Genomic DNA, 72,089 nt, shown 5'->3' on the forward strand with positions numbered 1-72,089 from the left:
CTCATACTAAATTCATTTCTGTATAGGAACTGTTTTACATTTCAGTAGACTTCTCCTTTGTTTTAATCAATTACATGTTTGAAATTAAAGAACTTAGAAAGCTTATTCTTTGGAGTTATCAGATATAGCTATTATACTTTTAAATCCCTGAGATCAAGGACCAAAGCCTAAATTTTGGAAAAATTACAGATATTAATACAAAGTCATCTATCTGTTTATATTATTTTATCTTAGACTGTGTTAAGGTGAATCTTATTCTCAATATTCAAAGAATTGTATAGGATAAAAATTGGATCAAGAAATGGATTGGGCCTGACCAGGTGATGGCACAGTGGATAGAGCATCGGACTGGGATGTGGAGGACCCAGGTTCGAGACTCTGAGGTCCTCGGCTTGAGTGCGGGCTCATCTGGTTTGAGCAAAAGCTCACCAGCTTGGACTGAAGGGGTCCAAGCTCGAGCAAGGGGTCACTCAGTCTGCAGAAGGTTCGCAGGCAAGGCAGATATGAGAAAGCAATCAATGAAAAACTAGGGTGTCACAAGAAAAACTGATGATTGATGTTTCTTATCTCTCTCCATTCCTGTCTGTCTTTCCCTATCTAAACCTCTCTCTGACTCTCTCTCTGTCTGGGTAAAAAAAAAAAAAAAAAAATTGGATCTGATTTTTCCCTTTTACATTGGTGAAGATTTTCAGATACAATCATGTGATTTATCTCTGTAATTTTTCACATATTGTGCGTGCCATTTTTGTTATGTTGTCTTTCTTGTTAATATTTGTATTAGAAGCTAACTTTTTGTGAGCCTACATATTTTCTCCCCGATGGGGTAATAAGATTCTTGGTAAAAAGGGATGTGCCTTCCGCCGTTTCTCCTGAGGTTCGTAGCACATATGATTTATGCACAGCAGGAGCCCAGTGGATCATATAGTTAGTGTTTGGCTGATTATTTCACTCATCTCCATCTCTTTATGCTGATTTATTTCTGCTCTGTTAACCCTTGTTCTCCAGTTTGACCTCTTCATCACAGTCTCTGTTTTATCAAATTCTCTCTTCACTCTAAATCAAATCAAGTCCTTCTGTTTACTCTCCCCTTACATTACTGCCTGCAAATGTCTATCAGGTGTACTTATTCCTAGATTATTTATGCTGAGGCTGTAATGCATTTCACAATACCATAAGCATCAAAAATGCTTCCCAGAGCAAAACTCATCCCCATTCTATTACATCTACTCAATTCTGCCAGCCCAGCCCATTACTCCTCCCAGTTGTCATTTCCACAGTAATACCAGGAAGAATACTGAGTGTACAAAAACTTTACAGGATTCCTTTCTGTCTAGTCCATCAGCTTCCTTTTTTTTTCTTCTGTTAATCCTTTGTAATCATCACTTACTCTTGACTCTTTTGTAATTGAGAATTTCTGGAGGCTCCTCCTCTTTTCATTTGAATTCTATTCACTTCAGACATAAGCTTCTCCTCATGGACATTCTATTCACCTGCTCCATGTGCCAAGAAAATATTTTGCAACAAAAGCAGGCGACATAGCTGACATTAATGCAATGTAGGATGTGTCACCGATTTAGCTGTACTAAGTAAAGGGTAAAGATTACAGAGGTAGATTATAACTAACCTGTTACATTATATTACCTGTTAGGGTACACTAACCTGTCATAGTGACAACTAGCTACAGTGTAACTTTCAGCAAATCACTGGTCTTCAGTGGTCCTGTTTCCTTTCATGCACATAAGGGCATGGGGGAGGGGCTGGAGGATCTCTGGCATCCTTATTTGTGGGCACTACCCAAAGAGGGTCCACCTTGTCTGTTGCACAGTGTAGGAAATCTATAGTTTCCTGTACTGAAAATCAGCTTAGTTCAAAGTTATTTAACAGTGAGAGAAAGGGCTATAAGATTCTAGCTGGAAGAACGAGAACACAGAACGAGGGGACTATTTTTGGTGGATGCCCTTTCTCATTTCTGAAAGTTGAATCTCAAAGGGAGCATTTCCATACAAGGGCTAGGGTCCGTCTCCTTCTGGAGACAGCTACAGAAAAGGCAGTGAAATCTCTCTCTCTTTTTTTTTTTTTTTTTTTTTTTAAGATTTTATTTATTCATTATAGAGAGGGTAGAGAGAAAGAGGGAAGGGGGGAGGAGCAGGAAGCATCAACTCCCATATGTGCCTTGACCAGGCAAGCCCAGGATTTTGAACTGGCAACCTCAGTGTTTCCAGGTTGACGCTTTATCCACTGCGCCACCACAGGTCAGGCTAGGCAGTGAAATCTCATAGGGAAGGTTTGTTCTTAAGATCCACATCTTCATATCATATTGTAAGTGATAAAGAGAATATCTCCCAGGGTATATACTGAACTTAAAAAAAAAAAAAGATCACATGAGATTTACCTTTTTAGATGTAAGAAACAATTTGGATACATGAAGAACCAAAAAGAGAGATTTTAAAATTCTGTACATGGAGTATCTGAAGCTTGTATTGTGTAGTAGAAACAATTTATAATTGTTCCAAAATATGGAGACAAAGGCACCAAATAATCATCTTGGGCTTGTTTGGCGTTTATCAGGACACCTGGAACTTCTGAGAGTTTCTTGCTTAAACTTGGTTGTGAATTTTTTAGAAGTTCCTATGTAGGGTAGGCTGAAATATTTTAGAACATGTAATTTATTTTCAATTTTTTTCTAATTTTCCACTGATTTGAGAAAGAAAGGAAGGGAAACAGAGAGAGAGTCAGAGAGAGAGAGAGAAACATCAACTCGCCATTCCACCCAGGTGTGCAATCATTGACCGCCCCCCCCACACACACACCCTGACCGGGGACGAAACCTGTGAACTTGGTGTGTTAGGATGAATACCCATCCATTGAACCGCCCTGCCAGGAACAGAACATGCATTTTATTAAAAATGACATATGTGCATAGATAGAGCATAGCTGTTTTATTATATATCTGAACATGTTTCCTACGCAATCTATTTGATATGAAGTCAGCCTATTTAGTTTGAGAACTTAGGGGGCATTGGCCTATCTCAAAGTCTTTTGTATGTGTAAGAAAAAATTTCTTAAAATTCAAATCTTTGGAAAGTTAACAAATAAAACTAACCAAAAGAGTAATACTTAGGCTCTGGCCAGCTATATCAGGGGTAGAGCATTGGACCGGTGTATGGAAGTCCCGGGTTCAATTCCTGGCCAGGGCACACAGAGCACCCATCTGCTTATCCACTCTTCCCCCTCTACTTTCTCTCTTATCTCCCTCTTCCCTTCCCGCAGCCAAGGATCCATTGGAGCAGAGTTGGCCCGGGCATGGAGGATGGCTCCATGGCCTCCGCCTCAGGTGCTAGAGTGGCTCTGGTTACATCGGAGCAACGCCCCAGATGGGAGAGCATCATCCCCTGGTGGGCTTGCCCAGTGGATCCCCATCAGGCACATGCGGGAATCTGTCTCTCTGCATCCCCACTTCTCACTTCAGAAAAATACAAAAAAAAAAAAAAAGATACTAGCCCGGGACAGTTCTACCTGCCATGACCCACTGTTAGTTAGAAAGTTTTCATTCTAGATCACCCTCTGTGGTTATTTTAAAGGAGAGAAAAAAAATACTTAAAACTTTTTGTTAGCCTGGGAAAAACAAATGTATTTCATGGTAATTACTCTGAAAGACGTCTCAATTTTTAATATAAACATTTTGTCCATACCATAGGATTATTTTTAATTTATATAAGTATTTATTCTCTTCAGGCTAATAAAATACCACACCCTAGTTATTCTTTCTGGGGGCAGAGAACACACCACCTATAATCAACAGAGAACCACAGCATGGATACAAACCATACACACAAACAGCATACACTTACTGCGAGATAATGATTCTTCTGCAGTAGGCACAAGACTGTTTTTCACTTCCGGCAATTTTTGAGAAGGGGGTTGGATATCAAGCAGGGGTTGTTTCCATCCTGGAAGAATTTAGCTATGACCTTTTGGAGGTACCCTTAGCCATAGTTACATACATGGTTCCACAGCAGGAGGCCTGGTAGTGCCCCCAGGGAAAGCATCAAAGGCTATACAGGCTGTGGTAGCAAAGAAAGTGAGGGCTCCAGTCACAGGAACCAAGCAACAGGGGAAAGGCTCTGCAGGGCGGCTTTGGCTAATGGGAAAAGAGAAAAAAATCCCAGGTGGTATAAGATATGACACAGCAACAGTGAGGTTGTCAAAATTGGTGTAATAAATGGCCTAGATCGAGACTGGTAGTTACAGTACGAGTCACAATATTAGCTGGTCTTAGGGGACCCGGTTAAAGTGCCTGTACCAGGTCAAAGTACTTGGGTTTGTAATAGGAAAGGAGCCTACGGGCTTGTTCACTCAGACAGGAGAGTCAACTCCACGACTGTCAGGCAAGTAAGTGGGAAGGATGGGGTCCCCTCAGATGTTGGGTTGATTTGGGTCATAAGCCACTAGATTCTGTTGCTCAAGTGTCATCTGAAGAGAGTCTTGTGGGTGGGCGGCTCCTGGTCAAGGGGGCAGATTTTCCTTCCATGTCCTCGTTAATGTGGAGCATCTAGTCAACCTGGCCTCTACCACCCACTAGTGGGCGTTCCAGCTTTCATGGTGGGCGGTAGCAGAGCAACCAAAGTATAAATAAAAAGATAGATTTAACTATAGTAAGTTGTTTTATAAAGATTTATTCTGCCAAACGTAGTGAAAATCGGACATAAAGTACTTGGTAAGTAATTATTATTTATATACTTTAACTTGCTATAACTCTGCTTTATAAATTTTATAAAGTAAAGTTACTTCCCTACTTGATAAATCACCATTACTGTGGAACCGGTGGGCAGTTAGAAAATTTTACTAACAGAGATACAGAAGTGGACGGTAGGTATAAAAAGATTGACTATTTCTGCTCTAGATAATTGGTTCACTCTGTAATTGACAGGCATACTTCTTCCACACGTACTGGAAGAGACAGAAGATGTGGTGAAGACAAGTCTAGGTCCTGACCTCATCAAAGAATGTGTCCCCGAGGAATCTGGAGGAGGGGATAGGGACTGGAGAGAGACTGGAGGTTATCTCTTTACAAACTTTCCGAAAATTTTTAAGCTTTTTATTTTTTTTTATTTTTTGTATTTTTCTGAAGCTGGAAATGGGGAGAGATCGTCAGACAGACTCCTGCATGCGCCCGACCAGGATCCACCTGGCGCGCCCACCAGGGGGCGACACTTTGCCCACCAGGGGGCAATGCTCTGCCCCTCCGGGGCCTCACTCTGTTGCGACCAGAGCCACTCTAGCGCCTGGGGCAGAGGCCAAGGAGCCATCCCCAGTGCGCGGGCCATCTTTGCTCCAATGGAGCCTCGGCTCTGGGAGGGGAAGAGAGAGACAGAGAGGAAGGAGAGGGGGAGGGGTGGAGAAGCAGATGGGCACTTCTCCTGTGTGCCCTGGCCGGGAATCGAACCCGGGTCCTCTGCACGCTAGGCCGACGCTCTACCGCTGAGCCAACCGGCCAGGGCTGAACAGTTTTGAAGGCCTAGCTAGCTTACCTGAATTTAGATTTCTAGGAATTCATAAAGATGTTTCATAGTTAACAAGATATCATTCCACTCTTGCCATTTAAACTACCTGGCAAGTCTTTCCCCAGCTTAAATCATACTGACTGTATTTTCTACCCAGTCTTAGTTCACATTTCACCTATTTCTTAATGATTTCCTTAATGACAGTGATTGCAAACTGAATTTCTTACCTCTTATCCAATTCTGACTAATATATTTGAAAATGGTGTGCTTGTTTTAGTATCCTTAATGTGTTAGAAACTTTCAGTGGCAATTCACAAAGATTCATACAGATTAGCTACCCAATATATTTTTAATGGAGTTTTGAGAGAAAGAGAAAGAGGGAGAGAGAAACAGACACAGAGAGATTTCAATCTGTTTCTGTATGTACCCAGACCTGGAATCGAACAGGCAACCTCTGCATAATGGGATGATATTCTAACCAACCGTGCTATCTGGCCAGGATCCCAATATAATTTTTAATAAGAAAAATGTTGGATATGAAAAGACTTGTTCTCATGTCTACACCACATTTAGACAATTGCTTAAAATATTTCAATCTAAATGTTTGTGGAAATTGCAGATACTGTGCAAGTTTCGTAACAGTAACGAGTTACTATGAGTCAGAAAGTTAGAGAAGAGAAGATAGTCTGTGGATTCTATGCCTATTTTATAATACTTTGGAGAACAGAGAATGTTGCCATCAGAGATTTATAAGACGTTAGCCCTGTGGCTTTCCTGTGATTGGTTTTCCAGATGGTACATTGCATACTGTGGGTATTCATACAACACAAAGATTAATCAAACCAGCAAAACATCTAAATGTCTTTTTTTTAAGATTTATTTTTAGATTTTATTTATTCATTTTTTCAGAGAGAGAGAGAGAGAGAGGAGAGAGAGAGAGAGAGAGGTGAAGGAGCAGGAAGCATTAACTCCCATCTGTGCCTTGACCAGGCAAGCCCAGGGTTTCAAACCGGCAACCTCAGTGTTCCAGGCTGACGCCCTATCCACTGTGCCACCACAGGTCAAGCTAAATGCCTTTTCTTAATAATAATTTTAATTCTCTGCTTTCTTCACCTCCAAAGATTTGAATAAAATATTTTGCACAATGGCAGTGTTTTTCTTGGGAATGTAAATTCCTAGTGTGGACCAAGCACATATTATCAGGTCTACCGGAAGGTTCTGTTCATTTCTATCACAACAAGTTTCGACACATAAGCACATGTTTATTTGGCGCATGTGTGCCTCTCTATTTTTATCACTTAATGTATACATACTGACGTAGCAAATTAACTAAAACAAAGTTGATTCACATTAGTCTTATGTGTGAAGTGATAGTGTACCCATGGCTACTGATAAAGTTTATTTACACCACTGTAATTTTTACGAATTTCAACAAGGAAGAAATGCTACAGAAGCATGTAGAAATTTATTGAAAGTGTTTGGTGAAGGTACAGTTTCTGATAGGACATGCAGAAGATGGTTCGAAAAATTCGAAACAGGTGATTTCGACCTTTCTGGTAAGCCATATTCTGGGCAACCATCTTTGATCGATGATGATGTTGTTAAGACCATGTTGGAGCAAGATCCTTTTCTGACAACATCAGAGATCACAGAAAGGCTTAATTCAGCTCAGCAAACTATTTCGGACCATATTCGGAAGATAGAATTGGTGTGGAAATATTCAAGATGGGTGCCACATGAATTAAGTCAGAAGAATTTGGATGATCGAGTCGTCATATGCACATCTCTGCTTGCTCGGAACAAAATCGAGCCCTTCTTGAACCGGGTGATAACTGAGGATGAAAAGTGGATTTCCTACGAAAACATCGTAAGGAAAAGGGCATACTGTGAACCCAGAAAACCTAGCCCTTCCACCTCTAAACCAAATTTGACTCTGAATAAGAGAATGTTGTATATATGGTGCGACATTCGAGGACCAATACATTATGAGCTTTTAAAACCGAATGAAAAGCTCAATTCGGAGAAGTATTATCAGCAACTGGATAATTTAAAGACAGCAGTCCAAGAAAAGAGGCCGGCGATGTTCAATAGGAAGAACATCATACCGCATCATGATAATGCCAGGCCATATGCTGCTTTGGGGACTCATCAAAAAATTGCAGAACTAGACTGGGAAATTCTGTTGCATCCATCATATTCCCTGGACTTAGCACCCTCTGACTATCACTTGTTTTTGTACTTACAAAATTTTTTGAAGGGCAAACAATTCAAAAATGAAGAAAATCTCAAACAAGCACTGGTTCAATTTTTCACATCAAAAGATAAAACATTTTTCAAAAATGGGATATACAAATTGCCTTCACACTGGCAAGAAATCATTAATAATAATGGCAATTATATTATTTAATAAAGTTTATTGACGGTAAGAAAAATTTGTATTTTGTTTTATTCCAAAAATGGACAGAACTTTCCGGTAGACTGTATATTTCAGCCTAGACATCTCCAAAATGGTCAACATATGCTAAAGGTTCACCTGTGAATTTGTGGTATGTATTCAGAACCCCTAATAATTTTAGGCAAACACAGGTGGAGATTCCAAATGGGAGCATTTACTTACTTAGGAAAAGAAAATTTGAAAGACTCACACAACTTATGGTCTCCAAACTTTTTACACAGGGGGCCAGTTCACTGTCCCTCAGACCATTGGAGGACTGCCAAATATAGTGTTCCTCTCACTGACCACCAATGAAAGAGGTGCCCCTTCCAGAAGTGCAGTGGGGGCTGGATAAATGGCCTCAGGGGGCTGCATTGCGGCCCGCGGGCCGTAGTTTGGGGACACCTGATTGCTCACCTTGCCTCTGACCATGGCCACCTCCCATCTCTCCTGTTCATTGCATTGTACTGAGTGGTTACTTTACGTTCTAGCTCAAAACTAGTCTACTCCAATTTACCTTCCAAGAATTTTCTACTCACTCTGATATTTATATTATTCAGATTTCCATTTAGTACATATTTAATAATCATGATATATTTATTCTATTATATATGTTTTAACTTGTCAGTTAATTCATTTGCCATAATTCTTAGATGGGAATGCATCTTTCTTGGTCTATAAGCTTCTAAATATAGGAACTTTATTCTTTCAGGGTTCTATTCACTTAGTGCTGAAGGAATGTGGCAGAAAAGATGCAATTAATGTGTGACAAAGTTTGGGTAAAAAATTAATGCTCCAGTAACAGATCTTATCTGATGAGGTGAAATTGAATTGTGGTCATTGTAATGTACTGTTATTTAGTCTACAGACAGTACACAACAGTGAGTATTAGGTTATGCTGTAGAATAGAAAATACATGTGGAGGGCCTGGCCAGTTGGCTCAGCGGTAGAGCGTCGGCCTGGCGTGCAGGGGACCCGGGTTCGATTCCCGGCCAGGGCACATAGGAGAAGCACCCATTTGCTTCTCCACCCCCCCCTTCCTCTCTGTCTCTCTCTTCCCCTCCCGCAGCGAGGCTCCATTGGAGCAAAGATGGCCCAGGCACTGGGGATGGCTCCTTGGCCTCTGCCCCAGGCGCTACAGTGGCTCTGGTCGCTGCAGAGCGACGCCCCAGAGGGGCAGAGCATTGCCCCCTGGTGGGCAGAGCGTTGCCCCTGGTGGGCGTGCCGGGTGGATCCCGGTCGGGCGCATGCGGGAGTCTGTCTGACTATCTCTCCCGGTTTCCAGCTTCAGAAAAATACAAAAAAAAAAAAAATACAAAAAAAAAAAAAAAAGAAAATACATGTGGAAAAGATGAGAATTATAGTTGAGTGTACACTGAGGCATTAACAGAAAAATATGTGTATTATGAAAATCATTGAGAATGGTTTGAATTCAGGAGACAAGAGCTAAAATCAGCTCCTGAGAGCCTTACATAGCATTTGTTTTAAAGCCAAAGCTTACTGAACAGTGAATATATGCCAGGCATTGAAACTAATCAGTTTACAAAGAATATGTGTCATTTAATCTTTGCACTATCCTGAGATAAGAGGATTGCTAGCCATATGCTATAAATGCACAAACTAAGCCTTAGGAAAGTAGAATAACTAAGAATAAGGAGAGAAGGGAAGTTGGAATTAACATGCAAAGAAGTTGCAAATAACCAGAAATGGAGTGACTTTGCAAAGTCATTGAATCAGAAGGATGATATGATAGTATCGGGTCTAGGTTATAAGACAGATAAACCCTTCTCTGGTTTTCAAGAAATAGTAATCGTAGTAAGGGGGGTTGTATAAAATATACTGGAGACAATATTTACCAGGGGATTTTAGTGACCTCTCTCCTGCCCAACTGAAGAGCTCTGTCTCAGAAATATGGGTTGTCAGCCACTTGAAGTATAGAATCCTATTACACAAAGTTCAGTCCACTATTTGGTGAGTTCTCTGCATGGCTTAGATCATACTGGCAATAGAGCATCCATTTGCAAGGTAACTTGCATGTCTTCTCTTTGGTCCTTGGTGTATACTTAAAATACAAACTGAAGTCATTCTCTTTCTACAACTTTATTCTACAACTTTTACCTATTTCTATTCTACAACTTTACCTTGTTATCCACTGTGCTTATTTTTGTGAACTAAATGGTAGTACTTCACAATGATCAAAATTCAATAAATTGATAGTAATAGTCAATTAGGATAGTAAGGGCACTCTACATCATTTTATGATAGAAAATAAATTTGGGTGTTTATTTAGAGAAGAGAAAACTTGTGAGGAGCATCAGATATACTTTGAATGCCTAAGGATGGTTACATGGTAGAGGAAATCAGGTGTTTGGGATTAATGTAAAATATAATTTTTGAAGAGTTCAGCTCAATGTAAGAAGGGCATTTCTAATAATGATCTTCTCAGTTGGAATGGATTGCCATTCCAGTTCGGTGAATTTCTGATCACTAGAGGTATGAACATCTAGCTTGCAAAACCTCACATCAGTGGTCTATTGTCCTCTTTGTATTTTTCCATTGGATGTGTGTATAATATGCCTTCACAGCAGAATTTTCTTTTTCACAGAAGTAAGCCAACTCATACCAGCTTAACTTATAAGGGACCTCATTAACTTATATATATCTCAGTCAGAAAATGGGACATGCTTCAGGAATGGTTAAGACCCAAAAATTCACCCAACCCTGGGACGAGGGACTGTTTCTTTTTTCTATCTGTTGTCCCTCATGTTGGCAGCAGGTTGGCATGGGACTTTGAGTAATAGGCATCTTGGGTTTTATTTGGGCAAGGAAAAGTTTAGTTTTAATTAAGAGCATCTATTTGCTTCCAAATAGGTCTTTGATTGTTCTAATAGGGTAGGCCTGGGTTATAAATCCATGTGTGACCCCTTATCTGTGGAAAATAGAATATGAGTAAATGGATAAATTTGGCATAGCCCATCACCAAGAGTTTTCCATCTTTAGCATGCACTAAAATCACTGTATTACTTGTTAAAATACAGAATAGGGACCTCATTTTCAAGTATCTAATTCAGTTAGGTCTGGGGCCCAATAATTTGTAACTGTAACACCTTCGCAGGTGATGATCATTGTGTGTCCAGCACCATGGACCACAGCTTGAGAAGCTTTGCTGAATCCATAACCAAACACAATTAAATAAGAATCTCTGATGACAGGGATACTAGAATCTGTATTTTTTATGTGCGGACAAACCATCGGGAATCTTGTTAGTTAAAATGCAGACTATGATTTGATAGGTCTGGGGTAGGGACAGAGAGATTCTGTTTCTCATCAACTCTAAGGGGACGCTGATGCTCGTGATGCACGGACCTCACAAACTACGGAACTAGATCCTAATGGAATTAATCTGGGGAAAGTCACGTGTTTCTCATGTGCATTTACTTGTTAATCATTGTCTGAGCAAGACCAGGGAATTAAAAGCCAATCCAGGAGCAACAGGAGTTTCTTCTGCAGTTAAAATCTTTGCCGAAAGGTAGGTGATTGAAATAGGTTAATCTTCTACGAGGTTTCTTAAAACTTCAGGTTTAGAAATTATCCTGAGCTTCTTTGTGTTCACGCCCACTGCAGAGAACTCAGCTTCGGAGATCCTTTATAGCTGAGAAATCAACTCAAGTAGAAATATTTGGCTTATTTGGTCAATTCTGAAAAGAAATCTGAAATAACAAAAATCTTCTATTCCTAGGCTCCAAGCGAGCCGAGGTGTGCCTCTACCGGGAGTCGTCTGCATTGATCCGCCTTTACAACCACAGACTCCTACACAGATGAGCTTAAGGAGAAAAGGTAAGAAACGCTCTTTATTTTTCTAATGAAAGGGCAGATTTGGATTAGCACATTCGTTACCTTTTTTTTTTTTTTCTAATCTTCCTTAGTATCTAACATTGCTGAAGTGTTTTGCTTGCTAATAACTGCCAATGTGTCCTGAATGAATATGTTGTTAGATTACAGGGAAGATGATCACGCCAGGGAATCAAGAGGGCAAGTCAACCCTCAGGTGATATGGAGAGAGGAAATAGGACAGACTACTCTGGGGATTGCTGACAGAGGCAGAGCAGACCAGACAAGAAAGCTGCTTTGGGGAGGAGGAGGCTCTGTGGTGTGAAGGGCGACAATTCCAGGGAAGTTCAGGTCAGGGCTGAGTGTCTCAGGCCTCTGCCATAGCCCACACTCATCAGAACCGGTTTGAGCTGCTGACGGAATCTGTTATAATTAACAGGAGAAAAGGACCTCAAGAGTTAACCGTTTAGATATGCATCAGTTTTTCCAATAGAGAGTTATATACCTCAATGGTATTTGTCTTATACTGCTTTGGGAAAGCCTCAAACCATAAACGAGGAATAGCAGAGGGCAAGAGAGAAGGTGAAATTCTTCTGTGGATGTGTGTGTTGAACATACCCATTCATTCTTACCTGAGCACGGGTGGTGGGATGGAGCTAGGTTTGTGAGGGTCATATTTTAAATTTCAGGTAGCACTTCCCCTGGCTCTCCGCTCTCTTTCCACGGCATATTTTAGGTTAGGATCTGCAGGATAAGCCTCATAAAATTCACGGATTTATCACCTCACATTAAAGTGACCGGTATGATGATCTGGATGACTTGAGAGCGTGGCTAATTGTCCCTCTCTCATCATTTGCAAGGTCAGTGTCTCTGCTGCTGAGAGGACAGTGCTGGATGAGGGTTAACAGGATTTGGAGAAGTTTTGTATAAAGATCAATGACCATTTGTCATAGGGAGCGAACCAGGCTCGAACTTCAGTAGAGGGCAGATGCAGCCATGTGTGTCCTTGTATGGGGCCAGCAGCCGGTGAGAATAAGGAAAGTAGTAACAATAACGACAATTACTGAGGCACTTAGGCATTTTATACATATTCTTTAATTTTCCAAACAAGCCCATAAAATTTTTATTATTCTCATTTTATTTTAACAAAGAAACAGGCTTTGAGAATTTAAGCAATATACCACAATGAGTTGACTAAGCTTTGTGCATAACAGAAATAAGACTTTTGAATCCAGGACTAGTGGGCAGGTCTGTACCCTGGAACCAGTCAGAACTACAACCACCATCCCATAGTAATCTGGTGATGTTCTAATGTGACTTTCTCCAATTGTATTTTTATAACACTAATATTTCTCCAAGATGTTACCAGGTGTTCTTGAGTTGAGGATCAATTCTGGATTTTAAGCTAGTTTACCTCTTGTAATATTTCTCCAAGAGGTAGATATAACATAAAATATAATTAGTATAATACATAATATTGTTGCTAGTGAAACATAGCTTGGGAAGAGCTGAATTAGGGAAAGGAAACACACCAAGGGTTTTAATCCTAGCCTCTAGTCCAGGGGTCCCCAAACTTTTTACACAGGGGGCCAGTTCACTGTCCCTCAGACCGTTGGAGGGCCGCCACATACAGTGCTCCTCTCACTGACCACCAATGAAAGAGGTGCCCCTTCCAGAATTGCGGCTGGGGCCGGATAAATGGCCTCAGGGGGCCACATGCGGCCTACGGGCCATAGTTTGGGGACATCTGCTCTATTCCTATCAGATGACTAACCAAAGCCACATTGGACAGATTATTATCCTTCTTCAATGTTATCATGAATAATATGACAATTGTGATGTTTTCTTAGGTCACAAGTGGATGAAAATGTCTGTAATATTTTAAATATAACATCTATAAAAGGAGCATTTAAACTCTTGGTATTTTATACAGAGATTTGGTACATATCTTCACTGTCTCTGAGACCTTCCCTAGTTGACTTTTCTGAACTACATTACTTGCAGTTACAGCTTAGCTATGGAAGCGACTCAGCACAGTTTTAATTTCTCACCACAAAGGATTGGTATCTTATAGCAAGATAGATATCTGCATCCAATTAAGAAGGCCAAAAAAGCCTGACCAGGAGGTCGCGCAGTGGATAGAGCATCGGACTGGGATGCTGAGGACCCAGGTTAGAGATCTTGAGGTCACCAGCTTGAGCGTGGGCTCATCTGGTTTGAGCAAAGGGCTCACCATCTTGGACCCAAGGTCTCGGGTTCAAGCAAGGGCTTACTCGGTCTGCTGAAGGCCCACAGTCAAGGCACATATGAGAAAGCAATCAATGAACAACTAAAGGTGTAGCAATTCACAACAAAAAGCTGATGATTGATGCTTCTCATCTCTCTGTTCCTGTCTGTCTGTCCCTGTCTATCTGTCCCTCTCTCTGACTCTCCCTCTGTCTCTTTAAAAAAAAAAGGCCAAAAAAATCAGACGCATTGGTGAATTTTATGAATCAAAACAAAATAGAAAGTAATAAGTTAGATAGATTGTCAATCTGTGAGAGTAGTTCATTATCAGAGTTGATCCTCAACTTGGTTCTAAGTTCCTGGTGGCTAGAGAAACCCAAGTTTAAATGGCCCAGCCCAGCAACCTCGCTTTATCACTTGGGATTGAAGTTTATTGTCAGAGCAGGAGAAGGGAAGAAAAGATTGGGAGCAAATAATATTAGGGGAGGGAGAAACAAAACTGCAGAAATTTAGAGAAGGTTGGGGACAGAACTTAAGGATCCTATGTGCTTGGTCTAAAATACTATTCGAGCCCTGGCTGGTTGGCTTAGTGGTAGAGCCCCGGGTTCGATTCCCAGCCAGGGCACACAGGAGAAACGCCCATCTGCTTCTCTACCCCTCCCCCTCTCCTTCCTCTCTGTCTCTCTCTTCCCCTCCCACAGCCAGGGCTCCATTGGAGCAAAGTTGGCCCGGGCGCTGGGGATGGCTCCTTGGCCTCTGCCTCAGGCGCTAGAATGGCTCTGGTTGCAGCAGAGCGATGCCCCAGATGGGCAGAGCATCGCCCCCTGGTGGGCATGCCGGGTGGATCCCAGTCGGGTGCATGCGGGAGTCTGTCTGTCTGACTGCCTCCCCGTTTCCAACTTCAGAAAAATACAAAAAATAAAAAATAAAAATAAAAAAATAAATAAAATACTATTCGAATTCATGTTTCTGAAGATCTCAATTGAAATTGATACCGCCTCTCCCCTCCAAGTCTGTATCTATATTCTGACACACTTGGAGAGGGATTGTAAACATTGAAGGTTATATGATGATTTGTGCTCTTATCCTATGACTACAAGATGAGTCAGCCAGCTAATACATGTACAATATAAAAAGAAAACGTGAACATGGGTTTGAAATGTGTGTATTATGTCATCAGAACACACCAAGCCCATAGCTTAGATGGGAGTTTCTCCACCTTGGAGGCAGACCAAACACAACATTATAGAAAGGCAGAGATTTTAGGAACAGAAGGACCCCACATCTGGCATAAGAAATCTGAAATGAGAAATTAGTGTTGTTGTTGATGAAGGTGCTGCCTCTATTATTTTTTATGCACTATACAGAATTTATTTGAACCATAAGTGCATGAACTCAGAAATTTGTTCTCAGAGTGGATGACAAAGCCAGGGCTTGAGGTCCTCACTTTCCCTACACGCAACCCTCTGAGAGCCTGCCCTCACTTCATTTTAGATCTACATCCTCAAAGCTATACTGTATTTTGCAACCCAAAGAGCTGCAGCAATCATTAGAACTCCAAACAAGAAAGCATCAATGGATATATACAAAAGAAAACAGATGTCAAGTGGGCACGAAAAGAAAAGAATGACTTGTGTCCGTGCTTTAGAAAGTGTTTAGGAAATAACACTCGGCACTTAGTGAGTAAATATTTACCATAGTAGAGCCTGACCTGTGGTGGCACAGTGAATAAAGCGTTGACCTGGAAATGCTGAGGTCACCAGTTCAAAACCCTGGGCTTGCCTGGTCAAGGCACATATGGGAGTTGATGCTTCCAGCTCTTCCCCCCTTCTCTCTCCCTGTATCTCTCTCCTCTCTAAAAATGGATATATATATATATATATGAAACAGATATATATATATATATATATATATATATATATATATATATATATATATATATATATAACTCTGTTTGGCCTGACCTGTGATGGTGCAGTGGATAAAGCATCACTGGTTCAAAACCAGGCACTTCTCTGGTCAAGGCACATATGAGAGTTGATGCTTCCTGCTCCTCCCCCCCCTTCTCTCTCTCTCTCTCACTCTCTCTCTCCTCTCTGAAATAAATAAATAAATAAATAAAATATAATATTTACCATTGTGTGTAATTACAGGAATTGAGCTGATGCTCTTAGGTAAAAATGGCGCCCATCTTTTCCGAAAGCTGTTTCTGCTCACCCACAAGGAGGGAACAAACAAGACCACTGAGAAATGTGACTGAATTATTAATAGCCTAATTTGCTCATAAGGATGAATTGTAAGTTCTGAATCATTTTAGCTAGAGAACAATGTATAAAAACATCCCGCATGTTGTAAGTAACCCAGTACGATTAAAAAAGATTTAACTTCCAATTGGCATTTCCTTCTGCTTATACCTATATATGTTGACTAATTAGCTAGGTTCTAATAGAGCTAGGAGCAGTCTCTTAGACACTCTGTGCCCTGCATCATTGCACCCCTTGTATATACAACTGCTTAATTTATTAATTTGCTCACTCACTAAGAAAACATGGATTGGGTACTTAAATGCAGACCACTGGAATATGTGTGGTGAGTTATATATATTAATGTGAGATGCATAGTCCTGGCCCACCAACCAAATACAGATGCTCATCGACTTATGGCATTAAATCTGGATGAACCCATCCTACATAGAAAATATTGTAAGTTAAATATTCATTTACTACACTGACCAGGTGGTGGCGCAGTGGATAGAGCATCGAACTGGGATGCAGAGGACCCAGGTTCGAGACCCCGAGGTCGCCAACTTGAGCACGGGCTCATCATCTGGTTTGAGCAAAAGCCCACCAACTTGAACCAAGGTCACTGGCTCGAGCAAGGGGTTACTTGGTCTGCTGAAGGCCCACAGTCAAGGTACATATGAGAAAGCAATCAATGAACAACTAAGGTGTTGGAACACGCAATGAAAAACTAATGATTGATGCTTCTCATCTCTCTCTGTTCCTGTCTGTCTGTCCCTGTCTATTCCTTTCTCTGACTCACTCTCTGTCTCTGTAAAAAATAAATAAATAAATAAAATTAAAAATATATATATATTTATTTACTATACCTGACCTAGTAAACACTACAGCTTATACTAGCCTACCTTAAACATTCTTGGAACACTTACATTAGCTTAAAGTTGGGCAAAATCAACTAACAAGAAGCCTATTTAATAATAACGTGTTGAATATTTCTTATTTGTTGTGGGTATTGCTTGCATGTTATAGAAAAATAGAAAAATTGTAAGTCAGACCACTGTAAGTCAGGGATTGTCTAAACAGACATCATCATGATTAAACAGGTATATGTAATCCAACTTTACTTCAACCACATCATTGTGTGTATCTGTGTGAGGAGTGTGAGGTGTGTGTGCGTGTGTGGGCACATTCATGCTGGCTGTCACGATTGATTCACAGTAACAAAACAAAAAGACTAAATGACTAAGTAGCTCTGTCCTCTTCATGTTCCCCTATTTAAAGTCTTCCCCAGCCCCCACAGTGTTTGGAAGCTCTGAATAAGTGTCACACGTGGAAGAAGTGTAAACAAAGGGAGGTGAGCATGAGTTTGGAGATTGGATCCAGTCCATTACTTATTTCTGCAAATTTGGCAGTTTCTTAACCCTGTTTTCGTCATCTATAAAATGGAAATCAACAAAGCACCTGCCCTCTCCTCCTACATTTGTTATCAGGATTAATTATTGGAAAAGCACTTGCAGTAGTGCCTGATATAAAGTAAATTTTAGTAGGTAGTTCTTATATGTGTAATTATATATACTGTTAAGTATCAATGTCTGATAGATGCATTTGTTTTCTATGTTGGCATCTCTAAAGTTGGAATGTGAATGCTAATCTATAGTAATTTAAATACAATGAAAGAGAATTACATAAAATGTACATTTATATAATACACAGATGCCCAGGTAGCATATTTATAATAATATGTATTATCATAGACTCCTGAGTAGTCTTTGCAGCTGCATTAATAACTCCACCCTTTTCTTCCTTCTGGATCCAGTTCAGTGTGGCGATCTGACACTCAGGTGAATGGAGACATGTGGGTGTTACAGCCGCACTAATTACATTGCTTGTGCTACTGTTGGTGCTGATACCTGCACTGGGGTGTCTGGCAGTCAAGGTCTGGGGCATGAATGTGTCCAGGAAGAAGGGTAGTTTCTATTGCTACAGGAGTGATTAGTACTGATGCCAAAAATCACTTTAATTTCTGCTAACACGAGAACAATTTCTTGGACATATCTTTGCATCTCATACCCTGTCGCTTATAATTTATGGCTGTGCTGCTTGGGATTCCTTATGCTTTCCGGATCTCAGTTCATCAGCTTTCTCATGTTGGGATTGCGGAATACCATTTCCAAAGCTCAGGCTCACCAACTAGGGCTAACTCAGCTTAGAAGGAGAAGCTGAAGAACTAACAAAGTACAGTCCTCAAAACTGTCCCTTTCCCCAGGCAGGTAGGGACATTGGGCCCTTGTCTGAGGATGAGTTATGTCTTAGGTATCTGCTGAAGTCCCAGGATGCCTCTGTGGGCTGCAGAAATGTCCCAGCAGAACACTCAGGTTGTGGTGTGCAGTGTGCGGTGTGGCAGCCCTGGCATGTTTTTACATTGTTCATATGGTTTGTGTGCAGGTGTATTCTTGCCCATTGCCCACTCCACTCCATGTCACAGGGCATTCACCTCTACAAACTGCATCACAGACACTCCCTTTCCATCTGGCCTCCAGCTAGGTTTGACCAAAGGCGATCTGTATCAAGAGTTTGTTAGGAGAGACAAAGATGGAGATCTTGAATTACTTTTCATGCTATGAAATTTCTGCACTGATTCTGGAGAATCTGCATTCTGTTCTGGCTTGATATCGCCTCTCTTCTTGCCCATCTCCCGCTATTTATGCTTCATCCAGGTGGCCAATCCCCTGGACTCTAGAAACTCCAGTTCTCTCATTTGATCCCCACAACCAATTTGTAATTTTGAGTTGCCTATTGATTGGTATTTCATCTCCTCCCATATCTTTGTAACTAGTTTCTATATTAAAATTGTACATTTTACCTGGAATGGGAGTTACTTTCCTTGCCAAAAATCCCTAAAACCTTAGAGTCATCGAACCTATAAAATTTTGAGATCTACCCTGATGTGTCTAACACTGGGGAAAAAATATAAGCTGAGGTTGACAGGGTCAAATGTGAGTCATTCAGAAGATATCAAGAATGATCAAACCTCAGAGCAGGCTGATAGAGAGGGAGGGCAGGGTGGTTGGGAGAGTGTTTTATGTATGGCATTCAGGATGAGAGGTAGCATTTCAGAAAAATAACACATTTAGAGACTAATGGTTTTTGGTGTGTAGGATATTGTAGAAGGCAAGGGAAGATATTACAGAGTAATAATAATGTCAGATAATTAATATCACTTATTTTGATCTTTATCTTTGTTAGTTATAAATGGGTCAATATATATTCTGCAAATTAACTTTAAAAAACATACTAAGGGGAGCAATATTAATCACATGCCATCATGTAGAAACTGATGGAAAGAAGTATAAAGTGATTCTTCTGCATTCACATGGTTAGGAAGCGGCAGAGTTCACTCACGAATGTGGTATTAGTGCCATCTGCTCAGCTCACCTGATTCACCATCCTTGAACAACATGCTGGCCGGTTCCTGCTTTCCAACATCTTTTACATTCCCTTTTATCTCCTGGCATGATCTGTTCTCACATCCTGAGTTTTTCATTTCTCAACATTTAGAAAGAATGTGCCCATGGATTCATTATTGTTATTATTATTATTACTTTTCCTTGTTCCTCCTAACCCATTCAGATCATCAGCATCCTGACTGTCCTTCATCTGTTACATTCTGATGCCTAGAATGGTGCTTGACACCTAGTAGGTACACACTAACTCTTCAGTGAGTGAAATAATGGCACGTAGGAGGTCTAATACACACTCATTTCCGTTTCCTTTCCCACTCCTCTGAGTGTCTGAAGACCAGCCCCTCTGTCACTTTCAAGGACATCTACCACATATACATAAAACTCAATGGATCTATTCCACGGAAATAATACTTTTAGGGCAATTAAGTAGCAGGATGTGGAACCATCTCATCCGGCCACTGCTGCCGCGTAGGCTGAGGAATGAGGTCCCTACCCTGCCAAACTATTTATATTTTCCTGGGTAATTAAAGTAATGAAGTTGTCTGGGGCACAACAACGCATGCTATGCCATCCCCTCGGGTCCATTCATCTGCTTTAGTTTCCGGTTTCAGTCAGCAGGTTTATGGAACAAGTCTCATAGAATAGTGGGAACTCATGCAGAGCCTCGTGGAGAACAAGCTCCGTGCTATTTCCAAGGGGAAATGAGGAGGAAAAGCTGGACAGCGTGAGCCAGCTTCTGTGTTTCAGGCGAGTCCTGTGTAGCATTGTAAACACGCATCCTAATGAGGCCGGGAGCTCCTGCCAGTGCCAGGCCCTCTGTGTGGACATAGGAAGCTCCTTGTTTTATCAGAGATGTTTGTACCCAAAGGACAAACGCGGGGAGACATAGTCTATTTCAGCAGGGATCAGTGCAGCACCAGAGGGTACCTGTCTCCCTATTCAGGTCAAATTCAGACAGGAAGCCAAGTGTTGTTTCTTCTCAAGACAACGCCCTGGGGACCTGGCTCTGGGAGGGAGAGCCTGGGCTTCTGCCCCCCTGTGACAGCCTCTGCCTTACTGCCAGGTCAGCCCCAGAGGGAGGAGTCTCAGGGCGGCTCTGGTCCTTCCTGCCTGGCTCCCCAGCCCACACAGCTTTTTTTTTTTTTTTTTTTTTTTGCATTTTTCTGTAGCTGGAAACGGGGAGAGACAATCAAACAGACTCCCGCTTGCGCCCAACTGGGATCCACCCGGCACGCCCCCAGGGGCGATACTCTGCCCACCAGGGAGGGATGCTCTGCCCCTCCGGGGTGTTGCTCTGCCTGGACCAGAGCCACTCTAGCGCCTGGGGCAGAGGCCAAGGGGCCATCCCCAGCGCCCGGGCCATCTTTGCTCCAATGGAGCCTTGGCTGCGGGAGGGGAAGAGAGAGACAGAGAGGAAGGGGGGGGGGTGGAGAAGCAAATGGGCGCTTCTCCTATGTGCCCTGGCCGGGAATCGAACCCAGGTCCCCCGCATGCCAGGCTGACGCTCTACCGCTGAGCCAACCAACCAGGGCCCCACACAGCTTTGATTGCAGAGACCTTGGCCACAGGCAAGGAGCGGCTCAGACCTGCCAGCCAGCAGAACAGCTAGCTGTGCTGCTCACTCGCCATCGCCAGGTCCAGGACTTTTTCTTTCCGTTGTCAGATTTTTTTTTCCTTTGGTTTCAGTCCAGAAAGGGGTGGCCTTCCACTGTGAATTATTTCACACTATTCCAACCTAGATGCAGGGAGGAGAATCACAATGTTCAGCGTGCAGGGCAGACCTGACTGGTTGCCACCCCTCTGGTACCTGCTGGCATGGAAACATGGGAGGGAAATCTTCCCTCTGCCTGTGGGCACGAGTAGCCACCCTGGAAGCAGATTTCCCTCCTGGCTTGTTTTCACTAGGATTCCCTTTGCTAGTGTGGGCAGGTGGCTAGATGTTGATGGGGAAGGAGAGCAGAGAACTATATTTATTAGGACTATATTTATTAGAAAGCGTGCTTCAGTAAGAAACTGCAACATCCCATAATAGCTTAACTTGCTAGAAGGACGAAGCATTCATAGGCTCAATTGCACATCTCTGGAATCCATTATGGGGGCGGGAGGTTGGCTTTGGGGGTCTTAAATTAATCCTAGGCACTGACCATGTGATGCTGAGCTAGGGAAGTTGGGGGATGCCCGTCTCTACCCTTAGCTACCAACTTCCTCAGGAAAGGAAGTGTCTCTTGTCTGAAGACAAGCAATGAAACCTCCGCATGCAGAGTCAGAATGGGAAACCCCAATACCTCCTTCTCATCCACCTCTACCTCCTCTAGGATTTAACAAGTGTCTGATACTGGACCTGCTCTGCCCCCTGCAGGAGTAAGCAAGAGGGCCTGTGGGAATAACTCATGTGTCCTTTACAAAGTTGGACGTAGGGAAAGGCTCCTCGTTTGGGAACTGTCCAGAAACATGTAGCTTATCAAAAGAAAAACCGCACCGTCTCATTTCACCTAATCAAATAATTTAACCAATTTTAACTAAGCTTTGCGAGTTTTGCTTTATAACAAATGTCTCATGAAAGTATGCCTCTTAAAAGTGTGGGTTTGCCTGTCTAAGGAATACTAATTCCTTATATTTTAGCTGTCTAACACAGAATTGAAGTTGGTTCTTTTTACTGTTAAAGGACCTCAATTTTCCTTTTACTTTGTATTTTCCCCCTTACCTGCTACTTCCAAAATCTGGTACTTCTTAATGAGTATGTCATGGCAATACATTTATTTGCATAAATTTATTAAGAATCTGTTCTCTTTGAATAGAGAGCATAAGGCCAATTTCCAATTTTGGTTTGATCAACCAAGACCTTCACTGGAATGTCATGTCTGAAAGAGACATGCTTAAACTCTGAGTATGACCAGAAATCTTTAAAAAATTGAGACTGGCGCCCTGGCCAGTTGGCTCAGTGGTAGAGCGTCGGCCTGGTGTGCGGAAGTCCCGGGTTCGATTCCCGGCCGGGGCACACAGGAGAGGCTCCCATCTGCTTCTCCACCCCTCCCCCTCTCCTTCCTCTCTGTCTCTCTCTTCCCCTCCAGCAGCCAAGGCTCCATTGGAGCAAAGATGGCCCGGGCGCTGGGGATGGCTCCTTGGCCTCTGCCCCAGGCGCTGGAGTGGCTCTGGTTGCAACAGTGCATCGCCCCCTGGTGGGCAGAGCGTCGCCCCCTGGTGGGCGTGCCAGGTGGATCCCGGTCGGGCGCATGTGGGAGTCTGTCTGACTGTCTCTCCCTGTTTCCAGCTTCAGAGAAATACAAAAAAAAAAAAAAAAGACTGGCTTTCAAAGCTGGTGAGCCCACTAAGTGGCCTAATACCTTGCTCACCCCTGTGGTTTGTGGCAGTCTTTCTAGGCAAGGAACAAAGGTTGCTGTTTTGAAAGATGGCAAAGAGGGAACCTTGGGACCTTTTGGGGGACCTTAGGAACTTGAGAAATCTACCCAGCCTTATAGGTATTCAGGTAAAGTGGAATGGCGACTTGGGACTTGACTTCTTCACCCAGAGGGGTAAATTAAAGCTCAGTTTAAAAATTACTTACAAGATTCCAGCAAAACAAATTTAAAAGCCTATATAATCAGTTGCTATTCTTTTTATGTTAATGCAAATAACCAGGTCTAATCAAAACTGAACTTAATACAGTCATTGTAATAAAAATGAGAATGATTTTAGGTAGAAAAATTGTCCTCAGTGGAAGCCACAATGCCCACTGGGCAGCTGAAGCTTTTTTATAAAGCTGTGTCTGTACATGCCATACCTTTGACTTTTGAACGTTGACTTTTTACCCTGTAATTTGACCATTGGTTTCTGGCACTTGACCCTTTACCTCTGACCCCTGCCCTTTGGTCATTGATCCTAGGTCTTTGATCCTTGACCTCAGAATGCTAAGTTTTGATCTTTGACCCCTAACCTCAGACCAGATCTTACAACTTGACCCTGTATGCTGACCCAAAAACTCACCCTGACCTCGACCCTAAATCTCAACGATAAACCCTGACCCTAACCCCAGTCTACAGGCTCTTTTGTATTTCTCTATTACATACCTACTTAACTATCCTGAGTACAAAGCACCTTAGCTAGATTCCAGGAAAAGGCTGGCATGATGATTCACACTATATTTCTGGTGCCTGTTTCTACAATACTCATCACACTGACTTAGACACGTCAGTCTTGCCATGTCACATCTTCTCCTCTTCTCCCATGACTCTGAACCTTTTCCCCTGCTGACGATTGATGCTTGACCTTGGACCTCTGTCTTTTCACCCTTGACATTCAACCTGTGCTTCTAACCCTAGGCCTTTGATTTCTGGCCCTTGACACTTCATCTTTTGACCTTTGACTTCTGTCCCATTCTAGACTTCCAAGAATGTGTAGGTGTTAGAATCCATGGGATTTTGAAAAGACCAGAGTAACAGGCTTTATTGAAAGGAAGAAAGGAATCCTGCTGGGCTGACTCACAAGGATGAGTCATGCACCATGGCAGGGTTAAAGAAATGAAACCTAAGATTCCTGACTATTTGATATATACTGATATATGTGTGTGTGTGTGTGTGTGTGTGTGTGTGTGTGTGTGTGTGTGTAAAGAAAGAGAGTGGTTCCTAGAGAGGCCTCAAGGGAAAAGGGATGGAGATCATTATCTTCTGTAACTTCTTCCTGCTGAGTAGGGGTGGTGAGGGGTTATGGCCTCTCTAAGGCTTACTCTCAGTGAGGGGTAGAGAGATGCAGTGATGGCTTCTTGTCAGATAGGGGTGTATTTATAGGGTTCCAGATTTTTCTGTTCATGAGGGCAGGTTTCAGGGTTGATGTGTAGGGTTAGGTAGATTTTTTCCAATTTACTGATTGGTGAAGGTCTGCATGTGATTCTGTAAGAAACTAGTGAACAAACGTAAGAGGCAGGGTCCAAAAGTTAGAAAAATAAATAGGAGAGTGAGCGGACTAATGAAATGCAATACTCAAGACACCCAGTTTGTGCAAAACCACTGATTCCATGACTTGGTTTGTTTTTTACGAATTCATTGGGCTTCAGAGAGAGGGGGGGGGGAATAAGACAGGGCAGTGGCCAGTCCCCCTGCCCCTAGACCTATTTTTATAGAAATTTTTAAAGCAACAAAAAGAGGAATTACGTGTATAGCTTGTTTAGTCCTTAGATTGACGGGTAGTGTACTAGGAACTCAAAGAGGCTCATGGGGTGGGATTAGGTTGATATTTGGGGTAAGATAGATTAGGGTACAGGTTTCTGTCCAATTAGTAGGGAGACACATATAGGTGTTGATCCCACACAAGTAGAAAGCCTCTGATTGGGGGATATAAGATGAGAGGTGGATAGAGAATTGATGGATAAGGGGTTGGTTTCGTTCTTTGTTTCTGAGCTCCAGATGGTCAGCATGGAGGAAGGAGCTGCCCAAATAAGTGGGGAGAGTAGAGGATTGTTAGCTAGGGTGACCAATCAAACATTCTTTGAAAACCAGTTTTCTGACTGTTCAAATTCTTTTTTCTCTATACAAACCTCCTACAACCTGCACAAACCTTCTACAACTTACATAAACCTTTAGCTTTCATGCACTTTCTTATCCAGAAATAATTGGCGTTCATAACATCTTGATTTTTCCTTTTTCTTTCAAAAGTATTTCCATACCTTATACCTTCTATAATCAAAACTATACAATTCCTTTCTAGTCAGAACTCTTGATTTAAAAATCTTTAACCCTTAGTGACATTTAAGCTGACTTTTTCTTACTCTAGTTTCCCTTTTCCCAAAGTCTGATTAAAAGAGTCCTTAGTTTCTTCATATATTCGCCATATGTAGACCAACCAGGTTCCGGTTTGTGGTTGGAGTAAAGCATGCCATTTTTCTACTTGAGCAGCAGTGGGAGTTGTCAGGATCATGGTGTGTGGACCTGCCCACGTGAAATTAAGTCCTTGGGTGATGTAGTGCTCGAAGCACCTCTTGGACAGTCTTTGAACAGTTTGTTGAGTAACCTGTAAATTCTGAATGGTAAAGAAGGCATTCTTGAGGTCTAGGATGGTGAAGTGAGTGGTGTTTGAGGGAATGTGTGACAGTAATTTGTAGAGATTAGGGACTACTGGATGGAGGGGAACTACTGCCTCATTGATTAGATGTAGTCTTGTACGAGGTGATAACCCCCTGAAGGTTTTTGAACAGAAAGGATGGGGGTATTATAGGGAGAGTCTGTGGGGATGAGTAAGCCTTGATTTAAGAGGGGGGTTAATTATTGGTTTAAGGCCTTAGAACAAAGATACAAAACAGATTACTTACACAGCTTAATAGACAACTCTGCATTTTTAAGTTTTTTGAGATGGTAGGGCGTTGTCAGCATAGAGGGGAGGAAGAGAAAAAGCAGAAGGTAGTCAGCGTGAACAGCTGGATGGAAAGAAGGAGGGTCAGAATCTGCAGGAGGAGGAGGAAGTAAAGTGCTGGTGGTGGCACCACATGGTCAGAGGAATTAAAAAGATTTAGAGCTCTGAGGAGAGGGGAGAGGACGAGAGGACGAGGGGGAGGAAGGTATCGTTGCCTGTGGGGAGGGGGGTTGGGGTGAAGGAGAGACGGGCACTGCTGCTGGAGCCGGTGGGGAGGGGGAAATTGGTAAGATACAGCTGAAGCCAGTGTGGAGGGGTCAAAGAAGAGAGACAGGCACCGCAACTGGAGCCGCAGCTTCTAAGGAGGGGAGAGGGGACGAAGGAGAGACAGGTAGAGCGGCAGCCTATGAGGGGGGAGGAGGGGTTTAAGAACACAGTGGAAAAGGGAGGGGCCCCTGGCCAGCAGGGGAGGAGAAAGAGAGACTGGTATTTTCAAGTGAATGAGAAACAGGATTCGCGAAGGGAGGGGGCTTTCTGGAGGGAAGAGTCTCCAGCGAAAGAGATTTGTAGAGGGACCAGAGAGGGTTCCTGAAAGAGGGGTGCTCCCCGGGGGTCAGGCAGGAGGGGGAGAGAGTTGGGAATCCACAGAGAAGGAAAGATTAAGAGTAGAGGTTTAGGTTTTGGCCAAAAATTGGCCTGCGTGTAGAACAGGCGGCACAGAGATTAAGGACAGGAGCAAAGGTAGAAGAAAGGAATATCTGAGACTTTCCCAGTCTGGTGGCAGAAATTATTGAGTTTTTTTTTTTTTTAAGATGCCTCCCGAAGGAGTAGTCCCGAAGGAGTAGAGGAGTAGTCTCTGAGGCCTGAGGTTGGGAGGAGCCCATGTTATGCTGGGAATAAAGAACGAGAAGAGCGTCCTCAAACTCTTTCAATTATTCTGAGTAGAGTAGAGGGTGCGGGACGTGAAGAAACCAATCATCATCGGAGACCTCAGTTCCAGAGTAGTAGTAGAAAGCAACCTGGCTAGGCGCCTAGACTTTCGAAGAAGTCCGTAGAAGCAGGCTGCTCAGAGTAGAAACCTCCCAAACTGTGAACCTCAGAGAGTAGAGTGAGGGTGAGGGAAGGAGAGGAGCCTACCGGAGAATGGGAAAGAGCAGAAATTCCTTACCTTCTGGTCCAGCAGGGGTTTGAGACAGGGTCAGATCACCGGCCAATCAACCTACATTCACACAGCCAAACAGAATCAGGGAGTTAGCCCGGGACGAGCTGCCGCTGCCCACTGCTTCCCTGGTAGTAAGTTTGGCTGGTGAAGGGGATCGTCCAGGCATCCGGTATCCTGTCCCGGGTTTCAGCACCAAATGTTAGAATCCATAGGAGTCTGAAACGACCAGAGTAATAGGCTTTATTGAAAGGAAGAAAGGAACCCTGCCAGGCTGACTCGCAAGGGAGAGTCATGTGCCATGGCAGGATTAAAGAAATGAAACCTAAAAATAGGTCCCATGATACTCCTTACACAGGCTAGATTAAAGGGCAAGGGAACATTCTTTAGAAACAGAGCAGCAGTTGATTATGTTTATGTTTATAAAGAGTACATTCTTTTTGTAGAAAATTTGGAAAATAAAGAACCAAATTAATATAGAATTAAAAAATATTTATGATTATATGGAGAGTATATGCCTAAATTGTTTGTGTCCAGCCTTTTTGCCCCTAACAATATGTTGAAAAAATTTCTACATACAATAGTCTTTAAATAATGGCTGCTTATATCACTATAACTTATTTAACCAATTAAATCAGACCACTTTTAAATACTTCTGTATTTGCAATGAGGGGTAAACAATTAGCTGTATTTTCAAATCTAGATTAAATGGAAAGTAGATGTTAGGAAAAAACTATCCTGATCCTGAGACATACTTAGTTTCATCCCAAGTTTACTTCAATATGATTTAATGTTAATGGAGGATATTTCTGTGTAATTTTTCTCCTCTTGTATTCTGGGAACATCAACAAAGAAAACATATCATAAGAACCTGAGTCGAGGGGGTGGTGCTCTTCTGTTGTGAAATACATCTGGTACTTTAATTACTTTCAAAGGCAAATAGCTCAGAGCAGAGTGAGGATCTTACTTCTGTATTAAGTACCAAGTGCCTTTCCAAGATAGGCCATAGTTAGGAAGACAAAGGAGTAATTGCCAAAAAAGACAATGGAGATGTAAAAAAAAAAAAAAAAAAAGATTGTTCTTATTCACATCAGTAAGAGCTTTCATTCCCAGAAAGCAGCACAACAAAGAGGTGCAAGTCACCCATCCCTGAGGTCTATTTCATGAGTTGGTTCTTTATTTTCATCTAGACATCATCTGTAAAGTGTAGCTGGAAATATCCACTTTGAATAATCAGTGAGTGGTTTTCCATTAATAATATTAATGATGATACCCTTAAATACTGATGAGGGAGTCATAATAATATACTTGCCCAAAGACTGCCGGCCAAGTTTTTTGTTTGTATGTGTGGAATGAATGTCAGTTCTATGTGCTTGTCGATGTTAAAGTATATTTTTAAATGGAAGGGGGCAGAAAGAAAGGCTAAAGATAAACACAACCTTAAACTTATGGATAGTATGATTTTTTTTAAAAAAGATTTTATTTCTTGATTTTAGAGAGAGGATAGAGCAAGAGAGAAAGGCGGGTGGGGAGCAGGAAACATCAACTCATAGTAGTAGTTGCTTCTCATATGTGCCTTGATTAAGCAAGCCCACGATTTCGAACCAGCGAGTTCAGCAGTCAAGGTCAGTAATTTATTTACTGCATCACCACAGGTCAGACAAATATTATGATTTTTTAAAGTCCTAAAATGTAATCCTCCATGGGTTAGATAAAGATATATAAATACATATGTAGCTGTATAGATACAGCCATATGCATAAACAAAATAAAGTACTTGATGTATGTTGTGTCATTGAATTAACAACCCAAGGAAACTATCCTATCCCTCATGCTTCAGTGAAGAGAAGGAATCCCGGATTAGCCACAGACTGGATTACACCCAGCCTGTCTAAAGTTAATAGTACCGATGGCATATTTACCTATTTATGGGATTTTCATTTATTTCCTACTTTGCATCTCTCTATTGAGTGTTTGCATTATGCATTAAGTTAAGCAATTGATCTATATCTTTTACATACTCTGGTGCCCCTAAGATTGAAGTCTAGAGGACACCTCCTGTTTGTTATTGTTCATTTTTTCTTTTCTTTGAGAAAATTTCCCTTCCCTTTTCCATGAGGTTCTTGTGGAGCTGCTCATTAAAAGTGACTAGCTGCCTTTGAGACAGAGACAGGCGTGAGACTTAGACTAGCACAGCCAGATTCTCTGTCCCAGAAATCTGAATAACATGTGCAGGGGAAGGGAATATAATTGGAGCCCAGATATCTGGTCGGAAATACCCAGCTCTGCTCTGGTTTTGCTCTTCCCAATAGGGCTCAGTTGCTCTTTCTTCCTTTGATTCTGAGTAAACACTTGTATTACATCCTTTCAAATAATTATTTTTCATACATACATCGGTCACTTTGACCACCGTTCCTTGTATTTAAATTACTACTCTCTAACACACAAATGAGATCACTGAGGTTCAGAAATAAAACCATGGTAGCAAAATGTGAAAAGGACGACCCCAGCTCAGCTACCTAATTAAAGTAGCATGTAGATGCAGCTCGAGTTGACCCCTAAGCTCGGAATCTGCTGTGGACCTTTGTCCCCTATCGGTGTCTCTAGTCCTGAACCAGAGGACTATTAAGGAATTGAATGCATTCTAGAAGTTAGGGAAGACTGGGGGACACTAAAGGATGCACCTCCCTTTCATAATCTATAAACATTTTGTTTTTTATTTTAGCAGGGACACTGAGCAGTTGTAACTATCATCACGCATGCGCTGGAACAGAGCTCTGCCGATCACCTGCAAGGCCAGATGCCAGCTTGGTGCGTGGGAAGGCTGTGGGTTCCAGGAAGGGGCCAAAGTGGTCAGGGATGCTGAGGAAATTAGGAGGCTCAAGACCTGGCTGTTTACCAAACGGTATGAAAATATTTCTGTTTTTTAAAAAATATCACCAATGTGACCATTCCAGTACAAAAGGACTGAGAGTCATGCCTGGATTGAAAGTGATCTTTGAAGTAACAGTAATGAAGGTGATATCAGTTCTGGTGCCAGTTCTCATGGGTCTGTCTATAGTGTTGTATAAAAAGCATTTTAGTGGACCTGCATTTGGAGAAGCTTAGGCTTTGGCTGGAAGATTTATTCAGAGTTAAAACAGAAGGTTGATCACAGGTATGTGATGCCTCATCTCCCTCTGTCTCACCAAGAAAGACAGTCTAGTCTTAATTAAGCCCAATATGAAAACCGAAGTCCAGATTTTCTGTGCCAAGGTTCACCCTTTATCAAAGCTCAGTCCAGTCCCGGCCCTGCTCAAAGCCTGTACTTGGGAGACCTTCTAACTGCCTGTCCACACAGCAGGGCTGCTGCTTGGAGTTGTCACTTATGAATGAGCAGGGCGAGCTCATTTCCAAGCAGGAAGAGAGAAAGAGCTTTTCTAAGCCTGTGTTTAAATTGTAGGGCTGGGAAGGCCTACCTTTCCTTAAGCTAACCAATCAGTTTCTTTAAAATTTCACAGTCTCCTGTTAGTTCCTCTCACCAACCAATCAGGTCCTTCTTCTAGGCTAGATCAATAAGCCTGTAGCATCCCTATTCTGACTTCTATTGTGCATGTCTTAAAGTGGAAGTATTACTGGTGAAACGGTGAAACCTCAATTCTTGTCTTGAGAGAAAGAATTCAAGCAACGGACAAAGTATAGCAAGCCAAGCAAGGGTTTATTGATGGTGCAGGAATACCTTCAGAAAGGCCTGAGTGGGCAGCTTAATCTCGAGAATGAGTGCGATTAGTTACAGAATTTAGGTATTTATGAACCTTACTTCCTAGACCAGGGGTCGGGAAACTTTTTGGCCGAGAGAACCATGAACGCCACATATTTTAAAATGTAATTCCATGACAGCCATACAACGACCCGTGTACATTATGCATTATCCAATAAAAATTTGGTGTTGTCCCGGAGGACAGCTGTGATTGGCTCTAGCCACCCGCAACCATGAATATGAGTGATAAGAAATGGATTGTAATACATGAGAATGTTATATATATATATATTTTTTTTTTTTTTTAATTTTTCTGAAGCTGGAAATGGGAGAGACAGTCAGACAGACTCCCGCATGCGCCCGACCGGGATCCACCCGGCACGCCCACCAGGGGCAACGCTCTGCCCACCAGGGGGCGATGCTCTGCCCCTCCGGGGCGTCACTCTGCCGTGACCAGAGCCACTCTAGCGCCTGGGGCAGAGGCCAAGGAGCCATCCCCAGCGCCCGGGCCATCTTTGCTCCAATGGAGCCTTGGCTGCGGGAGGGGAAGAGAGAGACAGAGAGGAAGGAGGGGTGGGGGTGGAGAAGCAAATGGGCGCTTCTCCTGTGTGCCCTGGCCGGGAATCGAACCCAGGCCCCCCGCACGCCAGGCCGACACTCTACCGCTGAGCCAACCGGCCAGGGCGAGTTCCAAATAGTGTTTTTAATGCCCTGATAGCTGTAGGTCTGTAACTAATTAGCAAGTTTCATAATTTTCTTGGTGCTTTCTTCCATTTGACCTGTGGTATTTATATAAAAGCAGCAAGAGGTATTTGCTGTAGCACAAGCTCCACCCTGTGATGCCAGTAGGCAGTCTAGCGCTATATGGTTATCTAACGTCATTTTGGCAAGTGAGATTACAGACTCCGAAGCAGTTGGAAATCCCTTCCTGTTCATGTGCAGTGACAGTTGTGGCATTATAAGTGATTTCACTTGCGAGTCCTATAAGACTGTCGATTAAGACACAACACCGGCAACTGCAAGGCCAACAGCATGTTGTTGTTTTTTCCTGTGTGTTGGATTAAAAATTTAAATATTCTTTGCTGAGGGAGTAACATATTCTACTGCCCAGGACCCTGAGGTCTTGGCAAGGTTAAGACATTGAAAGCAATACCCCCTTGTGGGATATTGACTAGGAACATGAATCCCCGTGGTAAGCATAAATATCCAGTTTGATTTTGAATTAATGTGGGATGAAGACTAGAGTCATTTAGCTACTCTCATAACTTAGATAAGGCATGGAGGTTACAGTTAGGAAAGTTACTGCTCAGGATGATACTTTTGTTCAGAGACAGGATTATCTGGTTCCGTTTATTTCTCACTAGGTTTTGTGCAGTGTCATTGCACATTATTGATGACACTGTTAAGCGGTTTTATGGTGCAATTGCTGGCATTTTGTCCAGCATTAACTTTTTTTTCGTTACAAGTTCCTTGGAATAATGATGTTCCATTTTTGAAGTAGCAGGTGTCATTTTGTTGTGGGTTATATGTATATTTATAATAGTATGTTTTCCACCGAATCGGACTCTGATGAATCTCTTCACAATCAAAAGCTCTATAGGGGGAAATGTTAGCATATAAATTAGTGTAAAAGATGGTGGCCATGGATTCAAAGCACCAGTGCTGAGCGGTGTTAATTGGAACTGCAGAAACTTGAACTGCTGCATTAGAGGCAGACAGATAAGCCTAACAGGGGTGATTTAGAAGAGTATCGGCAGAATCAGTGGGTTGGCCTCATATTGTATCTTGCGCTCCTGGAGTGGGTTGTTGGTGGCATATTCAACAATTAGATTTAGACACCTGTGATATGTATCCCTTGGATTGTTAGGAAGAGAGAGTTATTTTGCCAGGTTATAGCGAGAGATGGATAGTAGTAAGCAATAACTATTGTAGTAAAAACATATAGTACATGTTGACTCACCCACTTTTTAAACCCATTGGGGACAAAAATATTCTTTTCCTGGAAACTTGGAGTCTTTGCAAAACAGTATAAATGATTATAAAAAAAAAAACGAACAGAAAATTATTACAATGAACCCTATCCACCACATTACTTATCTTATGCCAGGGATTTGTTTTCCTTTTTCTTTTTTTTTTTTTTTTTTTTCTTTTTTGTATTTCTCTGAAGCTGGAAACGGGGAGAGACAGTCAGACTCCTGCATACGCCCGACCGGGATCCACCCAGCACGCCCACCAGGGGGCGATGCTCTGCCACGACCAGAGCCACTCTAGCACCTGGGGCAGAGACCAAGGAGCCATCCCCAGCGCCCGGGCCATCTTTGCTCCAATGGAGCCTTGGCTGCGGGAGGGGAAGAGAGAGACAGAGAGGAAGGAGGGGGTGGGGGTGGAGAAGCAAATGGGCGCTTCTCCTATGTGCCCTGGCCGGGAATTGAACCCGGGTCCCCCGCACGCCAGGCCGACGCTCTACCACTGAGCCAACAGGCCAGGGCCTGTTTTCCTTTTTCTTAAAAAGAACTTTAAAGTTCTCCAAGGGTTCACTGATCCATTCAATTTTTCCCTCGCTTTCCTTCTCTTTGGGCTCAGTGTGATGGTAGGGCTTTACTCTAGAATGGTGTATCCAGCTGGCAATTCCAGGGACTCTGATTGCTGTTGGAAAGCAGGACAGGGTCCAGTCCCTCCCACAAGGGTGTGAGTTGAGAACTGGAGGATGCATCCCTCCAGGTTTCAGTGGGACTCAGGATCATATAAAGCAGTATCAGCAGTCGTGAGGTGTACTGATGACCATAAGCTCATAAGGCTTATTGAAACTTGGCTAGTGATATAAAATAACAAGAGGCTCTAGCTGTTTCCTCATCAAATCGGAGTAAAGAAACGGTCTTCCATATACAGTGAGTCCGTAAAGTCATGGTGCACTTTTGACTTGTCACAGGAAAGCAATAAAAGACGATAGAAATGTGAAATCTGCACCAAATAAAAGGAAAACTCTCCCAGTTTCATACCTATTCAGTGCAGTTCGATGTGGGCTCACGCACAGATTTTTTAGGGCTCCTTAGGTAGCTATCCCGTATAGCCTCTACAGACTCGTCACTGACTGATGGCCTACCAGAATGGGGTTTCTCCACCAAACTGCCGGTTTCCTTCAACTGCTTATCCCACCGAGTAATGTTATTCCTATGTGGTGGCACTTCATTATAAACGCGCCGATAGTCACATTGCACTTTGATCATGGATTCGAATTTAGCGAGCCGCAGAACACACTGAACTTTCCTCTGTACCAGGGGTCCCCAAACTACGGCCTGCGGGCCGCATGCGGCCCCCTGAAGCCATTTATCTGGCCCCAGCCACACTTCCGGAAGGGGCACCTCTTTCATTGGTGGTCAGTGAGAGGAGCATAGTTCCCATTGAAATACTGGTCAGCTTGTTGATTTAAATTTACTTGTTCTTTATTTTAAATGTTGTATTTGTTCCCATTTTGTTTTTTTACTTTAAAATAAGATATGTGCAGTGTGCATAGGGATTTGTTCATAGTTTTTTTATAGTCCGGCCCTCCAACGGTCTGAGGGACAGTGAACTGGCCCCCTGTGTAAAAAGTTTGGGGACTCCTGCTCTGTACCGTCCACATCTTGACTGGCATGGCTGTGGGCTGCTCTGCTGTATACATGGTGTTACATCATCATCTGCGCATGCGCACATGCTGCCACATCATCCTACAAAACTGGGAGGGTTTTCCTTTTATTTGGTGCAGATTTCACATTTCTATCATCTTTTGTTGCTTTCCTGAGATCGGCCAAAAGTGCACCATGACTTTATGGACACACTGTAGAGCAGTGGTAGTCAACCTGGTCCCTACCGCCCACTAGTGGGAGTTCCAGCTTTCATGGTGGGCAGTAGTTAAGCAACCAAAGTATAAATAAAAAAATAGATTTAACTATAGTAAGTTGTTTTATAAAGATTTATTCTGCCAAACTTAGCGAAAATCCAACATAAAGTACTTGGTAAGTAATTATTATATACTTTAACTTGCTATAATTGTGCTTTATAAATTTAATAAAGTAAAGTTACTTCCCTACTTTATAAATCACCATTACTGTGGAACCAGTGGGCGATCAGAAAATGTTACTACTAACAGAGATACAAAAATGGGCGATAGGTATAAAAAGGTTGACTACCCATGATAGGAGCTTGATCGCAGTTGAGTGGTTGGGCTGGCCCGAGTCCTTAGAAGATTGACATGGAGAACCTGCAACCAATTTTTTTGGGTTTCTTGGCAGGATTTGTTAATGTTTGTCTTAATTAATCTGATTAGCCCTTTCTACTTGTCCTGAGATCTGAGGACACTCAGTCTTCAGGCTGAGTGTAAATGCCAGTGGACCCCAAGAGCTTTACAGACTCCCTGGGTAAACTGAGATGTCAAGGAAGGCCCATTGCCACTTTGTAGTGACTGTGGAATCCAAATCAAGTAACAATCTCTTTTAGGAAAAACCTGGCTGTCTTCTGAGCCCTTTCGTTTCTGGTTGGATAGGCTTCTATCCAGCCAGTAAAAGTTATCAATAAAGACAAGTAGATATTTGTGACCTTGACATGAGGACATTTGAGTAAAGTCAACTTGCCAATCTTCTCCGAGTTGCTCTTATTAAAGGAGAAGGCCTTGGTCCCTGGGGGTTAGTTTTAGCACACAGGGCACAATTTTGACAAACCTGCCAGATGGTTTTTGTTACAACCTACCCACTAAAGAAGCGTTGACAGATTTTTTCTAATTTGTTCCTTCCAAAATGGCACGAGTCACGTGGCCCTTTAATAACCTTCTATTGTAGGGCCTGTGGAAAGCTCGTGAGATCTTCCTGCTGGGTCCAGCCCTCAGTATTTTTTATCTATCCATGTTGTTCAATCCAGTTCATCTCCTCCTGGGTATACGGAGGAGTTAGGGTCTTCTCTGGGCCTGTTGGAATTAAAGACCCTAAAAGGGAATCTTGAGCAGAAGCTGCTCTTTTAGCAGAGATATCAGCAAACTTCTTTCCCTGTGTTATTTCATCTGCTCTTTTTTGATGCCCCTTGCAGTGTTTAACTGCTCTTTCCTTGGGTAAGCTTATGGCTTAGAGCAGCGGTTCTCAACCTGTGGGTCGCGACCCAGCAGGGGTCGAACGACCAAAACACAGGGGTCGCCCCCCCTGCCGGGGTCGCGACCCACAGGTTGAGAACCGCTGGCTCAGAGTCATTTGAGGATCTGAGGCCCATGTTTGATAGGAGTATCTCTGGCTGTGAGACATGCCCTTTCTTTTCAGATTAGCATCACGAGCATGAAGTACTAGAAATGCATATTTAGAATCAGTGTAAATATCAATTCTTTTCCCTTCCCGTAGTCAAGGGCCCTTGTTAAGGCTTTTAGTTCAGCTATCTGGGCAGCAGTCCCAGGAAGCAAGACTCAGGCCTCAGCAACCTGTGGAAATATGACAGTTGCATACCCAGCATAGCGGATCCCATCTCTGACAAGGCTACTCCCATCTGTGAACCAACCCTCATCCACATTGTCTAGTGGCCGGTCCTTCACATCTCTCCTGCTAGCACAGGTTTGATCAGTGGTCTCACTGTTGCAGGGGTTCCGTGTCCCCTGGAAGGGGCATGAAGGCAGCTGGTTTTAGAGTGGAGCCGTGCTCTATACTAACCTGGGGGTTTTCTGACATTAACGCTTGGTACTTTGGTATTCTGCTGTCAGTAAGCCAGTGGGCCCGTTATGCTCTAGGAGGGAGTTTATTTGGTGGGAAGTTTTTCAAGGATGATTTCTTGTCCCAGAGTGATCTTGGATGCCTCCTCAGCCAGCAGGGCTGCTGCTGCTGCCACTACGCTGAGGCAGTGGGGCCATCCCTGGGCTCCTGGGTCTAGGTTTTTTTTTGTTTTTTGTTTTTTTAATTTATTTATTAAATTTAATGCAGTGACATTGATAAATCAGGGTACATATGTTGAGAGAAAACATCTCTAGATTATTTTGACATTTGATTGTGCTGTATACCTCTCCCCCAAAGTTAAATTGTCTTCTGTCACCTTCTATCTGGTTTTCTTTGTGCCCCTCCCCTCCCCCAACCCCTCTCTCCTTCTTCACCCCATCCCCCCTCCCCCCACCCCCCACCCCTGTTGCCATCACATTCTTGTTCATGTCTCTGAGTCTCATTTTTATGTCCCTTCTATGTATGGATTCATATAGTTCTTAGTTTTTTTCTGATCTACTTATTTCACTCCATATAATGTTATCAAGGTCCATCCATGTTATTGTAAATGATCCGATGTCATCATTTCTTATGGCGCTTATCAACAAAACAACACAGAATAAGTGCTGGAGAGGATGTGGAGAAAAGGGAACCCTACTGGGTCTAGGTTTTTAGAGAAGTATCCAATAGGTTGTTGGGTGGGCCCTAGAGTTTGAGTGAAAACCCCGAAGGCTACCCCTTGTTTTTCAGTTACAGTCAGAAAGGTTTCTCTGGGTTTGGCAACCCAAGAGCAGGTGCCTCCATTAGGGCTGTCTCTAGTTGGATAAATGCTTGTTATTGTTCCCTGTCCCAAAGCAGAGGGTTCTGTTCAGGCTCAGATTTTAGAGCCTTGTGTAAAGGTTTTGCTATTTCTCCATATCTAGGATCCACAGTCTATCCCATTAGTTTGAGGAAGGCTTGGAACTGCTTCTGGGTAGTGGGAACCAGGATATGGTATATTACCTGCACTCTTTCTGGAGATAACCTTCATTCTCTGGGGATGAGAACAAGTCTCAAATAATTTACTCACTGCTGGTAATATTTGTGTGTTCTCTCTAGTTACCCGGTATCCCTCCTCAGCAAGAAAATTTAGTCTTTTTAATATGCTGGAGGCCTCCCTCTTTGATGGGGAAGCAGATAAGAAAATCATTGATATATTGAATGACCTGGCTTCCCCCCCTCAAGAGATAGGTCCTTTAGGCCCTTTGCCAAGGTCTTCCCAAACAGGTAGGGACTCTCCCAATGAAGTCCAGGTAAATTGTTCATCTGTGGATTCCAAAGCAAATAAAACTTGGCAAGATGGATCTAATGGAATGCAAAAGAAGGCATCCTTAAGGTCCAAGATGGAAAACCATTGTGTAGGATAGATCCCAGGGTATGGAGGCACCTGTTCTGCCTCTGGGAATTTGGGATAAATAGAGCTTCCTTTTTTATTCTCTTTTCCCACAGCCTCTGGCTCCACCAGGGGCTCCATCTTCTTTGGGGTCTGTTGTTCCTGTGGTGGTCAGCTGATTACAACTAGAAGAGCCAGATCTAGTTTGCAGGTCTTACGAAGATCTGGGTTGTCTCTTAAAGCCATGAAGGCTTGGACATATGGGACTTTAGTCTATTTGACCTGATGGTGGCAAAAAAAAAGATCTAACTGGAGAATGGTACTATAATTCAAGCTATCAATTTCTGGCCAAATCTCCTCATCCCCTAACCTATTATGGCCAAGCATTGTTGCAAGAGAATATTAGTTTTTTTTTCTTTAATGTTTGGGGATGAAATGTTGACTAGTTCTTGAGGATAAGACTCACTCCTAAGGGTGAGTCCTATGAAATGAAATGGAGGATTGGTTTCCCATCTGGAAGAGAATAGAGGAGACTATGGAAAAAAACAGGCATCCCCAACTTTCCCAGCCTATAGGGGGGCCCAAAGAGAGCATCCTCTGCTTTGTTCCCAGGTTCCTGGACTTAGCTAGCCTTACCATGCAACCCACACCTGGTCCTGTCCCATTAGAGACTATCTGGCATCTCTAAACTCACCAGCAGGACCTCCTTCCTCTTTGACCCCTTGTCTTGAGCAGCTGAGCTCACCAGTGCATACCTCATCTTTTCCATTCTCATTCCCCAAGATGCACTCAGCACAGCAGGGATGAGGACTTTACTTCTAGTTGTTGCATTAATTTTGGGAATTTTCAGACAAAGTAGCAGACCCAGTAGATATGATTACCAGTGCACAGAAATATTTGTCACCCCCCCCTTCTCCTCTGAGCCTCTCTAATGTCTCATTCCCTTGATTCCTTGGGCCTCATTCAGAAGAAATGGGAGGCCCATTGTGGTCAACAAACAGTGGCATTGGTGGAGCTGGGGCTCGGTTTCATGGTTTGTGAACCATTAACCCTTTGAGTAGTATGCACATTCATGTACGTCCTCATGCCTCCTGAGCAGAGTACGATCGTACAAAAATTTTTATTTTAAAAACGTGTAAGGCAACATTAAAAAAAAGGCAAATGTATGTTCTTCTTGTTTCTATAAATTGGTTATCAAACAAACATGATTTTAAGTTAATAAAACTGTAACTGGAACTAATTTTGTTTTTTTGAAAAAAATAAACTCCCAGGAGTCAGAGAGCATGAAAAAAAAAACTCCCTACTCAAAGGGTTAAATGCATGATCTCCTAGCACAGCAGGCCAGGGAAGTTGTTATCAGTACCTGTTAATGGAGTTGAGCCAGTGTTCCTTTTTCCAGTGGAATAAGGGCAGGCATACCTGGGATGGTGCCACTCGGTGGAGGAACAAATACAGCAAAATTCACAGGGACAGGACAGAACATGACATCAAACATTGAAAAAGTGTTGTGGCATGCTGAACTCAAGCAAGTCTGGAGTTGGCGGTGAGTCTCGGTTGTATCTCTGAGGTCATTTTCTGTCACTTTATTTCCTAGGAGGGGAAATGCCTCAAGAGTGTGCCTTGGCCCTGGCCGGTTGGCTCAGCGGTGGAGCATCGGCCTGGCGTGCGGGGGACCCCGGTTTGATTCCCGGCCAGGGCACATAGGAGAAGCGCCCATTTGCTTCTCCGCCCCTCCCCCTCCTTCCTCTCTGTCTCTCTCTTCCCCTCCCGCAGCCGAGGCTCCATTGGAGCAAGGATGGCCTGGGCACTGGGGATGGCTCCTTGGCCTCTGCCCCAGGTGCTAGAGTGGCTCTGGTCGCAACAGAGCGACCCCCTGGAGGGGCAGAGCATTGCCCCCTGGTGGGCAGAGCGTCGCCCCTGGTGGGCATGCCGGGTGGATCCCGGTCGGACGCATGCGGGAGTCTGTCTGACTGTCTCCCCATTTCCAGCTTCAGAAAAATACAAAAAAAAAAAAAAAGAGTTTGCCTTGATTGGTTAGACAGTGTGCCTTGTTGCATGGACATTTTCCTGTGGCTGGCCGGGCACCTAGAGCATCCTTCCCCAGCCCATGACCAGCTTATTCTGTCATGGGATCCTTTAGTGGCAGGAACCATAACGGCTCTTAAGTGCTCGACCCATGCCCTCAGGGGTGCGGCAATCTGTAGAGGAAGAAAACCCCGTGGCCAGAGGAGAAGGAGAGAAAGCATGATTAGTCAAGCCCTTCAAGCCAAGGTGGCGAGGACAACTTATCTGAGCAGAAAGGAGGAGAACTGAGTCTGGGTGTCAAAAAGATGTTACTGGTGAAACAATGAAACCTTGATTCTTGTCTTGCTTGAGAGAAAGAATTCAAGTAAGAGACAAAGTATAGCAAATAAAGCAAGGGTTTATTGACTGTACACTCGGAAAAGCCTGAGTGGGCAACTCATGAGAATGAGTGCCTGGATAAGTTACGGAATTTAGGTATTTATGGACTTGACTTCCTGCACTTTCCCATTCCTTTTTTTTTTTTTTCCTTTCTTCCTTTCCAGCTTCTTCTTCTAGTTTATCTGTCATCATTGCATTGCTATGTGGCTATTACAGTGTGTCCGTAAAGTCATGGTGCACTTTTGACCGGTCACAGGAAAGCAACAAAAGACGATAGAAATGTGAAATCTGCACCAAATAAAAGGAAAACCCTCCCAGTTTCTGTAGGATGATGTGGCAGCATGTGCACATGCACAGATGATGATGTAACATCGTGTATACAGCGGAGCAGCCCACGGCCATGCCAGTTGAGATGTGGATGGTACAGAGGAAAGTTCAGTGTGTTCTGTGGCTCGCTAAATTCAAATCCATGACCAAAGTGCAACGTGAATATCGGCGCATTTATAACGAAGCGCCACCACATAGGAATAACATTACTCGGTGGGATAAGCAGTTGAAGGAAACCGGCAGTTTGGTGGAGAAACTCTGTTCTGGTAGGCCATCAGTCAGTGACGAGTCTGTAGAGGCTATACAGAATAGCTACTTAGGAGCCCTAAAAAATCTGTGCATGAGCCCATATCGAACTGCACTGAATAGGTATGAAACTGGGAGAGTTTTCCTTTTATTTGATGCAGATCTCACATTTCTATTCTCTTTTGTTGCTTTCCTGTGACTGGTCAAAAGTGCACCATGACTTTACGGACACACTGTATATCGGGGAACTGGAGATCACCAGGCTGGGTGTAGTGAGGTCTTTTCTAAAAGACTTGCCTAGGTCCTGCAGACCTGGAAAGCATGGGGCAGTTCATCCCTCCGCCTCCTCTGCCTGTCCCAGCTCAGGTCTAACTAGCTACCTAACCTGACAGAGGCACTGAAGCACTTCCCCAGCCCCAGATCCGCAGTGACTGAGCAGATTCCTGCTAACCTTGGGTTTTGAGAGCTGAGGCGCAGGGGATTCTGAGGGCACAATGGATACTGGAAATGTACAACTGAATCTAGAAATGCTTTACTAGAAAAGCAAATTAAGCTAAACGGGATGTTGCAGCTTTGTACCGAAGCAGGTTTTCTAAGTTGTAAGAAATATAATGTCCAACTCACTTTGCTCTTTTCCCCCAGCAATATCTAACTACCTGCCTACATTAACTTTAAAAAAAAAAAAACACCCTGGGTCTTTTTTAATCTTATAAAGGTAAATGGATGGAGGTCCCATCTTTTGTAACTTCTTGCTGTCAAGCAGTATATTTTTGCATATCCCAGGCCTAGAGACTTTTCCTATGTGTTAAAGAAGGAAGGGAACAAAAAGGAAAGAAACATCACGTGAGGGAGAGGGATTTTGCAAAGTCTGGGTCAGTCTGGTGCTGTCCTTGGGAGGTGGTATACAGAATATCAAGTGGTTAGTGATCCTGGACGAGCTGGAATTCTTGTCATAGTCTGGAGGTGACAAATTTGACAGGGTTAAAAGATATGGTCCAGAGCCCTGGCCGGTTGGCTCAGCGGTAGAGCGTCGGCCTAGCGTGCGGAGGACCCGGGTTCGATTCCCGGCCAGGGCACACAGGAGAAGCGCCCATTTGCTTCTCCACCCCTCCGCCGCGCTTTCCTCTCTGTCTCTCTCTTCCCCTCCCGCAGCCAAGGCTCCATTGGAGCAAAGATGGCCCGGGCGCTGGGGATGGCTCTGTGGCCTCTGCCCCAGGCGCTAGAGTGGCTCTGGTCGCAACATGGCGACGCCCAGGATGGGCAGGGCATCGCCCCTGGTGGGCGTGCCGGGTGGATCCCGGTTGGGCGCATGCGGGAGTCTGTCTGACTGTCTCTCCCTGTTTCCAGCTTCAGAAAAATGAAAAAAAAAAAAAAAAAAAAAAAGATATGGTCCAGAAATTAAGAAAACCTATAATAATGAAATATTTAGTGAGAGGTAAAAACCAGGCGAGAGAGGGTGAGATGATAGGCAGTGTCCCAGATTAGGTTGGAGGATTGGCTCTCCTGGACGGAGGTGTGCCACATTGTTAGGCTAAGGGGAACAGTGTAAGATTATCCCCTGAAGCAGGCCTTTTCTGTCTGACCTACTTGGGCAGAGAAGGGAAAGCAGTCTCAAATGAAGCTGATAGACCACTTTATACTTTATCCACTCAACCAATTAGTCCTGACAAAAGTCAACCCAGCCAAAGCACCAGGTGTCATTCTAGGAGATGGCAATGCAGATGGGCTTTTCACGTGAGGTCTGTTAGGTTCAGGTGGAAGGATGCTATTCAAAATCTCAATTAGCTGGGAGAAACTAAGCTATTTGGGCTCCAGGGAAGCTCCCATAGCTCTCTCCTCAATCACTTACCTAAACACACAGTTGCTTAGTAATCATCCGCCATAGCATAAAAGCTGTAAAAATGGGAGGGGTAACGCCATGACCTGAAAATAAAGGGAAAAGCAAGAGTATATAACAGTTTTAAAATCCAAGCAGCTCAGTAGACCATCCCCTCCCTTCTTTTATGCCTTCTTGGAAGGCTGCTAAGGTCAAATGAGGAGTCTTGCTTTCTCTGTAACTATTAATATTGTGTATATATATATATCTATATATATCTATATCTATATCTATATATATCTATATATTAAAACATAAAACTATTCCAAATTTTTTTTGAATCAAGAGGTCTAGAAAAACATTTGGTACTACTCCTGGTTTAAATTGAATTAATGTCTTTTAAAGTTCTTAACAGAAAATAGATATTTGTCTTGCCTGGGTTTGCAAAAGGTCCTGATTATTCTTATAATCTTTTAAACATATCAATGTGTGTGCCAATAAAACAATAACAAAAATACCTGTTTCTAAAGGTCATGAAATATATTCATAAAGGTATCAGTCTAAAATTGATGATTACTGACATTTAGTTGTCACTGAAAATTAAGGTTTCTGGAAATTGAGAATTCTAATTGAAAAGAAATTGTATAGTTTTCGTAATAAAAAGTATAAGGTACGAGAATTTTTTTTTTTTAAAAAGAAGAAATTAAGTTGTTCTGAAAGTTGGTTATTTCTGAATGGATAAAAAAGTTCAAGTTACAGGTTTGTGCAGAGGGAAGAAACAAAAAGTGAAGGAACTGAAAAGGTGAACGTAATAATATAGAAAAAAAAAAGAAACATTAAAACCCAGGCCTCTGACCTCTGGTGGCGCAGTGGATAAAGCGTCGACCTGGAAATGCTAAGGTCACTGGTTCAAAACCCTGGGCTTGCCTGGTCAAGGCACACTCTCTATCTCTCTCTCCTTGCTCTCTCTGTCTCTCTCTCTCCTCTCTAAAAAAAAAACAAAACAAAACAAAAAAAAATCCCAGGCCTTACAGATGTTTGCTAAGGTGGTTTCCCTGGCTGTAAAACCACAAAAAGGCCCCACAAAAACCCCAGCAGGGCTATCCCAGCCCTCCCCCCAGGGGCCTGCTTTATGTGCAGACAGGAACCTCTCTGGAGCTGCTCCTGTCCCAATCCCAGGCCACCAGCCAAACCCTGCCCTCCCTTGGGTCTGCAGGCCACTGGAAGTCAGACTGCCCATGAGCTCCCAAGAGGCAGGGGCTGGCCCTTCCCAGGGGCCGCTGCTCCCCAGCACTGGCCTGGACACAGAAGCACTTATTGGTGTCCTGGGGGAGGAAGACTGAAGGAGCCCGGCCTCGCCACACGCCTCCACATCCACCAGCCGAATAGCAGAGAACTTGGAAACTCTACAGGTCGCTGATAAGGCCATTTCTTTCCTGTTAAATATTGGGACCACTAATTTGTCACTCTCCAAATTTTGGGGGCCACTGTCTTCTTACTTTATCTCGATTACTGGGGGACGTAGTGTTTCCTCCAACCCACTGATCACCCACTCCTTTCTCATTATTTCCAGCTGTCCAACCCCCATCCTAGGATGAGATATTTTATCCAAATTTAGAGCCTCCCTTACACTAACACCTCAACTCTTCAATTCAGATCCCTCTCTCCTCCTCCTCACTATCCCTGAACCTAAAGAGATCCACTGCTTTCTTCCCAGGTTAATCCACTAGTTTGGGACACATCTACCCCTCAGGAGCCAATCACCATACCCCAACACAAATTCAATTAAAAGACGCTATTTCATATCCCTGTCAGTCACAATACCCCCTTTCCAAGGGCTCACAGCCCATCATCACTCACCTTCTCTCCCAACACCTCTGACAGCCTACCAATTCACCATACAACACTCCCATTTTATCAGTGTTGTAGTAATATAAGGTTAGAGTAATTAAATATATAGAAATATAAAAATATGGAATATATATAAAAGTAATTATAAGGATATTAAAAATAATTATTAAAATTAAATAAAGTTATGCCATTTGGATAGGAATTAATAGAGTGGCTTAGTGCCATAACTCTGTAATGTGATAAACAGACTCTGACTTACAAGCAGAGCCCAGTTAGTATGTGTGTGTGAAGTTATACATAGATAAGAAGTAGTTTGGTGTTATTTATATTAACTTTGTAAATTAATAAAAATAAGAACATCTTAAAAAGTGGTTTAATGTAAACATTTCAGTAGATTGACATATAGGGGATTCCCTGCGAGGAACTCCCAAAAAGGTGGTTTGAGGTGATAATCCTGTAGATTGACACCTGTTAAAAGGTGTTGGCCAGAAAGGGTACTAAAGCTGAGGAGCCCCCTGCTGTAGTAGTCACTCAGACTCCAATATTGATGTGGACTGTCTCCACACCGCTCTGAGCTCTGACCAAAGCCAGCCAAGAGGAGCACGCTGATGGGGCCCCCTTAAGCTGTATCCAGGCACGCCAAAAGGATTTGTGAGTAATAAATTGCCTGTGTGATTATTGCAACTAATTTGTGTGTCAGTTGTGTCTTTCCTCTGGTGGCATTTAACAGTAGCATCCTCATAGCCGCCTCAAGAGTAGTCTCGAAGAGGCTGCCAGCCCTGCTGATAAGCAGAAGTGTCCCACTGCACGAGGAAGTCGAGTCAGGGACACCTGATCGACGTAGAGCTTGGGCTCTACTGGGACAACCAGTCAAAAAACCAGGTGGCTTCTGTCACCTAGTTTAGAACCTAAGGATTATTAATCAGGCTGTTCTCCCCATTCATCCAGTTGTTGCCAATCCTTATACTTTCTTATCCCTCATTCCCCCTAATACCTCCCACTTCATAGTCCTTGACCTAAAGGATGCTTTCTTCACCATTCTGCTACACCCACCAGACCCTCAAAACCCGTTTGCTCTTACCTGCAGTGGTCCTGTCTCATGACAGTCTCATCTCACCAACTGACTTGGACAGTCTTCCCTCAGGGCTTCCAGGACAGTCTCCACTTCTTTGGCCAAGCCCCGGCCTCTAACCTACTTTTTTTTTTGTATTTTTCTGAAGTTGGAAACGGGGAGACAGTCAGACAGACTCCTGCATGTGCCCGACCGGGATCCACCGGGCATGCCCACCAGGGGGCTATGCTCCACCCACCTGGGGCACTGCTCTGGCTCTGTTGCAACCAGAGCCATTCTAGTGCCTGAGGTAGAGGCCACAGAGCCATCCTCAGCCCCCGGGACAACCTTGCTCCAATGGAGCCTTGGCTGCAGGAGGGGAAGAGAGAGACAGAGAGGAAGGGGAGGGGTGGAGAAGCAGATGGGTGCCTCTCCTGTGTGCCCCGGCTGGGAATCGAACCCGGGACTCCTGCACTCAGCATTCTTCCCTGCAGCCCTTCTTATCAATTATCACAACAATATACCATCACCCTTCTCAACTTCCTAGCAAAAAAAGTTTACAGAGTTCCCCCTAAAAAGGCCCAAATTTCAACTCCCCATGTCAGTTACTTAGGACTCACTATCACTCCTCAACACTAAGCCATAATGACTGACGAAAACAAACTCATTTCCTCCTGGTCCACACCAACCTCAAAGCAAGAACTTCTATCTTTCCTGAAACTTGCAGGTTACTTTCAATCTGGATTCCCAACTTGGGACTCCTAGCATAGCCCCTTTATCAGGTGACTGAGGGCCCCTTATCAGAGCCCCCTAGATCCCACCTTAAACATCTCTCCATCCTTTAAGAACTCCAACATGCCGTTGTCTCAGCTCCCACCTTTACACTCCCCAATCTCATCAAGCCCTTCAAACTTGATACTGATGAAAAGGAGGGAATAGCTGCAGGCTCTTAGGACAAGATCTAGGGCCAGAGATGAATCATAGCCAGTTTGAGACTACTGTTAAGAAATGGCCAACCTAAGTGCTCTAGCAGCAGCTGCTCACCTCACACAAGACAGCAAAAGACTCACCTTTGGACAACCAACGTTTTCCTCTCACAATCTTTCTGCTATACAATCTCACAAAGCTACCCAAACTCTCCCTCCTGAATTTAAGACTTTCATATTGCCTTTATAGCCTCTCCACATATCACCTTGGCCAAATGCACAAAACTCCTGCCACTCTCCTGCCTCTGCCTGACCAAAACACCACCCATTCATGTCTGGACATTCTCTTTTTTTTTTTTTTTTTTTTTTTTTTTTTTAGAGACAGAGAGAGGGTCAGAGAGAGGGATAGACAGGAACAAAGAGATGAGAAGCATCAATCATTAGTTTTTGAGCATTGCGACACCTTAGTTGTTCATTGATTGCTTTCTCATATGTGCCTTGACCATGGGCCTTCAGCAGACCGAGTAACCCCTTGCTCAAGCCAGCGACCTTGGGTCCAAACTGGTGAGCTTTTTCTCAATACAGATAAGCCTGCACTCAAGCTGGCGACCTCGGGGTCTCGAACCTGGATCTTCCACCTCCCAGTCCAACGCTCTATCCACTGCGCCACCGCCTGGTCAAGCTGGACATTCTTGATTTCAGAGCGCCTCTCCCCCCCCTCCACATCACAGACCAAGCCCTGTTTACTATGGACCGCACTTAGTTAATGGATGGAAGCTCCTACACACACCAAGGAGAATGGGTAGCTGGCTATGCCATAGTCTCCCTCCACCAGACTCTCTAGGCCAATTCCCTTCTTCCAGGTACCACAGCCCGACAAGCTGACATCATCAGCCCAACACCTGGGGGCCTTGTCAGACCAGATCAATTGGTATGCTTGGCTATTCCCTCTCATACAACCCTCCTCACTTTAATTTTCAGACCATGTCTTTTATGCCACTTTTCTTCTTTTCTCCAGGACTACCTTGGGGCATTTGCAGGCCAATCCAGAGAGATTATGCTACTTCAAGCCACCACTCCAAACCAACCCTAGCCTGAACCTCAGAAGACAGATATTGACAACCAGCCATCTCCCATTCAGCCCGCCCCCCTGCCAAATGCTTCAGTGACCCTAAACATCAGGAAGTAGTTACAGAAGAAGAGACCTTTGCCCCTTTTCCTTAAACAACAAAAGACTGGAATGTTAGGTTCTCATCTAGGACCCCTTACCAATAGCCTTGGTTACTGGGATGATTATCATTAGAGGAGAGAGAGAGAGAGATCATTGCAGAAAGCAGAAGGAGGCCACGTGGAGGAGGCCAGGAAAAGCAGCCGAGATGGCGGAGTGCTGAGTGAGATTCCAGTTTGTGCAGAGTTTGTATCTGGGATAAGGAAGGAGATGGGGAACTGAGGAGAATAAGGCTGGTGAGCTAGAAACCTTTGATTCTAGGAAACTCGGATAAGTCAGTGGCTTTGTGAGCACTGAATGTGATTGGGTTTTGGAGCCCAGTGTGTATTTTTACTTGCCTGCTGGGTGCAAGCTAGAATTAAAGACTATGGCCCATCAGTTTTTGGCTCCGCTGTTTCTTTACCGACTGTCTGAATCCACTGCGAACCTGCATAGGCCAGAAGGCTGCTGTGATAGTGGCCCTGGCTGTGGCTTCTGGCTTTATAGCACCATTACCCTCTATACACCTGTGACTGTCTCCTCTGTACTTCTTTTGCTGACCCCAATCTATTCAAAACTCCTCCCCCACTGCCTCAACAAATCCTCTGTTCTTTCTATGGCATCTCTCCCATTAAAGGTTCCTATCCTTACATTCCTATGGGACTCCTGCCAAATGGGGGATTTAGACTATCCTTAGGAAACAACTTCCCAACTCCTGGACCCTGACCATCTAGTCTCCTTTCCATTATGGAAGCCTTGAAGCAGGAGTACCCACCCTTATTCCCTTCCTCCTCCATCATTTGAACAGTGTAAATTCTGAAAACACTCCGAAGACCTTTCTAACTCCTTTACATTTAGAAAGAATTCTTAATCTCACACACTGTCTCCTAAACAAAACAAATCCTGCTTTAGCCCAGAATTGTTAGCTGTACCTCTCCCTATTGTCCTCTGCTGTCCTCGTATGTACCTCTCACTCATGGGATACCACTAAAACAACTCTAGCCTACACAATACAAAAGGACACTATTTTTCTCGAAAGGCCAGGCTCCCTTTTTAATAATGATCTGACCTCCCAGACGAACCAAACCTCCGTACTTATCCAGACTTATACCAAAAGTTTAAAAAAGGCCCCATTGCGCTACATAACCCCTACTAACTCGAGCCCCCCTGTGCTTCACCAGAATGTCAGGAAACACTTCAGTGGGCCATCTGCCAAAGACAGCATGCAACGTCACTGTTGCTCTGCGGCTTCTGACCGTACATTGGTCTCAATGAGTAGGCTACCAGGTTCCTCCTGAGGCAAACAGCCACTTTTTCCAACCAGTCTCCAAAGCTCTCCTCCTTTCCCACATTACAAGCCTCTTCCTTTAATTACTCTTCTCCCTCCCTCTCCCTTTCCCCTGGATCACCTCCCGCTCCCAAGTTCCCCCTCATTTTCACTGCACCTGACCTGCAACTTTCCATCTCTCTCCCTTATTGGGGCCACAATGGCGTCTACATTATCAGTCTGGGAAGCAGAACGTCAAGAGAAGAGCACACCTCCCTAGCCTCTTTTTTACCTCATTTCAACTCATTTCTCTTGCTACCTAACACAACAGGGAATGTTCTTTCTTAGAGGTGAGGAAGTGAGGAAGTGAGGAAGCCTACCTTTGACTTCCTACCAACTGGACAGGGACCTGTACACTAGCGCACCTCTCTGCCAATGTGATATAGCCCCTAGTAACCAGCCCCTGCCTGTTCCAGTCACCCAGCAACTCCGGCACAGGAGGGCAGTCAGCTCATCCCTCTCCTGGTAACTCTCAGCATAATTTTGGGGGTTGGGACAGGTACAGGAGGACGAGTCACAGCTCTACACTTCAAGACTCTGTCAGAAGATCTACAGAAAAGCCTAGGTGATATTTCAAAAAGCTTAATCAATTTACAAAGCCAAACAGACTCCCTCACAGCCATTCCCTTACAAAGCAGACCAGGATTAGATCTCCTCCCAGCTGAAAAAGGGGGACTTTGCCTCTTCCTAGAAGGGGAATGCTGTTTCTAAGTCAGTCAGACCTAGTTAGAGATGTGGCTCATTAACTGAAAGAGCTGCTAAGAGAAGAGAATGTTAATCTAGCACCTGGGACTCTTGGTTAAATAAGATTAGTTGGTATGCATGGCTACTTCCCCTCATAAGTCCTATAAACCTCCTCATCCTCGCTTTAATTTTTGGATCATGTCTTATACATCTCCTGTCTCCTTTTCTCCAGGACCACCTTAGGGCATTTACAAACCAGCAGAGCAGAGATTATGTTGCTCCATACCAGGCCCTGGCCTGAACCTCAGGAGACCACTATGGACATTCCCTCCAGCTGAGGCCTATTCCCTCCCCTTAAATCAGGGGTCCCCAAACTACGGCCCGCGGGCCACATGCGGCCTCCTGAGGCCATTTATCCAGCCTCTGCTGCACTTCTGGAAGGGGCACCCCTTTCATTGGTGGTCAATGAAAGGAGCACATTGACCATCTCATTAGCCAAAAGCAGGCCCATAGTTTCCATTGAAATACTGGTCAGTTTCTTGATTTAAATTTACTTGTTTTTTATTTTAAATATTGTATTTGTTCCCGTTTTGTTTTTTTACTTTAAAATAAGATATGTGCAGTGTGCATAAGGATTTGTTCATAGTTTTTTTTATAGTCCGGCCCTCCAACGGTCTGAGGGACAGTGAACTGGCCCCCTGTGTAAAAAGTTTGGGGACTCCTGCCTTAAATGCTTCACCAACCAGAATCAAGCAGGAAGTAGTCACGGGAGAACTTTTCCTTTTCACCCCTTTTCCTTAAACAACAAAAGGTTAGAATGTTAGGTTCTGGTCCATGGCCCCTTCTCAAAACTCAACCAGGAGAAACTAAGTAATTTGGCTCCAGGGCAGTTCCCGTAGCTCCCCTCCCATCACTACCAAACACACTGTTGCTTAGTAACCACTCATCAACCCGCCCTGGGACGCCCTGTCAGGGCTAACCTCCCGGCTCCGCATCAGTGCCAACTACATGGAAACATTGCTCACTAAACCCATAAAGGCTTGACTCCCCAGACCCTTGGCGCTGTGGCCACTACGATCTCAGCCTATCTGCTTTCAGATGCCCCAATAAACTGTTTTATTCCCATGTTTGGCCTGGCTTCCTTCTTGCCCCAACTTAACAAGGTTTGGATTGTATAAATGAGCAATCAGGTAAATAAGGTCATAGGAAAACATCTTATGAAAACAAAAGAAAACACAAAGGTTAGTCAATACAGCAAATGATTTACCAGTCTCTGAACTGAGACTGTCAGTTTAGAAAACTGCCAGATGCAAGGCTTTTGCTGAAATAAAAAACAAGCAGTTATAATATGACAGATCCTTATTTGCAGCTTGAACATCTTTGGTGATGTCATTAGGTGTTTAGGTAAAGTCTGTGTGGCGTATACAGACACAAATGGGCATTGTGGCTTCCACTGGGACAATATTTTCTTCCTAAAATCACTCTCATTTTTATTACAGTGCCTGTATTAAATTCAGTTTTGATAAGTCCTGATTATTTGTATAAACATAAGAATAGCAATTGATTATAAATCAATTGCTTTAAATTTCAATCAAGGCTTTTAAATTTGTTTTGCTGGAATCTTGTAAGGAATTTTGAGATTGAGCTTTAATTAGCCCATTAGGATGAAGAAGTCAAGTCCCACAGTCACCATACAGCTTTGCCTAAATACTTATAAGTTTGGGTAAATTTCTCAAGTCTTTGAAGTCCCTAAAAATGTCCTAAGGCTCTCTCCTTGCCATTTTTCAGGAAAGCAACCTTCGTTCTTTGCCTGGAAAGACAGTCATTACCTGACCAGCTGGTGGCGCAGTGGATAGAGTGTTGACCTGGGACACTTAGGACCCAGGTTTGAAACCCAAGGTCACTAACTTGAGCATGGGGTTTCTTCTGGCTTAAGCTTGGGATCATAGATGTGACTCTATAGTTGCTGGCTTGAGCAGGGGTTCACTAGGTTGGAAGGAGTCCCCTAGTTAAGACACATATGAGAAAGCAATCAATGTATAAGGAGAGTGCTGCATGTTAGTCAAATAAGTTTGTAAATATGATGTATGTGTTTGCTCGCTTATAGTTTGCATTGGGTATAGGGCAGTGGTCCCCAACCATTTTTGGGCCACGGACCGGTTTAATGTCAGAAAATATTTTCATAGACCGGCCTTTAGGGTGGGACAGATAAATGTATCACATGATCGAGATAAGCAGCAAGAGTGAATCTTAGACAGATGGAACAGAGGGAATCTGGTCATTTTTTAAAAATAAAACATCATTCTGACTTAAATATAAATAAAATAGAAATAATGTAAGTTATTTATTCTTTCTCTGCGGACGGGTACCAAATAGCCCACGGACCAGTACCAGTCCGCGGCCCAGGGTTTGGGGACCTCTGGTATAGGGGACAGGCTAGCCTGAGGCTTAGTTTTAAGACTAAGTTTTTCCCACCCTTTTATAATAAGATCTTCTCAACACTTTTCCCCACACCCTTTACTGTTGTATGATGTGGGGTGGTGCATTCTTATGAGGAATACCATTTATGCCTCAGATAAGCAGCTTTGTATCAGAGACTTCCTTATTTGTATACTGGCTTAAAGGCTTTAATTCCTACACTGTAAAATAAGGAAAACCAGGGGCTCTCTTTCTTGGTTCCTAAAATTAGCATTGCAGAAGAGAAGCAGCCAAGATGGCGGAGTGCTGAAGGAGCAGCTAGTTTGTGCAGAGTTTGTGCAGAGAGAAGGAGATTGGGAACAGAGGTGAATAAGGCTGGCATGGCCTTTGATTTTAGGAATACTCAGATGAGTCAGTGGCTTTGGGAGCCCTGAATGGAAAGGGAAGTGTTTTTCACTGTGTGTATTTCTTGCCTGCCAGGTGTGAACTAGGATTAAAGGGCCACCAGTTCTTGGATCCGTTGTTTCATTACCATCTGTCTGAATCAAATGTGAAACTGCATGGGCCAGGTGGCTGGGATGGTGGCCCTGGCTACTGGCTTTACACTGCAATTATGAGTTGATGCTTCTCTTCTCTCTCCCTATGTCTCTTGCTTGCTAAACAAAACAAAACTGAACAAAACAACAACAACAAAAAATTTGCCATGAACCACAGAAGTAAGCAAGGTATTAGGCCACTTAGTGGGCTTACAATAGCTTTGAAAGTCATTCTCAGCTCCTTTAAGCTTTCTGGTGACATTGAGTTTAGGCATGTGTCTTTCAGACATGACATTCCAGTCAAGGTCTTGGTTGATCAAACCAAAATTGGAAATTGGCCTTATGTGCTCTGTTCAAAAAGAACAGCTTCTTAATAGATTTATGCAAATAAATGTATTGCGTGGCATACTCATTATGAAGTACCAGATTCTGGAAGGATTGGGTAGAGAGAAAAATATGAAGCAAAAGGAGAATCGTGGCCCCTTTAACAGTAAAAAGAACCAACTTCAATTCTGGGTAAGACTGTTAAAAATGTAACGAATTAGTATTCCTTAGACAGGCAAAAACACATTTTTTAAAAGGCATACTTTCATGAGACATTTGTCATAAAGCAAAACTCACAGAACTCACAGTTAAAATTGGTTAAATTGATTTGATTAGGTGAAATGAGACAGCTGAGGTTTTTCTTTTGATAAACTGCATGTTTCTGGACGTTTCCTGTTGGGCAGATAAAATACAGTGTGTTCGTAAAGTCATGGTGCACTTTTGACCGGTCTCAGGAAAGCAACAAAAGACAATAGAAATGTGAAATCTGCACCAAATAAAAGGAAAACCCTCCCAGTTTCTGTAGGATGATGTGGCAGCATGTGCGCATGCACAGATGATGACGTAACACCGTGTATACAGTGGAGCAGCCCACGGCCATGCCAGTCAAGATGTGGATGGTACAGAGGAAAGTTCAGTGTGTTTATGGCTCATTAAATTTGAATCCGTGACCAAAGTGCAACGTGAGTATCGGCGCGTTTATAATGAAGTGCCACCATATAGGAATAACATTACTTGGTGGGATAAGCAGTTGAAGGAAACCGGCAGTTTGGTGGAGAAACCCCGTTCTGGTAGGCCATCAGTCAGTGACGAGTCTGTAGAGGTTATACGGGATAGCTACCTAAGGAGCTCTAAAAAATCTATGCATGAGCCCACATTGAACTGCACTGAATAGGTATGAAACTGGGAGAGTTTTCCTTTTATTTGGTGCAGATTTCACATTTCTATTTTCTGTTGTTGCTTTCCTGTGACTGGTCAAAAGTGCACCATGACTTTATGGACACACTGTATATTATGCTCACTTTGTTAAAGATGGCACTGCGCATAAGGAAGCCTATCATCCAGGTGATATTAGTTGCCCTTTTTTTTTTTTTTTTATAATTTTATTTTTTTAATGGGGTGACATCAATAAATCAGGATACATATATTCAAAGATAACATGTCCAGGTTATCTTGTCGTTCAATTATGTTGCATACCCATCGCCCAAAGTCAGATTGTCCTCTGTCAACTTCTATCTTGTTTTCTTTGTGCCCCTCCCCCTCCCCCTTTCCCTTTCAGGTAATAGCAAATGTTGGAGAGGCTGTGGAGAAAAAGGAACCCTCATACACTGTTGGTGGGAATGTAAAGTAGTACAACCATTATGGAAGAAAGTATGGTGGTTCCTCAAAAAACTGAAAATAGAACTACCTTATGACCCAGCAATCCCTCTACTGGGTATATACCCCAAAAACTCAGAAACATTGATATGCAAAGACACATGCAGCCCCATGTTCATTGCCCTTCTTGCTTGAGATGGGCATGATTATATTAATGTGTTGGGGGTGAGCTGTGGGCAGTCAGGATTCTTGTAGCCTGGGGCTTGGTTTTAGGACTAAGCCTTTCCCATCCTTTTTGATGTGGGGTAGTGCACTGTCATGAGGAATCCCATTACGCCTCAGAAGAGTGACTTTGTATCAGACATTTCCTTGTTTGTATATTGGATTAGTTTTGGTTTCTACACTATAAAGTGGGGCTGACCAGGAGCTTGCTATCTCTTGATTCCTGAGATTAGCCTTAGAGAGGGGAGCAGATAAAGGCCACATGGAGGAGAGGAGAAGCAGCCAAGCTGGTGGAATGCAGAGGGAGAAGCCAGTTTGTGCAAAGTTTGTGCAGAGAGAAGGAGATGGGGAACAGAGGTGAATGAGGCTGGTGAGCTAGAAACTTTGATTCTAGGAAACTTGGATAAGTCAATAGCTTTGTAAACGCTGAATGAGTGGATCTTGGAGCCCAGTGTGCGTTTTTACTTGCCCACTGGGTGCAAGCTAGGATTAAAAATGATGGCCCACCAGTTCTTGACTCCGTTATTTCTTTACCAACTGTCCAAATCAAATGCGAACCAGGCATGGGCCAGGCGGCTGTGATGGTGGCCGTGGCTTTATAGTTCCCAAATGTGGAGCCTTTCCCTAAGTCCAATGTTGTAAAGGACACATGAACTCGAGTCATTGCCACAGACCCTCTTGCTTACTCCTTGTAAAGCCAGTAGCCACGGCCACCAACATCTTGGCTGTTTCTCCTCTGCAATGCTAATAGCAGGAACCAAGAGAGAGACTGTACCCCTGGTTTGCTTTATTTTATAGTGTAGAAATCAAAACCTTTAAGCCAGTATACAAACAAGGAAGTCTCTGATACAAAGCAACTTATCTGAGGCATAAATGGGATTCCTCATGAGACTGCACCACCCCCTATCTTGCAACAGTCAAAGGTGAGGGAAAAGCTTAGTATTGAGAAGATTTTAAGAATAAAAGGGTGGGAAAAGCTTAGTCTTAAAACTAAGCCTTAGGCTCTAAGGACGTTGCCAGCTTACAGCCTGTCTCCTACACCCAATGCAAACTGTAAGCGAGCAAACATATATATTATATTTGCAAACTTATATGACCAACACTCCTGCAGGGCCAGTATCAGACATTTGTTAAATTCCAGACGAGACAGAGGTGGATGAGCAGAAGGTATTGGGATTTCCAAGTCTGACTCCGTGAATGCAGAGGTTTCATTGCCTGTCTTCAGGCAAGAGACACTTCCTTTCCTGAGGAAGCTGGTAGCTAAGGGTGGAGACGGGCATCCCCCAACTTCCCTAGCCCAGCATCACATGGTCAGCGCCTAGGATTGACATGAGCTCTCCTGCTGCCTCGGGCCACCCAATTCCAGCCCCCCAGCCCCCAGTATAATGAATTCTGATAACGTACAATTCAGACTATGGATGCTTTGGCCTTGTAGCAAATTAAGCTACATGGGATGTTGCAGTTTCTTACTGAAGCAGGCTTTCTAAGTCCTAATAAATATAGTTCTCTGCTCTCTTTCCCCATCAATATCTAGCCACCTGCCCAGATTAGCAAAGGGAATCCTAGTGAAACAAGCCAGGCGGGAAATCTGCTTCCAGGGTGGCTACTCGTGCCCACAGGCAGAGGGAAGATTTCTCTCCCGTGTTTCCACGCCAGCAGGGACCAGAGGGGTGGCAACCAGTCAGGTCTGCCCTGCGCGCTGAACATTGTGATTCTCCTCCCTGCATCTAGACTGGACTAGTGTGAAATAATTCACAGTGGAAGGCCACCTCTGGACTGAAACCAAAGGAAAACAAATCTGAACATCGGAAAGAAAAAGTCCTGGCCCTGGCGATGGCGAGTGAGCAGCACAGCCGTTCTGCTGGCTGGCAGGTCTGAGCCGCTCCTTGCCTGTGGCCAAGGTCTCTGCAATCAGAGCTGTGTGGGCTGGGGAGCCAGGCAGGAAGGACCAGAGCCGCCCTGAGGCTCCTCCCTCTGGGGCTGAACTGGCAGTAAGGCAGAGGCTGTCACAGGGGGGCAGAAGCCCAGGCTCTCCCTCCCAGAGCCAGGTCCCCAGGGCGTTGTCTTGAGAAGAAACAACACTTGGCTTCCTGTCTGAATTTGACCTGAATAGAGAGACAGGTACCCTCTGGTGCTGCACTGATCCTTGCTGAAATAGACTATGTCTCCCCGCGTTTGTCCTTTGGGTACAAACATCTCCGATAAAACAAGGAGCTTCCTACGTCCACACAGAGGGCCTGGCACGGGTGGGAGCTCCCGGCCTCATTAGGATGCGTGTTTACAATGCTACACAGGACTCGCCTGAAACACAGAAGCTGGCTCACGCTGTCCAGCTTTTCCTCCTCATTTCCCCTTGGAAATAGCACGGAGCTTGTTCTCCACGAGGCTCTGCATGAGTTCCCACTATTCTATGAGACTTGTTCCATAAACCTGCCCACTGGAACCGGAAACTAAAGCAGATGAATGGACCCGAGGGGATGGCATAACATGCGTTGTTGTGCCCCAGACAACTTCATTACTTTAATTACCCAGGAAAATATAAATAGTTTGGCAGGGTAGGGACCTCATTCCTCAGCCTACGTGGCAGCAGTGGCCGGATGAGATGGTTCCACATCCCGCTACTTAATTGCCCTAAAAGTATTGTTTCCGTGGAACAGATCCTTTGAGTTTTTTTTTTTTTTTTTTTTTTTGTATTTTTCTGAAGCTGGAAACGGGGAGAGACAGTCAGACAGACTCCCACATGCGCCCGACCGGGATCCACCCGGCACGCCCAACAGGGGCTACGCGTGACCAGAGCCACTCTAGCGCCTGGGGCAGAGGCCAAGGAGCCATCCCCAGCGCCCGGGCCATCGTTGCTCCAATGGAGCCTTGGCTGTGGGAGGGGAAGAGAGAGACAGAGAGGAAGGAGGGGGTGGGGGTAGAGAAGCAAATGGGCGCTTCTCCCATGTGCCCTGGCCGGGAATCGAACCCGGGTCCCCCGCACGCCAGGCCGACGCTCTACCACTGAGCCAACCGGCCAGGGCCGATCCTTTGAGTTTTATGGGTACGTGGTGGATGTCCTTGGAAGTGACAGAGGGGCTGGTCTTCAGACACTCAGAGGAATGGGAAAGGAAAGGGAAATGAGTGTTTATTAGACCTCCTGCGTGCCATTATTCCACTCACTGAAGAGTTAGTGTGTACCTACTAGGTGTCAAGCACCATTCTAGGCGCCAGAATGTAACAGATGAAGGACAGTCAGGATGCTGATGATCTGAATGGGTTAGGAGGAACAAGGTTAAAGTAATAATAATAATAACAATAATGAATCCATGGACACATTCTTTCTAAATGTTGAGAAACAGAAAAGTGAAGATGTGGGAACAGATCATGCCAGGAGATAAAAGGGAATGTTAAAGATGTTGTAAAGCAGGAGCTGACCAGCATGTTCAAGGCTGGTGAATCAGGGGGGCTGAGCAGATGGCACTAATACCACATTCGGGAGCTGAGCTCTGCTGCTTCCTAACCATGTGAACGTAGAAGAATCACTTTACACCTCTCACTGACAGTTTCTACGTCACTGCGTGTGGTTAATATTGCTCCCCTTACTATGTTTTGTAAAGTCAATTTGCAGAATATCTATTGACCCCTTCATACCCGACCAAGATAAAGGTCAAAATAAGTGATATTAATTATCTGACATTAGTATTACTCTGTAATATCTTCCTTTGTCTTCTACAGCATCCTACATTCCAAAAACCGTTAGTCTCTAAATGTGTTATTTTTCTGAAATGCTTCCTCTCACCCCGAATGCCCTCCTAATAGAGAGGAGGGCTCTCATCACCACCCCGCCCTCCTCTCTATTAGCCTGCTTGAGGTTTGATCATTCTTGATATTTTCTAAAGGATTCACATTTGACCCTGTCAATTAATGATACATATATGATAGGTCTCAGCTTATATTTTTTTCCCCAATGTCAGGGTAAATCTCAAATTTTTATAGGTTCTGTTATAGTAAACATAAAATAAAATTAATATAAAATGTAAAAAGAAAACTAAAAGTGAGTTAGGTGTAACCAGTTACACCCTTCTGAGATAACTCCATGTTTCAATTGCATGTGTGAATTAATGTGATTAACTATATATTGCATAAAAGTTCACTATATATATAAGGCCTGATTATCAAGGTGTAATGATTTGTTTGTTTGTTTGTTTGTTTGTTTTTATAGAGACAGAAAGAGAGAGTCGGAGAGAGATAAGAAGCATAAGAAGCATCAATCATCAGTTTTTCATTGTGGCACTTTAGCTGTTCATTGATTGTTTTCTCATATGCACCTTGACTGTGGGGCTACAGCAGACTGAGTAACCCCTTGCTCAAGTCAGCGACCTTGGGTCCAATCTGGTGACCTTTGCTAAAACCAGATGAGCCCGCGCTCAAGCTGGCAACCTCGGGGTCTCGAACCTGGGTCCTCTGCATCCCAGTCTGACACTCTATCCACTGTGCCACCGCCTGGTCAGGCAAGGTGTAATGGTTTTAATTCCTTTCTGATAACTCCATCTGTCAACTTTATGAACCCCATGTGTGACTTATGTTTGAAGTGTGATAATGTAGCTCTATGATGTAAAGAGTGGTCAAACCAGATATAAGTAGCTGGGGTGAAGATCAAGGCAGTCTCCTGAGACCCCAACGCAGACTCCACGCGGCCCACCAAGACTCCTTGGCAACTGCTGTGAAGCGCTCTGTCTCTCCAAGCAAGTTCGTTCAGGGCCCCACCGAAGCGAGGACATAGATTTAGCCCCGGCCACTCATCTTAACTGTGAGTGCATTCAAGTCTGTGTAATTTAGCTTGCTATGAGTGTCTTTTCCTACTCAACTGACTCCTAATTACTTTCATTTTGTCATTAATGACCTAACGAACCCAGCTATAACTTAACAATAATCACCTAAATAGTTTAACATGACAGGTCCGATGTCTCCAAGATTTTGGGGTCTTTCTGCAAGGAACTATGTCAGGAAGGTAACTCCCATTTCAGGTAAAAACTACAGTTTTAATATGAAAACTAGATACAAAGATGTAGGAGGAGATGGAATACCAATCAGTAGGCAACTCAGAAATTAAAAATTGGTTGTGGGGATCAAATGAGGAAACTGGAATTTCTAGAGTCCAAGAGATTGGCCACCTGGATGAAGCAGAAATAGTGGGAAATGGGTAAAAGAGAGGAGATACCAAACCAGAACAGGATACAGTGTTTGTCAGAATCAGTGCCGAAATCACATAGAGTGAAAAGTAATTCAAGATCTCCATCTTTGTCTCTCCTAACAAACTCTTGATACAGATCGCCTTTGGTCAAACCTAGCTGGAGGCCAGATGGAAAGGGAGTGTCTGTGATGCAGTTTGTAGAGGTGAATGCCCTGTGACATGGAGTGGAGTGGGCAATGGGCAAGAATACACCTGCACACAAACCATATGAACAACGTAAAAACATGCCAGGGCTGCCACACCGCACACTGCACACCACAACCTGAGTGTTCTGCTGGGACATTTCTGCAGCCCACAGAGGCACCTTGGGACTTCAGCAGATACCTAAGACATAACTCATCCTCAGACAAGGGCCCAATGTCCCTACCTGCCTGGGGAGAGGGACAGTTTTGAGGACTGTACTTTGTTAGTTCTTCAGCTTCTCCTTCTAAGCTGAGTTAGCCCTAGTTGGTGAGCCTGAGCTTTGGAAACGGTATTCCGCAATCCTAACATGAGAAAGCTGATGAACTGAGATCCGGAAAGCATAAGGAATCCCAAGCAGCACAGCCATAAATTATAAGCGACAGGGTATGAGATACAAAGATATGTCCAAGAAATTGTTCTCGTGTTAGCAGAAATTAAAGTGATTTTTGGCATCAGTACTAATCACTTCTATAGCAATAGAAACTACCCTTCTTCCTGGACACATTTATGCCCCAGACCTTGACTGCCAGACACCCCAGTGCAGTATTAGCACCAACAGTAGCACAAGCAGTGTAATTAGGTGTGGCTCTAACGCCCACATGACTCCATTCACTGGAACCTGAGTGTCAGATCGCCACACTGAACTGGATCAAGAAGGAAGAAAAGGGTGGTGTTATTAAGGCAGCTGCAAGGACTACTCAGGAGTGTATGATAATACATATTATTACAAATATGCTACCTGTGTATCTGTGCATTACATAAATGTACATTTTATGTAATTCTCTTTCATTGTATTTAAATTGCTATAGATTAGCATTCACATCCCAGCTTCACAGATGCTAAAATAGAGCCTGACCAGGCAGTGGCGCAGAGGATAGAGCGTTGGATTGGGAAGCGGAAGACCCAGGTTCAAAACCCTTGCCAGCTTGAGCTCGGGCTCATCTGGGTTGAGCAAAGCTCACCAGCTTGGACCCAAGGTCACTGGCTCGAGCAAGGGGTTACTTGGTCTGCTGTAGCCCCACAGTCAAGGCACATACGAGAAAGCAATCAATGAACAACTAAAGTGCCGCAATGAAAAATTGATGCATCTCATCTCTCTCCCTTCCTGTCTGTCCCTATCTGTCCCTCTCTCTGATTATCTCTCTATCTCTGTCAAAAAAAAGATGCTAGAATAGAAAATAAATGCATCTAACAGACATCGATACTTAATAGTATATATATAATAATTACACAAATAAGAAATACCTAATAAAATTCACTTTATATCAGGCACTACTCCAAGTGTTTTTCCATTAATTTAACCCAATAACAAATCTGGGAGAAAAGGGTAGGTGCTTTGTTCATGTCCATTATACAGATAATGAAAGGAAGTTAAATAACTTCCCCAAAGTTGCTAAATGAGTAAGTGATGGGCTGGATCTAAACTCCAAACTCACGCTCACCTCCCTTTGTTTACACTGCTTCCATGTAAGACAAGTCTTCAGAGCTTCCAAAAGTTGGTGGGCTGGGGAAGACTTTAAATAGAGGAACATGTAGAGGACAGACCTAGCGAGTCTTTGTTTTGTTATTGAGAGTTAATCGATACAGCCAGCATGAATGTGCGCGCAATGCACGCGCACGCGCGCGCACACACACAATGGTGTGGCTGAAAAAAAGCTGGATTACATATAACTGTTTAATCAGAATGATATCTGTTCAGACATCCCTGACTTATGAGTGGTCTGACTTTCCACTTTTCTGTTTTATAACAGCATGCAAGCAATACTCACAATAAATAACAAGAAATATTCAACTCTTCATTATAAAATAGGCTTTCTGTTAGATGATTTTGCTCAACTATAGGCTAATGTAAGTGTTCCAAGCCTATGTAAAGTAAGCTTGCTCAACCTGTGATTTTCACTAAGTCAGGTGTATTAATGCATTTTTCAACTTATATTATTTTCTATGTAGGCTGGGTTCATCCAGACGTAATGCCGTAAGTGGAGGAACATCTGTATTTTGTTGGTGGTCCAGGACTGTGCACCTCACATTACTCTATACCCCTCCACACGTATTCCAGTGGTCTGAATTTACGTCCTCAATACATATTTTCTCAGTGAGTGAAGAAATTATTAAATTAAGCTGTTGTATACACAAGGGGTGCAATGATGCGGGACACAGTGTCTAAGGGACAGCTCCTAGCTTGACTGGAACGTGCTTAATTAATCAATGTATATAGATATCAGCAGTAGGAGATACCAGTTGGAAGTTAAATCTTTTAAAATTATACTGGGGTTAGTTACAACATGGGGGATGTTTTTATACATTATTCTCCAGCTAAAATGATACAATCTTGATTCAGAACTTACAATTCATCCTCATGAGCACAGTATTAACAACTCAGTCACATTTCTCAGTGGTCTTGTGTGTTCCTTCCCTGTAGGTGAGCAGAAACTGCTTTCTGAAAAGATGGGCGCCATTTTTACCTAAGAGCATCAGCTCAATTCTTGTAATTACACATCACAGTAAATATTAACTCACTCTTAGTGCTGAGCCTCGTTCCCTAAACACTTTCTAAAGCAGAGACACAGGTCATTCTTTTCCTACAATGTTCACTTGAAATCTGTTTCTTTTGTATATCTATCGGATGCTTGGTTTTATTTGTTTTTTTTTTTTGTTTTTTTTTTGTTTTGTTTTTACAGAGACAGAGAGAGGGACAGAAAGACAGGAAGGGAGAGAGATGAGAAGCATCAATTCTTCTTTGTTGCTGCTTCTTAGTTGTTCATTGATTGTTTTCTCATATGTGCCTTGACTGGGGGGCTCCAGCAGAGCGAGTGACCCTTTGTTCAAGCCAGCAACCTTGGGCTCAAGCCAGAGACCATGAGATCATATCTATGATCCTACACTCAAGCCAGCAACCTCGGGGTTTCAAACCTGGGTCCTCCATGTCTCAGTCCTATGCTGTGCCACCACCTGGTCAGTCTGGATGCTTTCTAATGACTGTGGAAGCTCTTTGGGTTACAAAATACAGTATAGCTTTAAGGATGCAAATATAAAATGATGTGAGGACAGTCTCTGAAAGGGCCGCATGTAGGGTAAGGACCTCAAACCCTGGCTCTGTCTTCTGCCTTAAGAACAAATTTCTGAGTACATGCACTTATGGTTCAAATAAATTCAGTATAGTGCATAAAAATAATAGAGGCAGCACCCTCATCAACAACAATAACAAAAATTTCTTATTTTATATTTCTTAAGCTAGATGTGGGGTCCTTCTGTTCTTAAAGACTCTGGCTTTCTGTAATGTTGTACTTGGTCTGCCTCCAACGTGGAGAAACTCCCATCTAAGCTATGGGCTTGGTATGCTCTGATGATGCAATACACACATTTCAAACACATGTTAAAGTTTTCTTTTCATATCGTACGTGTATCAGTTGGCTGACTAATCTTGAATTCATAGGGTAAGAGCACAAATCATCATATGTACAACCTTCAATGTGTATGGTCCCTCTCCAAGTGTGTCAGTGCATAGATACAGAAGCTATGGGGAAGGGAAGGGAGGTATCAATTGTCAATGGGAACTTGAGATACATGAGTTCAAAAAATATTTTAGACCAAGCACTTAGGATTCTTAGGTTCTGTCCCTGATCTTCTCTAAATTTCTGCAGTTTCTTTCCTTCCTTCTCTAATATTATTTGCTCCCATTCTCTGCTTCCATTTCCTTGCTCTGAAAATAAATTTCAATCTCAAGTGATAAGGCAAGGTTGCTGGGCTGGGACATTTAAACTTGGGTTTCTTTAGCCACCAGGAACTTAGAACCAAGTTGAGGATCAATTTTGATGATGATCTACTCTTACAGACTGATAATCTAACTTACTACTTTCTCTTTGGTTTTGATTCATGAAATTAACAAGTATGTCTGACTTTCTTGGCCATTTTATATGTATAAAAATATCTATCTTGCTATAAGATAGCAAATCCTTCATGGTGAAAAGTTAAAAATATGCTGTGAGTTACTTCCTTAGATGAGCTTTGACTGCAAGTAACATACTCAGAAAAGTCAACTAGGAAAGATCTCAGAGATTGTAAAGATGTGTACCAATGTCCTGGATAAAATACCAAGTGTTTAAATAATCATAGACATATTTAAAATACAATGGAAATTTTTATCCACTTGTGACCTAAGAAAACATTCTGGGCCCTGGCCGGTTGGCTCAGTGGTAGAGTGTCGGCCTGGCGTGCAGAAGTCCCAGGATCGATTCCCAGCCAGGGCACACAGCAGAAGCGCCCATCTGCTTCTCCACCCCTCCCCCTCTCCTTCCTCTCTGTCTCTCTCTTCCCCTCCTGCAGCGAGGCTCCATTGGAGCAAAGATGGCCTGCCACTGGATGGCTCCTTGGCCTTTGCCCCAGGCACTGGAGTGGCTCTGGTCGCAACAGAGCGATGCCCCGGAGGGGCAGAGCATCGCCCCCTGGTGGGCAGAGTGTTGCCCCCTGGTGGGCGTGCGGGGTGGATCCCGGTCGGGCGCACACGGGAGTCTGTCTGACTGTCTTTCCCCATTTCCAGCTTCAGAAAAATACAAAAAAAACAAAAGAAACAAAAAAAAAAACATTCTGATTGTACTATTACTCTTGATAAAATTGAAGAAGAAAGCCTGACCAGGCAGTGGCGCAGTGGATAGAGCGTTGGACTGGGATGCGGAAGGACCCAGGTTCAAGACCCCGAGGTAGCCAGCTCGAGTGCAGGCTCATCTGGTTTAGGCAAAAAAGCTCACCAGCTTGGACCCAAGGTCGCTGGCTTGAGCAAGGGGTTACTCAGCCCGCTGAAGGCCGGCAGTCAAGGCACATATGAGAAAGCAATCAATGAACAACTAAGATTTAGCAATGTGCAACGAAAAACTAATGATTGGTGCTTCTCATCTCTACGTTCCTGTCTGTCTATCCCTCTCTCTGACTCTGTCTCTGTAAAAAAAAAAAAAAAAAAAAAAAAAAAAAAATTGAAGAAGAAAGATATTACCCTGCCCAATATGGGTCTGGTTAGTCATCCAACAGGACTAGAGGCAAGGATTAAAATGTTGGTGTGTTTTCTTTCCCTGATTCAGCTCTTCCCAAGCTGTGTTTCACCATAGATAATGTTCTGTATTATATTGATTATGTCTTACATGATATCTTCCTCTTGGAGAAGTATTAAAACAATTAAACTACCTTAAAATCCAGAGTCGAATCGCAATTCAAGAACATCTAGTAACATCTTGAAAAAATATTAATGTCAAATACAGTTGGAGAACGTCAATTAGAACATCACCAGAGCACTATGGGATGGTGGTTGTAGTTCTGACCGATTCCAGGGTACTGAAATACCTGCTAGACAAGGACTCAAAATTCTTATTTGTGTTATGCACAAGCTTAGTCAACTCATTGTGGTATATTACTCAACTATTCAAAGCCAGTTTCTGTTAAAAAAAAAAAGAGAATAAAAATATTCTATGGGTTTGTTTTAAAAATTAAATTAAAGAATATGTATAAAATGCCTGAACAGTACCTCAGTATTTGTTGTTATTGTTACTACTTTCCTTATTCCCACCAGCTGCTGGCCCCACACAAGGACACACTTATGCAGCTGCGTCTTCCTTCTATTGAAGTTTGAGCCTGGTTCGCCCCCTATAACAAATAGTCATTGATCTTTATACAAAACTTCTCCAAATCCTGTCAACCCTCATCCAGCGCTGTCCTCTCAGCAGCAGAGACACTGACCTTGCAAATGATGAGAGAGGGACAATTAGCCACGCTCTCAAGTCATCCAGATCATCATACCGGTCACTTTAATGTGAGGTGATAAATCTGTGAATTTTATGAGGCTTACCCTGCAGATCCTAACCTAAAATATGCCGTGGAAAGAGAGCGGAGAGCCAGGGGAAGTGCTACCTGAAATTTAATATATGACCCTCACAAACCTAGCTCCATCCCACCACCCGTGCTCAGGTAAGAATGAATGGGTATCTTCAACACACACATCCACAGAAGAATTTCACCTTCTCTCTTGCCCTCTGCTATTCCTCGTTTATGATTTGAGGCTTTCCCAAAGCAGTATAAGACAAATACCATTGAGGTATATAACTCTCTATTGGAAAAACTGATGCATATCTAAACGGTTAACTCTTGAGGTCCTTTTCTCCTGTTAATTATAAGATTCCGTCAGCAGCTCAAACCGGTTCCGATGAGTGTGGGCTATGGCAGAGGCCTGAGACACTCAGCCTGACCTGAACTTTCCTGGAATTGTCGCCCTGTCCACCACAGAGCCTCCTCCTCCCCAAAGCAGCTTTCTTGTCTGGTCTGCTCTGCCTCTGTCAGCAATCCCCAGAGTAGTCTGTCCTATTTCCTCTCTCCATATCACCTGAGGGTTGACTTGCCCTCTTGATTCCCTGGTGTGATCATCTTCCCTGTAATCTAACAACATATTCATTCAGGACACATTGGCAGTTATTAGCAAGCAAAACACTTCAGCAATGCTAGATACTAAGGAAGATTAGAAAAAAAAAAAGGTAATGAATGTGCTAATCCAAATCTGCCCTTTCATTGGAAAAATAAAGAGCGTTTCTTACCTTTTCTCCTTAAGCTCAGCTGTGTAGGAGTCTGTGATTGTAAAGGTGGATCAATGCAGACGACTCCCGGTAGAGGCACACCTCGGCTCGCTTGGAGCCTGGTAATAGAAGATTTTCGTTATTTCAGATTTCTTTTCAGAATTGACCAAATAAGCCAAATATTTCTACTTGAGTTGATTTCTCAGCTATAAAGGATCTCTGAAGCTGAGTTCTCTGCAGTGGGCGTGAACACAAAGAAGCTCAGGATAATTTCTAAACCTGAAGTTTTAAGAAACCTCCTAGAAGACTAACCTATTTCAATCACCTGCCTTTCGGCAAAGATTTTAACTGCAGAAGAAACTCCTGTTGCTCCTGGGTTGGCTTCTAATTCCCTGGTCTTGCTCAAGACAATGATTAACAAGTAAATGCACATGAGAAACACGTGACTTTCCCCCAGATTAATTCAATTAGGATCTAGTTCCATAGTTTGTGAAGTCCGTGCATCACGAGCATCAGCGTCCCCTTAGAGTTGATGAGAAACAGAATCTCTCTGTCCCTACCCCAGACCTATCAAATCATAGTCTGCATTTTAACTAACAAGATTCCCAATGGTTTGTCTGCACACAAAAAAATACAGATTCTAGTATCCCTGTCATCAGAGATTTTTATTTAATTGTGTTTGGTTATGGATTCAGCAAAGCTTCTCAAGCTGTGGTCCGTGACCAGCACAATGATCATCACCTGAGAAGGTGTTACAGTTACAAATTATTGGGCCCCAGACCTAACTGAATTAGAAACTAAAAAATGGGGCCCATAACCTGTATTTTAACAAGTAATACAGTGATTTTAGTGCATGCTGAAGATGGAAAGGCATTGCTGAGGGGCTATGCCAAATTTATCCATTTACTCAGTCGATTTTCCACAGGTTATGGGTCAAGCATGGATTTATAACCCAGGCCTACAGTATTGGAACAATCAAGGATATATTTGGAAGCAATTATATGCACTTAATTGACATGAAGCTTTTTCTTGCCTAAGTAAAACCCAAGAAGCCTGTTACTCAAGGTCCCATGCCGACCTGTTGCCGACATGAGGGACAACAGATAGAAAAAGGAAACATCCCTGGTGCCAGAGTTGGGTAAATTTTTGGGTCTTAACCATTCCTGAAGCATGTCCTATTTTCTGACTCACATGTACATAAGTTAATGAGGTCCTGTATAAGTTAAGGTGGTGTGAGTTGGCTTACCCCTTTTATGATAAAGAAAATTCTGCCGTGAAGAATTTTTACACATCCAGTGCAAACAATTAAAGAGGACAATAGACCTCTGATGTGAGGTTTTGCAAGCTACATAGTCATACCTCTAGTGATCAGAAATTCACCGAATTGGAATGGCAATCTATTCCAACTGAGAAGATGATTATTAGAAATGCCCTTCTTACATTGAGCTGAACTCTTCAAAAGTTATATTTTACATTAACCCCCAAACACCTGATTTACTCTAACATATAACAACCCTTTAAGCATTCGAAGGTACATTCTGATGCTCCCTAGAAGTCTTTCCTTCTTTAAATAAACATCCAAATTTATTTATTTATTTATTTATTTATTTATTTATTTATTTATTTTTTACAGAGATAGAGAGAGAGTCAGAGAGAGGGAGAGACAGGGAAAGGCAGACAGAAATGGAGAGATGAGAATCATTAATCATCAGTTTTTCGTTGTGCATTGCAACACCTTAATTGTTCATTGATTGCTTTCTCATATGTGCCTTGACCGTGGGCCTTCAGCAGACCGAGTAACCACTTGCTCAAGCCAGTGACCTTGGGTCCAAGCTGGTGAGCTTTTGCTCAAACCAGATGAGCCCACGCTCAAGCTGGCGACCTTGGGGTCTCGAACCTGGATTCTTGGCATCCCAGTTCGACGCTCTATTCATTGCACCACCGCCTGGTCAGGCCAAATTTATTTTCCATCATAAAATTATGTTGAGTGACTGTCCCAACCTAATTGTTTGACCCTGAAGATCAATTTCTTGAATTTTGATTATTCTAAAACACTTCCATTTAGTTCACAAAAATAAGCACAGTGGATAACAGGTTATGTTGTAGAATAGAAATGAATGTGAAAAGAAAATGACTTCAGTTTGTATTTAATATACACCAAGGATTAAAGAGAAGACATGCAAGTTACCTTGCAAATGTGTACTGTACTACCAGCATGATCAAACCTGTGCAGAGAACACACCAAACAGTGGATTGAACTTTGTATAATAGGATTCTACACTTCATGCGGCAGAGAACCCATATTTGTGAAGCAGGAGAGAGGTCACTAAAACCCCTTGGAAAATAATGTCTCCATCAAATTTTATATACCTCCCCTCACTCTTCACAATTATTATTCTTTGACTGAAAAACCAGAGAAGTTTCTTTCTGTCTTATAACCTAGACGTGACCCTTTCATCCTCCTGATTCAATCACTCCACAAGATCATTCCCTTTGTGGTTATTTGCAACTCCTTAGCATATTAATTCAAACTTCCCTTCTTAGTTATTCTACTTTCCTAAGGCTTAGTTTGTGCATGTATAGCATGTGGCTAGCAATCCGCTTATCTCAGGATAGTGCAAAGATTAAATGACACATATTATATGTAAACTGATTAGTTTCAATGCCTGGCATATATTCACTGCTCAGTAAACTTTGGCTTTAAAACTAATATCACATAAGGCTCTCATGAGCTGATTTTAGCTCTTGTCTCCTGAACTCAAGCCATTCTCAATGATGTATAATTTTCATAATACACATATTTTCCCGTTAATGCCTCAATGTACACTCAACCATAATTCTCGTCTTTTCTACATGTATTTCTATTCTACAGCATAACCTAATACTCACTGTTGTGTACTGTCTGTGGACTAAATAACAGTACATTATAATAATCACAATTTAATATCACCTCTTCAGATAAGATCCTTGATTGGAGCATTAGTTTTTTTTTTAACTATACCCTGTCATATATTAATCACATCGTTTCTGCCACATTCTTTAAACCATAAGTCAATAGAACCTTGAAAGAATAAAGTTTCTGATATTTAGAAGCATATAGACCAAGAAAGACATAATCCAATCTAAGAATTGTGGCAAATTAACACATTAACAAGTAAGAACAGCCTGACCTGTGGTGGCGCAGTGGATAAAGCATCCACCTGGAAATGCTGAGGTTGCCGGTTCAAAACCCTGGGCTTGCCTGGTCAAGGCACATATGGGAGTTGATACTTCCTGCTCCTCCCCCCTTCTCTCTCTGTCTCTCTCCTCTCTCTCCCTCTCTCCTTTCTAAAATGAATAAAAAAAAAAGATTTGTGAATGTCTTTGATTGTATTACCTTGAAAGTTTTAAACATTTAAAAAAAAAAAAAAAAAAAAAAAAAAAACAAGTAAGAACATACATAATAGAATAAGTATATCGCAATTATTAAATATATACTAAATAGAAATCTTGATTAAAGAAATATCAGAGTAGGAAATTCTTGGAAGGTAAGTTGGAGTAGACTAGTTTTGAGCTAGAACGTAAAGTAACCACTCAGTACAATGTAATGAACAGGAGAGATGGGAGGTGGGCATGGTCAGAGGCAAGGTGAGCGAGTTCTATATTATGAAATATAAGTTGATGTGAGTCTTTCAAGTTTTCTTTTCCTAAGTAAGCAAATGCTCTCATTTGGATTCTCCACCTGTGTTTGCCTAAAATTATTAGGGGTTCTGAATACATACCACAAATTCACAGGTGAACCTTTAGCATATGTTGACCATTTTGGAGATGTCTAGGCCGAAATAATATATGCTTGGTCCACACTAGGAATTTACATTCCTAAGAAAAATACTGCCATTGTGGGAAAATATTTTATCCAACTCTTTGGGGGTGAAGAAAGCAGAGAATTAAAATTATGATTAAAAAGGACATTTATATGTTTTGCTGGTTTGATTAATCTTCTTTGTATTATATGAATACCCACAATATGCAATGTACCATCTGGAGAACTAAACACAGGAAAGCCGCAGGGCTAATGTCTTATAAATCTCTAATGGCAACATTCTCTGGTCTCCAAAGTATTATAAAATAGACATAGAATCCGCACACTGTCTTCTCTTCTCTAACTTTCTGACTCATAGTAATTCATTTCAGTTACAAAACTTGCACAGTATCTGCAATTGCCCCAAACATCCAGATTAAACTTTTTTAAGCAATTACCTAAATGTGGTGTAGACATGGAAGCAAGTCTTTTCATATCCAACATTTTTCTTATTAAAAATTATATTGGTGCCCTGGCCAGATAGCACGGTTGGTTAGAGGGTCAGCTGAATATGCAGAGGTTGCTGGTTTGATCCCCAGTCTGGGCACATACAGAAATGATCGAAGTCTCTCTGTGTCTCTTTCTCCCTCCTCCTTTCTCTTTTTTTTAATTAATATTTAGTCTTTTTTTTAATTATTTATTTATTTTTTATTTATTCATTTTAGAGAGGAGAGGGAGAGAGAGAGAGAGAGAGAGAGAGAGAGAGAGAGAGAGGAGAGACAGAGAGAGAGAAGGGGAGAAGAGCTGGAAGCATCAACTCCCATATATGCCTTGACCAGGCAAGCCCAGGGTTTTGAACCGGCGACCTCAGCATTTCCAGGTTGATGCTTTATCCACTGCGCCACCACAGGTCAGGCCTCCTTTCTCTTTCTCTCTAAAAACCTCATTAAAAATACATTGGGTTGCTAGATAAAAGTGAAGTGGTTAACAGGAGGAAGGGGATGTGGGCGAGGGAAATAATAGAGAGGGTGGAGGAGGGGTATAAAGAGGGACAAATATAAGGTGACAGAAAATGATTTGACTTTGGGTGATAGGTATACAACATAATGAATAGTTCAAATGCTATAAAATGTTTACCTAAAACCTATGTACTCTTATTGATCAATTTCATCCTGTTAAAGTTAATTTTATAAATAAAAATTTTAAATTAATATGTATATATAGGGAATATATACATGTAATATACTATATAATATACGAAATTTATATATAGGGAATTTGTACAATTCTTAATGGATCGTAAATAGAAGTTTCTAATTCATTAAGCGTACTAAAAGAAGCACCCCATTATCAAACATATTTGTCAGAATTGGATAAGAGATAAGAAATTGCAATTCCAATCACTGTCATTAAGAAAATAATTAAGAAAGAAGTAAAAGGATGTCAGAATAATGGCAGCATGAAAAATACCCCTGATCTCTCCCCTTAAAGTGTTAACAAATGGGCCCTGGCCAGTTGGCTCAGTGGTAGAGCATCAGCCTGGTGTGTGGAAGTCCCAGGTTCGATTCCCAACCAGGGCACACAGGAGAAGCACCTATCTGCTTCTCCACCTCTCCCCCTCTCCTTCCTCTCTGTCTCTCTCTTCCCCTCTTACAGCCAAGGCTCCA

General features: G+C 43.0%; 1 long non-coding RNA gene across 1 annotated transcript; it reads left to right on the forward strand.

Annotated features, from left to right (window-relative positions):
- The first annotated feature begins 11,567 nt into the window (after positions 1-11,567).
- Positions 11,568-48,003, forward strand: LOC136310887 (uncharacterized). The gene is made up of 3 exons (XR_010726629.1): positions 11,568-11,775; positions 29,926-30,105; positions 47,652-48,003. It is a non-coding gene; the product is annotated as an uncharacterized lncRNA (long non-coding RNA).
- The last annotated feature ends 24,086 nt before the right edge of the window (positions 48,004-72,089 follow it).

Source organism: Saccopteryx bilineata, chromosome 7 (assembly GCF_036850765.1).
Source record: "Saccopteryx bilineata isolate mSacBil1 chromosome 7, mSacBil1_pri_phased_curated, whole genome shotgun sequence".
NCBI lineage: Eukaryota > Metazoa > Chordata > Mammalia > Chiroptera > Emballonuridae > Saccopteryx > Saccopteryx bilineata.